General features: G+C 38.3%; 1 protein-coding gene across 4 annotated transcripts; it reads left to right on the top strand.

Moving 5' to 3' along the window:
• The first annotated feature begins 11,813 nt into the window (after positions 1-11,813).
• LOC134470292 (zinc finger protein 14-like) lies at positions 11,814-42,023 on the top strand. 4 transcript variants are annotated; one of them, XM_063242769.1, is made up of 5 exons: positions 11,836-11,964; positions 28,357-28,520; positions 32,856-32,982; positions 33,177-33,237; positions 37,091-42,023. In XM_063242769.1, the coding sequence occupies exons 2-5, from the start codon at positions 28,512-28,514 to the stop codon at positions 39,216-39,218; spliced, it is 2,325 nt and encodes a 774-aa protein (XP_063098839.1). In that variant the 5' UTR covers positions 11,836-11,964; positions 28,357-28,511; the 3' UTR covers positions 39,219-42,023. The 4 variants fall into 4 exon arrangements, with proteins under 4 accessions (XP_063098840.1, XP_063098841.1, XP_063098839.1 ...); XM_063242770.1 differs by lacking the exon at positions 28,357-28,520 and having other exon boundaries at positions 11,814-11,964; XM_063242771.1 differs by lacking the exon at positions 28,357-28,520 and having other exon boundaries at positions 11,824-11,958.
• Positions 42,024-60,101: the final 18,078 nt, after the last annotated feature.

Below are 60,101 nucleotides of genomic sequence, written 5' to 3'. Positions count from 1 at the left end.
CATTAAAAACTTAACAACAACAACAACAAAAAAGTCCAGGTCCTGGATGGATACACACCTGAATTCAAAGAAATTTAGAGAAGATCTACCACCAATACCCTTAAAACTCTTTAATGAAATAAAAAGGGAAACAATTGTCCCTAAGTCATTCTTGGAGGCAAGTATTACCCCGATTCCAAAACCAGAGAAAGAACATCCAAAAAGAAACACAAATACAAAAATTCTCTATAAAATACTAGTAAATAAAATGCCACAAACCATCAAGAAGATTATACACCATGATCAAGTGGAATTCATTTCAAGAATGCAGGGATGGTTCAACATATGCAAATTAAAAAATGTAACACATCACATCAACAGAATTAAAGACAAAAATAGATGAAGAAAGAGCTTTTTGATAAAGTCCAACACTCTCTCACGATAAAAATCCTAAAGAAAGTCAAAATAGATGGTGTCTACCTCCATTTGGTAAAAGCCATCTATGACAAACCAACAGTCAGCATTATGCTATTGAACAAAAACTGAAAGTTTTCACTCTCAAATCAGGAATAAGACAAGGATGTACATTATCACCACTCCCACGCAATACAGTTCAGGAAATGTTAGCCAGAGCAGTTAGAGAAATAAAAGAGAACAAAAGAGAGAAATAATAAACATAGGATAGAACAGGAAGCATTTATATTTTCATTAATATCAGATGACATGGCACTGTACATAGAAGACCCAAAAACTCGATTAAAAGACTCTTGAACTTAATAACCAAGATCAGTAGTATGGCTTGATACAAATTCAACACTCAAAATCAATAGCACTCCTGTACAAAAACAAAAACACACTGAGAGAGAAATTGGGGAAACCACACACTTCACAGTGGCATCCAAAAAAAATGATATAGGTACGATCAATCTAACAAAACAAGTAAAAGATCTATATCATCAAAATTGCAGTACTGTGAAAGAGGAGATCAAAGGGCATATCAGAAAATGGAAGGGTATCACTTACTCATGGGCAGGTTGGGCAAACAGAGAAAATGGCCATACTCCCAAAATGTTACACAGATTTAATGCATTTCCATTTAAAATACTCTTAACATGCCTCACAGCACTAGAGAAAACACTGTTAAAATTCATCTGCAAGCAGAAATGACCCAGAATAGCAAAGGCAACACTGGGCAACAAAGGCGAGGCAAGTTGGATCAAAGAAATGGCGGCTTGCTGGGGGACCGGGCAGAGAGTCTCTCCGTAGAAATCATATTAGAAGCTAGAATATGACAACATGGAGAGTGCCAGACAAATGGATAACGATTCTTATTAACCAAGACAGTGCAGCTGGAGGATTTAAAGTCATGCTGAGACTGTGAAGGCTGATAACAGGAGGCTGCAAATCCCGCGCCTTTAAATCAACAAACTGACCCGTGGACCCAACAGGAAAAGCTGTGTTGGCTTTTGGTGACTGCTGGAAACTGAGACCTGGGACCCCGAGAAGCAGCCAGGACTGCCCCGCTGCACCAGAGGAGATCGTGAAAGGCCCTGGAGCTCCAAAGCGGAACGCAGAGAAGATTTCTTACCGTTCCACGCTGTGCGGGAAGTGCACGCTGCGCAGATTTCTGAGGGTTCCGCGCTGTGCTGGGAGTGCGGGAAAGGTGGGGAATCATGATTACCACATATTTTTATATATTTGAATCATTACTTACATTAGGGAAACTATTCGGTATTCACACATGCGAGATTGATTTATTTCACTTATGAGTATGGTCTCAAGCTGCGCCCATTTATTGATAAATATCTCAATGTGATCCTTCTTTATAGCTGAATAATACTCCAGTGTATAGAAATACCACAACTTTTTTATCCATTCCTCAGTTGATGGACACTTGGGTTGTTTCCAAGATCTGGCGATTACAAATTGTGCTGCTATAAACATAGGTGCACATATATCACTGTGGTATGATGCTTTCAGTTCTTCTGGGAATATGCCTAGAAGTGGAATAGCTGGAATAAATGGGATTTCCAATCCCAACTTTTTGAGAAATCTCCAGGCAGACCTCCACAAAGGCTGTACCAGTCTACACTCCCACCAACAGTGCAGGAGAGTTCCTTTTTCCCCACATCCTCTCCAGCATTTGTTGTTGATTTTCTTGATCCTGGCCATTCTTTCAGGAGTGAGATGGTATCTCAGTGTGGTTTTAATTTGCATTTCTCTAATGACCAATGACGATGAGCATTTTTTCATGTATTTATTTGCCTTTTGCATTGCTTCATCTGAGAATTGCGTATTAATCTCAGATGCCCATTTTTGGATTGGATCTTTGAATTTTGGAGGTCTGAGTTTTTTTAGTTCTTTATATGTTTTAGACAAGAGTCCCTTGTCTGAGAGAGAGTTCACTAAAATCTTTTCCCAGTTTGCGGGTTTTCTTTTCACTATGCTGGAGATTTCTTTTGACATGCAGAAACTTTTTAATAAGAAGTGGTCCCAGTTATTGATTCTGGGAAGTATTTCCCGTGCGGTTTGAGTCCTGTTCATGAATTCTCTACCTAATCCTATGTCTCTAAGGTTTCTACCCAATTTGTCTTCCAATAGATTTAGTGTTTCTGTTTTAATATTCAGATCTTTGACCCGTTTAGATTTTAATTTAGTACATGGTGATAGACATGGGTCTAGCTTTAGTTTTTGGCAAATGGAGAACCAGTTTTTCCAGCACCATTTATTAAAGAGACTGTTGTTCTTCCAGAGAACCTGCTTGGCTCATTTATCAAAGATAAGGTGGTTGAGTGTGTTTGTAGTTGTGGTTGTATCTTCTAATCTATTCCATTGATCTTCGGCTCTGTTTTGATTCCAATACCATGTTGATTTTACTACTGTTGCTTTGTAGTATAACTTCAAGTCAGGAATTGTGATGTCTCCTGCTTTGTCTTTGCTGCTTAGAATTGCCTTTGCGATTCTAGGTCTCTTCTGGTTACAGATGAAATTTAGGAGTGATTTCTCTAGATCTATAAGGTATGTTGATGGTATTTCTATTGGGATTGCATTGAATCTGTATAACAGTTTTGGGAGAATGGCCATCTTCACAATGTTTGTTCTTCCTATCCATGAGCAAGGAATGTCTTTCCATTTTCTGAGATCATCTTCAATTTATTTTTCAGTGTATTATAATTTTTACTGTATAAGTCTTTCACTTCTTCCGTTAGAGTAATTCCTAAATATTTCATTTTTTTGCTTGCTAATGTGAAGAGTGCAGTTTCTCTTATTTCCCTCTCTGTGATTTTGTTGTTCGTGTATAGGAATGCTATTGATTTCTGAGTATTGATTTTGTATCCAGCCACATTACTGAATTTATTTATTGTATCTAAGAGTCTTTCAATGGAGTTTAGAGGGTCTTCTATGTAGAGTATCATGTCATCTGCAAACAATGATAATTTGACTTCTTCTTTTCCTATCTTTACCCCTTTTATTTCTCTCTCTTGCCTAATTGCTCTGGCTAGTACTTCCAGTACTATATTAAATAGGAGTGGTGATAAAGGACATCCTTGTCTTGTGCCTGATTTTAAAGTAAAGGCTTTCAGTTTTTGGCCATTTAGTATGATGCTCGCTGTTGGTTTGTCATAAATGGCCTTTATTATATTGAGGTAAAGACCATCTATTCCAATTTTCTGTAAAGTTCTTATCATGAATAAATGTTGGACCTTATCGAAAGCTTTTTCTGCATCTATAGAAATGATCATGTGGTTCTCACTTTTGGCTTTATTGATATGGTGTATTACATTTATTGATTTACGTATGTTGAACCATCCTTGCATTCCTGGGATGAATCCCACTTGACTGTGGAGCATAATCTTCTTGGTGATTTGCTGCATCTTGCATCCTGTTTGACAATATTTTATTGAGGATTTTTGCATCTGTGCTCATTAGTGAGACTGGCCTGTAGTTCTCTTTTTTAGTTGAGTCTTTCTCCGGTTTTGGTACTAGAGTTATATTTGCTTCCAGGAATGACTTAGGAAGAATTGTTTCCCTTTCACTTTCATTGATGTGTTTGAGGAGTGTCAGCATTAAGTCTTTGTATTTCTTGTAAAATTCCGCAGTGAATCCATCAGGGGCTGGGCTCTTCTTTGTAGGAAAGGATTTAATTACATTTTCAATTTCATTAATAGAAATTGGGTTATTCAGTAGTTTTACATCTTCTTGACCCAGCTTCATATGTCTCTAGCAATCTGTCCATTTGTTTGTGCTATTGAGCCTATGGGAGTAGAGGTTTTTGAAATAGGTGTTGATGATCTTCTGTATTTCTACAGAGTCTGTAGTCATTTCTCCTTTTTCATTCCTTATTGCATAAATTTAAACTTTTTCTTCCCTTTTTTAATTAGGTTGGCTAGGAGCTTATCAGTTTTATTTATTCTTTCAAAGAACCAACTCTTTGATTCATTGATTCTTCAATTGTTTTCTTAGTCTCTATTGCATTAATTTCTGCTCTGATTTTTATAATTTTTTCTCTTCTTTTGGCTTTGGACTTCACTTGCTCTTCTTTTTTTAGATGTTTGATGTGTAGATCAGGTTGTTTATTTGTATTCGTTCTGTTTGATTGATGTGGGAACTGAGTGCAATAAATTTTCCTCTGAGGACTGCTTTCATTTGCTTGTAGGTATTGTTTAATTTCTTCTTTAATTTCCCCCTGTGACCCTCTGATTGCTCAAGAGTGTATTATTCGGGGCTGGGGGTTTAGCTCAGTGGCATAAGCGCCTGCCTTGCAAGCAGGCGGTCATGAGTTCAATCCCTGGTACCGATAAAAATGAAAAAGACAAAAAAAAAAAAAAAAGAGTGTATTATTCAAGTTCCATGTGTTTGTGGGCTTTTTGCAGTATCTTTTATCATTAATTTCTAGTTTCATGGTGCTATGATCTGATAACATGCATGGGATAATTTCAACTCTTTTTCATTTATTTAAATATGTTCTGTGGATTAGTATGTGGTCTATTTTAGAGAATGTCCCATGTACCACTGAGAAGAATGTGTATTCTGATGTTGGATGGAACACTCTGTATATGTCTATTAAGTCCATTTGTTCACAAATGTGATTCATTTCTGTTATTTCTTTGCTGATTTTCTATCTGGTTGATTTTTCCCTTGGTGTCAATGGTGTGGTAAGGTCTCCTGTTATAATTGTGTTATTGTTTATTTCATTTTTCATTTCTGTTAATACTTGCTTTGTATAACTGGGTGATCTGGAACTTGGTGCATATATATTTAAGATTGTTATCTCTTCCTCTTGAAGTTTTCCCTTAACCAGTATGTAATGACCTTCTTTATCTCCTCTGATCATTATTGGTTTGAAGTTCACATTGTCTGCAAACAGAATAGCTACCCCTGATTTGGGGGGGATATGCATGTAGTATTTATTGTTTTCCATCCTTTGACTTTCAGTTTGTGAGTTTCCTTTTGGGCTAGATGGGTTTCTTGTAGACAGAATATAGTTGGATGTTGTTTTTTGCTCCATTCTGCCCGTCTGTTTCTTTTAATTTGTGAATTGAGACCATTTACATTAATGGTTATAACTGTTATATATTGGTTTATTGTTGACATGTTATCTTTTTGCTGTTGCATCTTTATCTTTCCATGTTGCTTAATTATCTGCCTTGTTTAGTGTTTTTTTCCTATGTGTACCTAAACTGTCTTTCAGTATTCTTTGCAGGGTTGGCTTGGTGATCATGAAGTTTTTTAACTGTTCTTTCTCATGGAAGTATCTTATTTCTCCATCCATTTTGAAGGACAGTTTTTCAGGGTACATCAGTCTAGGTTGGAAATCGTTTTCCTTCACCCCCTGCTCTTCTTGCCTTCAATTTTTGTGTTGAGAAGTCTCCTGTGATTCTAATAGGCTTTCCTTTATAAGTGATCTGTCTCTTCTCTCTAAGAGCTTTTTATATTCTATTCTTAAGTTGGATTTCTAGCATGGTGATTATTATATGTCTGGGTATAGTTTTGTTTTGGTTATGGCTATTTGGAGTTCTATATGCTTCACTAATCCTGATGTCAGTTTCCATTCTCATGTTTGGGAAATTTTCAGCTATTACTTCTGTGAATAGCCTCTTGATATCATTTGTGTTGTCCCCTTCTTTTTCATTTATCCCCATCAATCTTATGTTGTTTTTCTTTGAGTCATCTTGCAGCTGTTGGATTGTTATTTCCTGATTCCTTGTTATTTTTAAAAGATCTTTCCTTTCCTGTTCACTAGCTGCAACCTTGTCTTTGAGATCTGAAATTCTATATTCACTTTCATTAAGGCAGTTTTGACAACTTTCAGTGGAATTTTTGATTTCCTGTATATCTCTTTGAATCTGCTTTATGTATTCTGTTTGTTTCTTACATTGTTCCTCCATGGACTCTTTTTGTTTTGTTCCTCTAATTTTTAAACTGTATCTTTAGATGTGTTCAGCATCTCTTTCATTATTTTTATCATTTCTTCTTTTATCTTGGAGATTATTTCTAGTTTGAATTCCTTTAAAGCTTCCTGGAATTCCTTCTTTATTTCAGTTACTATTATTTCAGGTATTTCAGGCATATGGCGTATATTTTTTTCTATGTACATGACTCCTAGGCTTTCTTGGGGGGGCTGGATGTTTGAGACTGTATTTTGGTCTTTCATTTTGTCATTGTCACATATTTCCGTGTTTCAAGTGTCGTTCCAATGCTTTCCCCTGGGCATGATGGAAATTGTCTCTTATGTGCTGGGCTCCTGGGACTCCCCTGGTAGCGTAGCTCCTTCCTTGGGCAGCGAGGCACTCAGATTAAAAGATGTTTACCAGGGGAGGCTCAGGCAGGTGTAAAGCCTCCTCAAGCCCCACAGCTCCCTCCTCAGGCAGCAAAGCTCCCCTGACCAAAAGAAGGCCACCAGGCATGGTCCAGGTGGGCCTGAATCCTGCCAAGCCCAATCTAGTGGGACCACAATCTGGGCAGATCCCCAACCACCCAGAGCAAGGATCTCAAACTTCTGGTGTTGTGCAGGCATCCACCTCCTTGGTGGCAAAGCTCCCTGGGCTGAAAGAAAGTCACCTGTGTGGCCTAGACAGGCCCCAAACCTTCTCCACAGCACAGCTCCCTCCTCCAGAGGGCACTGGTAGCAGCAGCGCTCCCTGGACTGTTGGGAGCAGCGGCCGACACCGGTCACCTTACTTGGCGGACGTAGGGCCTGTAGGTGGGAGCGGAGCCTGAGCTAGATTGCCCCTCCCATCGAGTGAGCCAAGTTGGCGCCTGCTTCCTGCCCCCTGATTGCCCTGGCGACTTAAACAACCCGCTCTGTAAGATAGTCTGCCTAGCAACAGCTGATGTTAGCCAGTCAGCCCGCATCGCGCGCTTTGAACTGATTGGCTACTGTCACCCTATAAAAGTGAATGCCTCTCCCGCCACGAGAGAAGAAGCACAGAGAGGGATAGAGAAAGTCCACCGGCGAGAAAGGGCTGGTGACAGAGCGGAGGCCTCGCGGGGCCCACGCGGAGACAAATAAAGGCAAGGTTGCACACCGCCAGACTTTGTCGTGTGTCTTTCCTGCCGGCCGGGAGCGACCCCGACACTGGACCACAATGGCAAGGCCTGAGCAGGCCTCTGCAGGGCAGCTCCCTCCTCCATGCAGGAACTTCTAGACAAGGCTCTTTCTTAGGTTGTCAACCTGACCTACCCTAACAATAATTGCATTTAAACAGCTTATGCCTGGCTTTCCAATGCTGTCCCTGTTTTCTTAGTAGACTTAATGTCCTCTTCCTGAAATGGGGCCTCTCCTGTGCTCAGAAGGTTCCATGGTCAATGTCCTATGGAAGACTCAGTCCTAAAGAAGAAAGAGATAATTCTCCTCTTTTTTCAAATCCATCTTCTTCAAAGATAACAAGGAAGGAAAAGAAGAGGAAGAGAAGGAGGAACCAGAAGAAGAAGGAGGAGGAGGAGGAGGAGGAGAAGGAGAAGAAAGAGAAGAAGGAGGAGGAGAAGAAGAGGAAGAAGAAGAAGAAGAAGAAGAAGAAGAAGAAGAGGAGGAGGAGGAGGAGGAGGAGAAGGAGAAGAAAGAGAAGAAGGAGGAGGAGAAGAAGAGGAAGAAGAAGAAGAAGAAGAAGAAGAAGAAGAGGAGGAGGAGGAGGAGGAGGAGGAGGAGGAATAAGCTATGATAAAATTACAAAGTACATCAATCAGGGGAAGCAATGGTACATTCATTGCACATTGTCATGCCTCAAATCATTTACCAAGAGCACAAGACATCTGCATTCCATTGTCTAAATAATACCAGTAGAAATCTTTCTCTTCAGCCAACTCAGAGAAATCAGTGGTATAACTGTCAACTATTTTATACACATATACATAGACATATACACATGTTTTTTACCTTCAGCTTCTCACACTAATGAAACAATACAATGTTATACATGTGCATCTTATTTATTTCACTGATCAATGGGCATTTAGGCTGTTTCCTATATGCATTCCCCACCAACAGGAGAGAAGGGTTCCTTTTTCCCCAGAGCCCCTCCATCATTTGTTGTTGGTGTTTTTCTTGATACTATCCATTCTTTCTAGGCTGAGGTGAAATCTGTGCTGTTTTACTGTTCATCTCTCAAATGATCAGTGATGTTGAACATTTTTCATGTATTTATTTGCTGTTCATAATTCTTCATCTGAGACATATGTATTCATCTCAGATGCCAATTTTAGAATTGGGTCTTTAAATCTGGGAGGACTGGTTTTTTTGAGTTCTTTGTATGTTCTCAATAGTAATTCTTTGTCTGAGGAACAGCTGGCAAACATTTTCTCCCACACTGTGTATTGTCTCTTCGCTCTGTTGGTGGTTTCTCTTGCTGTGCAAATGCTTTTCAGTAGGGTAAGATCCCTGTTCTTGATTCTTTGTGATAATTGCTCTGCAATCTGAGTTTTGTACATGAAGTCTTGGCCTACACCAGTGTCTTCAAGAGGAAAGTACAAAGTGGCAGAAGATCAGAAATGAGACCAGAGACCAAGAAGCAAGCCCTCCTTGTGAACCAGTACCAGGCTGCTTGCAGGCTGCTTGCAGTGGAGAGAAAAGCCAGATCCCAGCCGCTTCCGTGCATGGGCTGGAAAACAAGAAGAGCCAATCCCCTTATTCCATGAGCAACAGCTGATCTAGCAAAACAGGCTGCGATGATAGCTATTGTGATGACATACAATTTGATGCTTGCAGTGTTTTGGTGTTTTACTGACTTTGCAGGTGTAGGGCTAGTGGTCCGATCATCTATTCAGAGGATGGTGATACACAGTGTGGCATCTAGGAGAGATCTCCTTCTGAGGGTGGTAGCCATTGTTAACTCCCTAGTGGTCTTGTTTTGAAGTCCTGTATCAGTTTAATTATTTTGTTGGGTTGGGTTTTGCTCTGTTTTGTTTTGTTTGATTATGTTAAATCTGATGGCAAGATCAGCTGTTTCAAAGATAGCAAGCTATATTATGGTAGCCATTCTGGATCTACTATTGTCTTGTTTTTGAAGTCCTTTATTGCATTCATTGTTTTGTTTTCATTGGTTCTATTCTATTTGATTTTCACTGTGTCTGAAGGTATCTATAGCTATTTTGAGGAAAGCAAGAGGCATTATGGTAACTATTGTTGATTTCATATCGTTTTGAAGCCTTATGTCACTTACACTGGGTTTTTTTATTGGTTTTATCCTCTTTAAAATAAAAAAATGAAGCCAAAGAAAGGAAACTGAGGCAGAATAGGCACGGCTTTTCCTTTAGAGTGTTGAGGATCAGACCAGTTTTTTTCAGTAAAATCTGTCCTCCATGTATTAAGAATGGCCATTGATCTTGCAACATGTAAATGTTAGAAGGAGTCCTGTGGTTTATTAATAGTTACATATTAATAGTCACATATCTATGTATATATTTTTTCTTCTTTAGTGTTACGATTGTATTAAAACCTTCAGCAGTCACATATTTTAATGAGTCTAAATGTATCATATATAATACAGAAATGTAAGATCTTATTCACAAGAGCTAAACCTCCCTTTGATAACATTACAAAGTGATTTATTAATAGCACAAACAATGGTGAACAAGAATGACAACTATGATTACCTAATGTATTTCGGCAACTAAGAAACAAAAGTAAAATCTTACCTCCTGTTAATCATAGAAAAATCAAAAGTATTGTGTTCTATCACCAGTAGCTATTTGGGCTTCAGAAAGGTAGAGTTTGAGATTCCACAGAAGGAAGGCTAGCGAGGGCAAGAGAGAGAGAGACAGTTCTCTATTGGAATATAGAGAGAAGTATGGGAGAAGAGGAGAAGAAGGAAGGAGAGTTTCCCATTGGAACAGACAGGTAACTGTAGCACTTAGTGTGACAAAAGGAACAATTTTAAAACCTACACTGAATGTTTTCAGTTAAAGTCAAGGCCACAGAGGACATGAATGAGAGGCCAAGTGCAGTTGTCACCATGAACAATCACCAAGAGAAGCCAGTAACCCCGTGGAGTGCCCAACCATGACTAGCACTAGGTTTATAGCACAGAAGGAGAAGTGAGCCTTTTTCTGTCCCAAGGAATAAAAGAGATCAAATCTGAGAAGTTATTAGTAGTCCAGAAGGGGAGCTAGATTGCAAAGAGGAAGGAGATTTTGGCAGAGGGGTTAAGTTTCAGACAGAAAAATCATGGATTCAAAAGCCATAGCTTTGGGAGGCTGAAAACTGCTGCCTGACCGATGAGATGGGGGGGGGGGGCCTAAAGGCTCAGACAGTATTAGAAGCCCAGTAGGGGCATGAGCTTACCCAATCTGAAGCATTCAGCGTGGTGGGATCCGGGTGGCTGCTGACTACAGATGGTCTTGGAGGCTGAGTTAGTGAGAAAAACAGGGAGACTGACCCAATGTGAAATTCTCAGCAAGATCAGACATGGAAGAAGCACCTGGAGCTGTACTGATCGTGGTCTGAGGATGTTGCCAGGTTGTCTCAACTGAGGTGGAGATTCAAGAGAGCTTAAACCCTTCCAAAGAGAGCTAGTCTCCCTTCCTGGTCTTGGCACCAAAATGTAAGATATAGGTGGACGGGGGAGAAACTAGCAGAGACTCTCAGGCTTGTGTAAAGGCAAAATGGCCTGGAATGCATTGTGCCTGAGCTTAAGCAGAGGGCATGATAAGACTCTGTCATGAACAAAGAGAAATGTGTTGAATTTCTAGGGACGGAGAGAAGGCAGGGGACATTAGGTGGGAAGATCCCAATGCATATCTGTGGTAAAAGTTTTCTGGAAATCTTGCAACTCAGTGGGCTGAATTCCTTGAAATATCTGTTGTAAATTTTTGAGTATCTCCACATGTCTCCAGGACCGGCAAAATTGTTTGTTTTATCTTACCTCCTTTCCTGAGTTTGTCAATGACAGCCTCAGTGCTGAGCTGAATTCCCTGCAGAGAGTAGTGCTTTTGCTGAATGCAGGCCGGGGACTGGGAGAGTCAGGTCAGGTGGAGATTTCCACATTTATGATCTTCCCTTATAATGCGGGACTAATTCTTAAATAGGATACTGACCATGAAACCTTCTGAACACACAAAAGACCTCATTTAGGAAGAACACACTGATTCCATCAGAAATCAGGGGCAGCTCAGGAAATTGAGCAGTAAACTGTTTAAGTGGAATTATTGTTAGGCTAGGTCAGGGTGACATCAGAGATGAGGGCCTTGCCCAGAAGTTTCCGTGTGACAGTCTATCACTCGTGCTCTACCCAGGCGGGCTGATGTTTACTTCCTCCTCATCTCACTCAACAGAGAGAGGATGGTGGAGTAGCAGCCAATGACCGAGGAAGAGGCGGCTGCATGAACTGTCCAATCAGATGCGCCGGGTGGGCGGGCACTTCCGGTGTGCTGACTCCTGTCCACAGTGGTGAGAGACCCTCGACTGACTAGACGTCTTCTGGGAGTTCTGCGGGCTGCAGGCCGCGTGGGAAGGACTCGGGGACACCGGGAAGCCGCGCAGTGGTGATGGTGCGGGACGGAAGCCGGGGAAGGGATGGGGTCGGGCTGAGGTCTGAGAGGAGGCGGCCGGAACCGGCTCTGGGAGCCGCAGCCTCCCGCCGAGCTCCGGACCCCGAGGTCCTCCGGGCTCTGGGGCTTTTGCCACTGTTCCCTCGGCGGGGTCCGGGTCACCGCCGTGTCCGTGAGTCCGTCCCCACCGTGACACTGCCCGCCCACGGTGCCGTGTCTTGTGGCCCCAGTGTAACGGCAAAGTTCTGACCAGGAACCGAGGGGCGCCCAGGTTGGGAGGATTCTCGAATCAGCTTTATTTGCCCCAGCGAACCCCACTGGCACTGTTCCCAAGGAAGTGGGCCCCGAAAGCTCGGGGAGGGAGGTTTTTTTGGGGTTACAAGAGACGGAAGTACAGAAGCAGAGTGGTTTGTCATTTAGAGATTGGTTTTTCTAATGTACATCATGGTGACCAGCGGATTTTGGAAAACGGGAATTTAATTGTGTAACAAAAGGAAGTACACAGGCGGTTATTAGGGCAACAGAAACTGAAGTATACTAGCAGTTTACGTCGCCAGGAAGCCAGCACCGTTTTATGACCCTGGGGGTTATTTTCAATTGTACCAGTACAGTCTCAGCAGTCTGGGGAAAGCACATGCTTTGGGACGACCCCAGTTCCGATTTGGCGTGGAGCTGGGTACTTGTATGATAAATATAGTTATATAAAGCATTTAAATTAAAGAATTCCTATCATAGTGCATCATCAAACCGGAGTCTGTATAATTTCCCTGATATTCAGATCACCTTCCCCAATTTTATTTTATGTGTGATTTATCTTTGCACATGTGGCAAGCTCTGTAAAAAAATTATTGGGACTAGTATACAACAATTTTAAAGAATTCTTAAACTGTATGGATTGTGAGATCATTTCTGTCAGTAATGTCCTTGCTTTACAGTGAAAAATGAGGACGCATTTATTTATTTATTTATTTATTTTTCTTTTGGTACCAGGGATCAAACTCAGAACCTTGACTTGTCAGTCAGGTGCTTCTGCCACTGCGCTAAATTCCCAGCCTAGGCTTTTAAAATTTTTTTTAATTGAGTGAGGAAGCTGATAGCGTCTAATATTTCACAAATATTTGCAAAAATTTTAAGCAGTTTCAATCTATTAGTTAAATATGTTTTTGACCATGTTGTTTTCCCCCTAAATAGTTCCTTATAGTCACGTAGAACAGGGACAGTCTTGCACTTTTGATTGGTTTTTAAAAATTTCTTTGTTGGTCTTTTTGAGATAGGATCAGTTCAGGTTGGTCTTGTGCTCACTTTGTAGCCTGTGGTGGTCTCCAGCTTGCAACAATCCTCCTGCCTCAGCCCATCCACCACCAGTGCTGGGATTGCACACATGTGCCACCACACCTGACATTTCACTTAGGATTCTGTAACAGTTTTTTCCTATTTTCACTGGTAGTCAGCTAAACACTAGTCCGTAAACTAGAGTGTTTTAGATTATCTTTGTAGTTTTTGTGGGTGCTGATCTTGATATCAAGATGTTTAAGTGCTATATTCATGTATAATGTGTTCTGAGTGTGTATCATGTATCTTCACCATATTGGGCTTAGATGAAGATCCTACTTGCAATATAATTTTAAGCTTGTATTTGTCTGTAAGGCCTGTGGGCGTAACCATAATGTCTGCATTGTGCAGCCTGGTTTCTCTCAGCCCTCAACTAAGACCCAGTTCCCCTCAATCTCAGAAATGTCTCTATCTTGGGCCTAAGCCTTTTCTAAATGCTTGTCTATCTCTATCTTACTTAATTATGTGCAATATACACATTCATGTATAATTTTTTGTGTAGATTTATATCTTCAAAAGTCTTGTGTCTATGTCTAAAATAGTAAATATCAAATAATATGGATACAGTTATAGTTAGATGTGGCTTGTTTCATTTAAAATTCATGATAAGTTCTAGTTCACAGAGGCATAGACCAATTGGTGGGAGCATTATCTAAATAAATATGGACCTTTGGGTTACCTCAGAGCCAATTAGAAATTGATAATTTTTTGGAGTCCCTTTGGGCGACTCAAATTGAGAATGAGAGAACACTACCTGCACTCATAGACTTTGTCCCTGTGATGGTGACCTCAGGTCTCTGTCAGCAAGAAAGCCAATAACAGATTCAAATTTCACGTCTAAGCCCAAAACTCTGAGCCAGAGTAAGCCTCTTCATTAATTACTGAACATAAAATGTTTTCTTAGAAATAAGAGTGGACTGAGAAAGCACCTGGACTATTCATAGTTGCAGAAACTGCCAGGGCATGGTGCAACATGACTGTGCACAGTGTAATTTCAATAACTGAGTTTCCTTCATGTTCTCAGCATCAGTTGTTACTGTGTTTCTGTCTGACTGTAGTCTCCTTCATGGCATTTTATTGTGACAAACATTTGCCTCAGGACTAATGGCATGCATGGTTTTAATAGCTGCTGATATGTAAGTGGTTTAATTCTAAAGAAGTTATAATTTTTGTTGTTTTAAGATGAAGAAACAGACATAAAAAATGATATTACTTAAATGTGGTTTTTTTCCTATTTTTTAAATTTAGAAAAAGAAAAACATGCAAAATAATCTGTCATAAAATCTAAACAAAGCTCATAGTTTTCCACAGCAGATTGATGGAGGAAGCGGGGATTCTCTAAAACGGTGGGAAATGTGATAGTAAACAAAAGTGAAACTTGGGTCCCTGTCACTGCACTGACTCAGCACTGCAGCTGTTCTGTTCCTAAAGTTTGAGGGGATACACTGATGTGAGACACTGGAGGAGACAGATCCCTGGTGAGGTCAGCCTGATGCTCTCATGGCTGTGGGGGACAAAGTAAAGCACCTTTTTTCATAATTTACTGAGTCAGAACACTTTTCCTCAGAAAAAGAAACAGAAAGTGCATCAACATTTTGTTAGCAGATGCTTGGAAACCTAGAGTCTCTTGTTTTAATATTAAGAGGAATGCATTCAAAAAATTGAGTTGAATGCTCCTGAAATGATGTGCAGAGCACTTGCCTAGTGTATGCAAGGATTTGACCTCAATCTCTACCACAAATATTTAGAAAGAAAAGAAATACTGGTGTTGAACTGTTTGGAAACAAAATCAGGATCTAGAATAGATATCCACATTTCCATGTATATTGAAGAATTAGTCTCAAAATGCATGATGTGAAAACAGCACATGTCCACTTCAGTGGATTGTTCAGTGGAACTTTCAGTATATAATAGCTGGCACACTTTAAAATGAGAGTGAACTGTGGCTCAATTTTGGAGGTTGCAATTCTTGGTCAACCTGCTTGTTGCAAGGCAGAAATATTGTTACAGAGGACTGTGCTGAGGAACTCTAGTGAGCCTCATTTCAGCCAGGGAGGAGAGGGGTGGGGAGGGGAGGGGAGGGGAGGGGAGGGGAGGGGAGGAAGGAAAGAGAGAGAGAGAGAGAGAGAGAGAGAGAGAGAGAGAGAGAGAGAATGGAATGCATCATTCTAGCACGTACTCCCATTGACCTTGTTCCTCTGTAACATCAATAAATTAAATTCCTGAAGCAGTCAAAATTTGCTATAATGCAGAACCTTGAAATGACCAATCACCTGGTAACATAGCCTACAACCCATGCATTTAGAGAATCATTTACTTGAATTTAGACATTTAGTAACATAGCATGTGAATTAATAATGTGGTTTATTATACAAGAAAATATTATTTATTCTGATAAAGGATACCCTGCATTTCATTATAACATGTATTAACCTGGAAATCATTAAGTAACATATTTAGAAGAGACTGTACCTCTCTCTAGAAATTGTGCCTTCTTTACCTTTTTTTTCACTTATAGCAAGCCTATGAGCTGCTGATTCACTATCTACTCTAAAATTTGCATACTCTGCCCACTTTGTGTAAGTGAATATTTGAGCTGGTGTGGTGGCATATACCCGTCTGCTGTCATTTTGTATTTTTCAATCCAATTGCAAAGATTTTCTCTCTTTCTCTTGTTAAGTTTTCCTTAGGTCTTATGTATTTTTCTCCTAAAGAATTGGCTGTTTGATTCATTGACTCTTTGTACTGTTTTCTTATTGCAACTCATTGAAGCTGTTTGTTCTTTGACTTTGAAATATTTCAGTACAAGCTCTTCTGGCCTTAAAATTTCGTGTTAAAGTCAGAAGTAATTCTTTGAGTTTGTCTTTGTATGTGATTTCTTGTTTTTTTCTGTGACTCCTTTAAAAAATGTTTTGGTTGGATATTTGGGGATTGACAAAGGACATATCTTGCTGAGCATGTTTTCATCATAGTTGCTTTGTGTTCAAGAAACCTCTCTTGATTGCATTTTGAATTATTTTCTCTTATTTGGGAAATAATCTGGGACAATTTCTATAAGTATACTAATAATTTCTTTTGTGTTATCTCATAGCTTTTTACTACCTCCATTTAGCTTTGATTGGTCTTTTCAGTGTTGTCTAGTAGCTACTTGATTATATTTTCTTGTTCTTTTATTTTTTTAGTGACTTCCTTGAAGACTTTTTCTTTTTCTTTTTCTTTTTTTAAAATTTATTTAAAGGGGGGCTGGGGATTTAGCTCAGCGGCATAAGTGCCTGCCTTGCAAGCAGGCAGTCGCGAGTTCGATCCCCGGTACCGATAAAAAAGAAAAAGACAAAAAAAAATTTATTTAAAGAAAGACTAAACAAAACAAGAAAATGGGTAGAAATAATACATACGTTCAGAGAAAAAAATAAACAGTAAGAAATCACTAGTTGATGTTTACATACTGTCCTTTTACAAATAGTTGTTCAAAATACAAAAGTGGAACATATAAAGTGGGAATTCAAACAGTGAGACTGCAAACAGTTCTCTTCAACTATCCAACAAAAACTTAGTAATATAGTTGTCAGTCCTATACACTTAAACATACATGCAGTTATCCATTCTTCATTTATGTTGGGATTAAAAATTAAAGCAGGCTAAAGTCATTCTGAACAAAGAATAATAGCGTTGCTGGATTTCACATCATGACACTCCAGGATCAGCACTGGGTACGGTAGTGCCTTTTTAAAAAAACTTTATTTAAAGAAAGACTAAACGAAACAGAAAATGGGTAGAAATAATAATACATACTTTCAAAGAAAAAAATAAACAGTAAGAAATCACTAGTTGATGTTTACATACTGTCCTTTTACAAATAGTTATTCAAGATACTAAAGTGGAGCATATAAAGTGGGGATTCAAACAGTGAGACTGCAGCCAGTTCTGTTCAACTATCCAACACAAGCTTAGAAATATGGTTATCAATCCTATACACTTAAACATACATTCAGTTATCTAGATCTTCAATTATGTTGAGATTGAACCAACCCAAGCAGTCTAATATCACTCTGAACAAAGAATAATACTATTGCTGGGTTTTACATTATGACACTCTAGGATCAGCACTGGGTACTTTAGTGTCTCTTTTTCTTCAAAGTATCTGTTCATTTCTTCATGTGTTGTAAGATCAGTTCTCATATACTGTTTATAGATTCTACACATGCATGAGTCTTAACATGTATTTCTATCCTTTCTATATTAGAGGGGGGAACAAAATAAAGCAAGACAAAACAAAACGTATTTCTATAAACACATGAAATGAAAAAGACATATAAGATCATTGTACAAGGAGTTCTACTATAGTTCCTGTGTTGTGTCTTGTTATCTTCAATAGAATTGGCTATATCATCAGACATAAATAATTGAATATATCACTACATAACAGTATTAATAAAAACACAACTTTGTATATAGTATAAAACTTCAAAAGCAGGCAGTTACCAAACCAGAATGTGTATCGTAGAGTCTTGTCATCTTCAGTGTAGTTGCTTATACTCTCAGACTTGATACTATCCATCATATCAATTTTCAATAAAATCTGTCGACACCAAACAGCAATCAAACAAACCAGATTTAGCGAAGATCAGTCATGATAAAACAGTGTAAGTCATACAGGACTCCAGATTAAGATGATAGGAAATTAAAGATGATTACTGTGCTATATCGTGATGTTTTTGGGATAGCTGTCTGTGCCCTCAAATCTAATGCAAGTAGACAAACTGGGGCAGAATAAAATCTATGAAAAAAAGAATAAAATCTGTCTAAGCAGAGTGGTATGAGTAATGTGGGTTTTAAATCTTGATATACTATTAACAATATCTTCTGCCATCTTTTTTAATATCTTCTCCCTCCCTTTTCACTTCCCCAGGGTACATCGTGCACTTTTGGGTCTGACCAAGACATTTGGTTTTAAATTGGGGGGGTGGGGTGGAGGTAACCTGCTATTTACCTAAGTGTTTCCGAATCTTGTCTCTCCTGGACTTGATCTCTAATTATATTCCTGTACCTATTAAAGCCTGTCTTTCCGACTTATCCACAAATTCTGGTCTAGTTGCCCCTATTACTCTCTGGTTCTCTGTCACATAAAGCATTGTTTTCTCATATTTGATTTTCAGTCCATGTACTCTTTTTCATGTTAATTATATTTCCTAGAAATAGCATCTCCGTGGACCCTGCCTCCTGATCTACTCCATGTGTGTTTCTTTTTTAATTTAGTGTATCAAGGCCATCTATATTAAAGATTATAACCAACCTTCTCTGCCTCATTTCTGTTATGCTCTCTTTTTGCCATCAGTTGTCTGCTTATCTTCCTCATTCTATTTTCTGCTCCATTCATTGAGGCTTCTCTGCCACTCTTCTTGGAATCCTAGTACTTTTCCCTCTCTCTAGAATACCCTGCAGTATTCTCTGTAGAGTGGATTGGTGGTTGTGAATTTCCCAAGTTCCTCTTTGTCTTGGAAGCATCTTGTTTCTCCATTAATTTCTAGAGACAGTTTAGCAGGGTATATCAATCTGGGTTTGAAGTTATTTTCTTTCAGGGCTTGGAATATTTTGCTCCAGGCTCTTCTTGACTTGATGGTTTATGTCACGAAGTCTGCCATTATTCTGATGGGCCTTCCTTTATAGGTTATCTGTTTCTTGTCTCTAACAGCTTTTAATATTCTGTTCTTATATTGAATTTCTGGGATCTTAATTATTATATGCCTGGGTGTGGCTCTGTTTTGGTTGTACGTGGCTGGAGTACTGTATGCCTCACACATCAGAATATCATTTCCTTTTCCTATGTTTGGGAAGTTTTCCTGAATTATTTCTGTGTAGTTCCTTTGTTTGTACCCCTGCTTCTTAATGCATATTCTTTATTCTCAAGTGATAGATCCTGTCATCTTCTGGCCTTTGTATTGTTACTGCTTGTTTCCTTGTTATTTTTAAAAAGTTTTTCCTTTCATAATCTCACATTGCAAAACTATCCTCCAGTTTGGATAATCTATCCTTAGTTTCTTTCAGGCAGATTTGCCATCTTTCCATAGAGTTGTTAATTTCCTGATAATCTCTTTGAATCTGTTTCATGTATTCTGTATTTTCTTTATATTCTTCATCAAATGGTTCTCTCCTTTGTTTGAGTTCCTCCCTTCTTCCATCTGTGTCTGCTTGAGGAGTGCTTAGCATCTCTTTTATTAATCTTCTTTTTTTTTTTTTTTTTTGTCTTTTTCATTTTTATCGGTACCGGGGATCGAACTCACGATCACCTGCTTGCAAGGCAGGGGCTTATGCCACTGAGCTAAATCCCCAGCCCCTCTTTTATTAATCTCCTTATATCTTGCTTTACTTGACTAAATATTTCCCTTTTGAACTTGTCTATGAGGTCCGGAATATATCTTTTTTATGTCCACTGGTGCTGTGTCTGATATTGCTTGTTTGCTGTTCTCATTCTCCTTTGTATTTATCTGTCCTGGACCAGTGTTCTCAGGGTTGGGACCTGGGGACTTTTTGTTGTTGCTTCCTCTTCCCATCTTCTTTGTTTCTTTCAGGAGGCCCCAGTTTCTTTCTTTGTTGGTTATAATTCCTCTGAAGCATGCCGGCCAGGCGACCTCTCCCACTGCTAATGAGTTGCAGAAGACAGGGCAGCATATGCTGGTCTCTCCCCTCTGGATCAGCCAAGCTGCTGAGGCCTCCACTGCACCAGTCTGCATGGCCTCCCCTCTGGGTTAGTCAAACTTCTGAGGCTTCACTGCATTTGTGTGTACCGCCACCACAGAGAACTGATCTCGGACAACTTATTGGTTCTCAGATAGGTCATGTGACCCAGTCCTAGCTCACTCCACCAATTCTGTTTGGGAAGGGAACAACTGACTGAAGTCACTGCTGCCTCTCGTACTTGCCAGTCCTGCCCAACCCCAGAATGTCATCCACCAGAGCCCCCCTTTCTGTGGAATGGCTCCACTCCCATCACTCATCACAGGTTGATGCAGGCTCCCCTCCAGCTCAGCTCTCTGTTTAGCTGGCCGACTCCCAACCTCAGTGTGACTGTGCCTCCAGTGAGTCAAAGTGGCGGGATGTCAGACGGCTGGGCAAGTCGCCCGCTGTGGCAGGAGCACTGATCCTTTAGCTGTTCCAGTAATAGCACTGGGACTGTATGTTTGATTGGTTCTTCTCACCTTAGTTTCTTCTTGGGACGAGAGAATTCATCTCCCGCTGTTTGGGGCTCCCCATGAAGTATTATGTCGAATTCTAAGTTGACTATCTCAGGGAACCTCTGTAGCCAGCTGTTATCTATCTACCATCTTTGCTCCGCTCATGACTTTTACATAATGTACCATTTTGTCCTCTAATGCTGGCCTGTGTTGAATATGATTCAGCAGTCACTGGCTGGAAAAAATAATTGAGAAATTAAAGTTACACCAATGAAATTACCATTGCAAGTGTCCATTCACCAAATGTCTCATGAGGCAAAATGGGAACAGAAAATTGTCTGGCCTTGTTGTAGGGATAAAAATCTGGTGAACATTCTCCAAGTGTCACGGGAAGCGCATTTCATATGAATTCAGGGCATTACTCTGAGCAAATTTTAAAAAATTTTTTTAGTCTTATTAGGTCATTTTGATAGTCTTTGGGTTATATAAACTGGGTGTTTAATTTGATGGTTCTGCCTCAAACTCTGAGAGTGGTGTCAGTGTGGAAATGCAGATCTAGGCCAGATGAAAGTCATGGCACCAGAGGCACCCCATAAGGCAGGCAGCTTTATTGTGTTGTCAGGCTGAGTGGGGAACATGGAGGTCTGCATTGCCAGCACCATTTTGGGGAAAACGTTACTGGCTTTTTAAAAATTTTATTTTTAAGAGAATTAAACCAAGCAAAATATAGCAGAATAAAGTCAATCAAAACAAGACAGTGTAAGTGACACAGGATTTCAAAACAAGATAATAGAAAATCAAACAGTGATTACCATAATGCCTCGTGTTGTCTTTAAAATAGCTGCCCAGGCCAGGGATTTAGCTCAGCAGCATAAGTGCCTGCTTGCCACGCACAAGGTTCAATCCCTAGTACAAAAAAAAAAAAAAAAAAAAAAAAAAAAAGGTGTATCAAAATCACTACCCATTCCTTCAGACATAATTAAATCAAACAAGACAGAACAGAATAGGACCAATTAAGAGAAAACAATGAATGAAATACAAAACTTCAAAACAAGATAATAGGAAATCACCAATGGCTAGCATAATATATCTTTTGGTGTTTGAAATAGCTGCCCGTGCCATCAGATGTAATAAAGTCAAAAAGATAAAACAGAATAAAATCCAATGAAGCAAAACAATGAGAATGATACAGGATTTCAAAACAGGATAATAGGGAATTAATGATCTTCAGAAGAAGATCCCCTATCTATGCTACAGTGTGTATTGTTACCCTTTTAATAGATGATCAGACTACTGGCTTTAGGCCTGCAAAGTCAGTGAAACACTAAATGTTACCAGCAGTTAGTTGTATTTTATCTCATTTGCTCTTGTCACAGCCTGTTCTTCTCCACTTCAGCTGTTCACTTATCGGGGTGGAGGGGTGTTGGCCCTTCTTGTCTCCCTGCCTATGTGCTGGAAGGGGTTGGTATCTGGCACTTCCCAGTCAGCCCGCACTTGGCACCAACTCACAGGAGGTCTTACCTTCTTGTTAACTTCTTGTTCTCCTCCCTCACAGTCCACAAATGACTGAAAAACAGTTCTTATATAAGTTTACAGAAGAGGTACAAAAGACAGATACTGTGATATTTTATAATTGGTTACACACGTCTTGTCACATATTGCTAGCAGAATTTATACTACATTAACTTAATTGGGGTTACAATCATATAGCAATCAGGAAGAACCAATCATTGACTAAGACTGAGCTGGGTGGTCCTTGAGAGGATACGCCTCTGGGAACTTCACCACCTGACTGAACTACACTTATCTTGCACCTGGAAATGGAATGTCATGGCTCCTTAAATTTTGTAGCTTTCTAATTTTAGGAACTGGTGCGCTTCAGAGTCCCATCCTTAAATAATGATCAGTAATGTAACTGTATTAGAAGTATAAGTTTTATATTTCCTTTCCACTTACAGTGGTTCCTACAGTGTGAATACAGATGTGCATCACAAAACACAGCTATGTTAGGGCCTTTACATTCAGTTCTGTTTACAAGGTCACAATGTAGGGTTAAATTACACATCATCAGCTATTTGTGGTTATGTCCAAAAAGTTGTAATTTGTGTCCGTAGAGAATGTGTAGTAACCAGTGAAAAATCAATCTTTGGATTCTTCCAACTTTACATAATTTTTGTAAAGATCAGAGTAGTGGTATGTGTGTCCAATAGATTTTTTTAAGTGATAATTATTCCTAGAATCTGGAATAAACAACCTAAACCTATTACAGTTTGTGAAACACTATAAATATCTATCTCTTTTTATATACCACTTCAAAATATTTATTTTTGGAATCTGATTTTGTGACTGTGTAAGAGACTTGGCTCTGAGTTGACGGAACTGTGTTAACTGTGGGTGATGTGAGAAGTGAACTTGTGGCCCATGTATTTCTGTTGAAGAATTTCCTACTGTTCAACAAAAATGATGTTTAAATGTTGAAGTGAAATTTGGGAAAGACATAGGTAGATCTTCAGTGAACTGGTGAGTTTTGGTATTTTTCTGAATTAAGCCTGTGTAAAATGCGGTTTTACCTTGGGAGGAAGGGTAGGAAGCATGAATGGGAATTCCTAACTCAGATCTCGTGGTATTGCCTGTGTTAGCACCACTCGGAAGTGAGACACCCTGGGTGTGTGGGGTACCGTGAGAGTAGTGTGTCAGCTCAGGAGTGTATTTAATGTTCTGAGTGTGTGTTCTGTGAAAATACTTTTCATGGTTTCTTTTGAAATTTAGAGACAAACAGAAAGAGAAACAGAAACAAAGACAGACAGACAGGCAACCAGAGGCACAGAGAGAAAGAACCAGAAGTGTGTAGAATATATTGTTTCATAACTTATCCATGAGGATTTGATGATTTTGGAAACCAGTATACTACATCAGAAGCAAAAAATTAGACATAAACTATTTCTCTTACATTTATTATGAACATACATATCTCTCCATAGAACCATGATGCTGGTAAAGAGATACGGTTGTACCTACTTCTACTTTATTCCTTTGATTTCATCTAACTACACTCAAGATGGTCAAAAAATGAATTTTTGGTGGGGTTATTGTTTGTTTGTTATTTGGTACCAGGGATTGAACTCATGACCTTGTGCTTGCCAAGCAGGCACTTATGCCGCTGAGCTAAATCCCCAGCCCTCAAAAGATGAATTTTTGATGTTCACTATGGCTTTACTATCACAACACTAAGTAGTGTGACTTGACTAAAACTGGAATTTTGAATGAAGTAATAATTGAAGTTATTATAGTATGAATATGCTGGAAATATTATTTGTCATTTCATTCTCCCCAAGCTATTACACAGAGGATTGTAGGGAGGTTTGTATTTCAGCCCCTGACTTTATTTATTCCATGGATTCTGGCCTTGGATTGATTCTAGGTGTTTTGTAGGAGTGGATTTTGATGTCTGAAGTGAACTAGTCCTGGCAGGACTTGGGTCTCTCTTTATATGTTGTAGTGTCTTTGTTCCTTCATGGCAACTGCTGAAACTACACCCTTGGTCATTCCTAGATCTCAGAGTGAGGATGTGCCAGTAACCAGGACCTCAGTATCTTTTCCTATCCCAGTGAGGTGACTTCAGCATGGAGAGGGTGGTTTAAGTAGCTTAGCGCCTGTAGCCATGCTTCTCTGCAAAATGTGTGAATACTGGCAGTTTGCAGAGAGACTTCTGACTCTTAGCATGTGGCACTATGACATTTTGGGTGTCCTGTGTGTTTTTCCACCAACAGTAGACTTGGTATCATTGTTTATATTCAGATGTCCCCCAGATGCCTTGTGTGTGTGTGTGTGTGTGTGTGTGTGTGTGTGTGTGTGTGTGTGTTGTTTGGATTGTGGGGGCCACGTGCTCAGCAGCCCCCACATACATTGCTCGGTAAGTGGATGTGCTGTGAGGATCTGGAAACTATAGAAGTGGGCCACTTGAGTGTGACTTGGAAAAGTCCTGTCCTCCATCTTCTCCCTCCTGGAACCTATCCTCCACCATGCTTTTTGCCATATTCCCAGCTCATCATGGAATGAAACCGTGAGTCGTGAAATCTTTTTATGGTGTGCATATGGCATACTTTGTCCCAGTAATGTGAAATTGGGTGAGTTATCCACTGTTGTGAAACTTAATCCATGTTAGAAATACAGGATCTCAAACCCACAAGTTATATTCTCAACTCTGATTTCATTGTGATGACAGTAAATTTCTATATTTCTAACTACTTTTTTACATTGTAAATGTCATTGGTTGGTTTTGATAATATGCCAATAAAACTAAAAAAAAGATTAACATTTCATTGGATCTCAGTGGTTTAGCAAACATGAAGGTTGCTAAATTTCACTGTTAAATCCACAACATTGAAAACAGTAAAAATAAGAATAAGTTTCCATTAGTGTTTAAAATGGCTAGAAATTTGGAGGAGGAATTACTGATTTTTGAATAAGAAAATGGAAGTTTTCAAATAACAGCTTTCCAAAAGGATTGCATATTAACCAGTACCTGATACTTTATTTGAAGTGGACCTTCCTCCTGTAAATATCCTTTGGGTATGAGTGGAAGGAGACGTGGGTACTACTCTCACATGATCAGTACAGTTTTGGGTGGTTTGGAAATGTTTTAAATAATGGAGTTTGTATTGAGATAGCTCTTTTCATGGAAGTGTGCTGCCGCAGGGTGTAAGAACCTGTTGTCTACTTTGCCTGCATATTAGTTGTCAGGCATAAAAGGATTTTTGGTTCAGGGAAGAGTAAAGGAGGAGGATGGAATGTATGAAAGGAGAGGCTGATGGAGTGTGGCAAAGTCAGTTCCTAAACTAGGAAAGATACACCCTTGAGGTTAAGAGTTTAGTGGTGACAGTGAACAAGCAGTCTTATGCTGATTCACATTAAATACAAGTAAAATATCAGAGACCCAAATAGAAGAGATAAGTTTTAGAAATGTTAGGTTAATCTTTTGTTACAGAGTTATATAAACACACATGAGCTAAAACTGGAACTTAGAAAATTGTGTCTGGCCTTGTTATGTGTTAAAGGGATTAAGGGAAAACATTGTCTGTCATTGAATGGATACTTTTTGTCTTGGACATTTGCTCTCCACTAATATCCATTTTTAAAATTAGTAGTAGTAGTAGCAGTAAGTTTTAAGAGTGAGTCTCACTGTGTGGTATACAGTGAGGGTTTACCTTATGATCTTTCCTGATTCCATGAGAATGGTTTCATTACAGGAGTGGATTCTCAAACTCTGCTCTGGTGGTGGTTTTAAAAATCACTTCTACTTGCCAAGTTCACAACCCTTGGTTAAATTAAACATCATTAACTATTTAGTTTTTTTTAAATATGCATGATATTGTAATTATTTGCCAAATGAGAATGTGTGATAACTCACTCTGAAAAAAATCCTTGAATTTTTCTGGCTGTAGATATTTGTGAATTTTAGATTACTTTTGGTTAGTACAATTTTTTGGAAATTATATTCTCCCCTTTTCTGGGATGGAATGTTACAACTGTCATTTTCAAACTCTAGAAATGTCTGTCTTTTTATTACAGTCCATGTTGAGACAGTTATCTTCATTTACGTTAATAGGAAAAGTCCATGTGCCATTCCATGGCCCTTCTTAATATTGACTTGTGACAAAAGACATCACATGATCTGCTTTTTGAGCTGTGAACCACGTCTGGCATCTCAGTTGGTCAGACTGGTGGTAGCTCTGGGTAACATGAGTATAGAATTTCAGGCCCATTACAGATAGTTCTTTTTGGAGACTTATTTGGTGATTAGCAAACAACACACTTGAGTACAGAAGGGAAATTGGGAAAATGAGTAAGTCAGTCTTTAAATGACTGTGGGTGAGTGTTGCTCTCTGCTCAGAATTAGGCCTTTGTAATTTAAGCAGTTTTACCATAGGAGAATGTTGAAGTAGGCTGTGTGGAATCCCAGATTTAAATTTCCAGGCTTCCCATGTCATATTCACACACCACACCCCTAAAGGAGTGAGAACCATTGAGCCGCATGGTCTGAATGAGGCTGATGTGCAAGCTCAGGAGTGTGTTTAACCTTCTGCGTGTGGGTTACCTTTATATCTGCAGAGAAACAGGCCTCTCCCTGGCCTGCATCCATTATTTCCATGTCTTTGGACATGGTAAGGTCTTTGTTATTGCTGTGTTGATTTGTGTTGGTGAATGTTTCTTGAAATTCCGAGAAGACTGTTTCCTCTGCATTGGTTAGAGGAAACAGATGAACAGTTAACCAATATTCATTGACTTTATTATCAATATTGGCTTAAGTGTATCTTGGTTTTTGCCTTGTTGTTCTATTAATTATAGATATAAGTATGGTCATCAGAAACACAACCCTTTGAATTTCCCTTCAATTTCAATATTCTTTCATGTTATTTGATGCTTTGTAAGTAAAATATTTCTTAAGCAGTGTTAACTCTTCTTCAAGAACTGCATTTTATATGATCATCTGAGTATGGTAATTCTTATTTTCATTTAGATACATATTGAATACTGTCAAACTATTATACATTCAGTAAATATTGAATCAATGCTAGACTGGTTTATCTTTATGAAAACTCCATTCTGTATTTTTCCTTTATGTGTCTTGTATTTGTTACATTTGAAAAATATTTATTTTCATTTATAAGTGGAAATTTAATATGTTTATAATTTAAAGCTTGATATTTTGAAAAAATATACATTTTGGATGGTTAAATTAGCCAGTTATTACATTTCAATTTTTATAGAGCTTTTTTCATTTCAGTTTCTATTGTTTTTCGTGTTCTGTTTCAAATAATGTACAATTTTTCTGGAGCTTTTCTCTCATTTTATTTTCATTGCATTTTAAATGGTTCTCTTGTCTCCTAAGATGTCCAGTAGGATTTTGTCCTAGTATTTTCTACTTTTCCAGTATTTATCACTAATCTAAACTCCTCTTTGAAATGGCCTATGATCTAGAGACAGGTACCTTGGTGATGGGGACCCTGAATTCTAAGTTGACATGTTATCTGTCTGAGCCCCTCTTTACCCTGCCTTGTGGACCACTTTTGGAATGTGGAAATCCTGCATCCTTTCGGTTACCACTGAGATCTTGATGGTCAATGAGAATATGAAGGTCAGAGAGCAGTAAAAAGTGCTGAGGACGATTCAGGGAAAACTAGTACCCAGATTTGGGGATGAGTCTTAGTTTAACTTACGGTGTTAAACTTGCCCTTTTAACACTACTTTGTGTTGTTCTAGGAAAAGCACTGTACTCGTCCTGTTGCACTCGCTAATAGAATGGTGGCTGACTGGAGATTCTTGGTCTGTGTTCCCAGAGAACACTGATCGTCCAGATCCCTATTTCCTTGCAGTTTTTCTCTCTTGCTCTTTTTCTTTCTCATCATATGCTGTAACTCTGTGCAGCACACTGGGAGTCACTGCAGGTGTCCCGGATAACTGGCACAGTAAAAATGTTTCCAATACGTTGGGATAGTCACAGTCTTTTCTATTGTACTCACAATTCATTTCTGTCATATTCCAAATCCATAGTACTAAGCATCAAGTAGATTGTCGATGTTACCAGTTTGAACATAATTTCTTAGTTATATAATAGAATCTGTGGCAATAGGTTCAGTTCATTTATTCTTGTCTGAACTTGGATAACTTCTGTGTTATCTTTTTAAATGTCTATCTCTTTACTGCTATTTCTACAAATATCATTTGTTGCCTTTAGGTTATCTGTCTCTGAGAGCATCTGCTACTTTTTTATAATTAAGATATTTGCCTAATTACCTTTGTATAATTATTCACTGCTTATTTTCAGATCCATTTTTCCTAGTTTATTTTATTCCTTTCTGAGCCGTATCTTTCTCTTCCTCTGCAGTTTTACTGCTGCTGTTTATTGTTCAAGGATGAATATCTGATTGCTCTCATGAGGAAAATGTCAAAATCACATTCTGCGTGGTCATTGTTTAGGGAGGAAGATTGGAGTGGCTGGAGTTGGGAGCTTCACATCCAGCAAAGCCTTTGTGTGTAGAAATGTCCCAGGTAATCAGGCTTTGTAGTTCTCTGGGGGTTTTATTCAGTCTGAATTTATTTTTTTTTTTTAATTTTATTTAAGGAGAAAAAGAAAAAAAAGAGAAAAGGTACAAGTTACACAGATTTACAGAAAAAAATAAACAGTAGGAAATCACTAGTTAATGGATTACATATTGTCATCTTAGAAATAATTGTTCAAGTTACAAAATTAAAGCTTATAAAGTGGACATTCCAACAGTGAGACTGCAAACAGTTCTGTTCAATGATCCAACAAAACTCAGTAATATCATTATCTGTCTTATACACTTAAATATACATGCAGTTATATCGTTTAGAGCACTTTCTTTTCCTCTCTTTTGTACAATGACAATTACACATTTTGGGTTTTGTTGCTCCCACAGTTCTTATTACTTTTTTGGAAGAGAGTAGAACGAAATGTGACATAACAGAACAGAGTCAGTCAAATAAAAGGGTGGACATAATAGATAATGTAAAAGCATAATACAAGGTGATCAACAATGGTTACCATAATGCCTCCCGCTATCTCTAATAGAATTGCCTATATCATCAGTTATAATAAAATTGAACAAAACAAAAAAAGAACAAAACCAAAACATTGGAGACATTATAGGCCTTCAAAAGTAGATAATAGTCAACCAGAATTGGCGTCATAATGAATCCCACTATCTTCACAGCTGTTGCCTAAACTTTCGAACCTGGTACTATCAAGCAAAGCAGAATAGGGGGACATCAGTCAGAACAAGATGGTGAGAGCAATACAGGGCTTTAAATGAAGACAGTGGAAAGTCAAAGTGGGTTACTATAATATATCCTGCTATTTTTTATTTATTTTTGCCTTAATTAAAAGGATAAAAATAAAAAAGTAAATAATGAAGTGGAGATTGAGATAAAAGAGGGTATAACAGCAAAACAGCACAGATCAAAACATAACCATTTAAGCAAAATAGTGTTTCACCACAAGATAATCTCGACATAAAAGTAGTTACCATATTGTCTCTTCCCTTGAAATCTTTGAGTATAGCTTCGTATACTGTAGCATCAAATATATCAAAACAATGTAAAACCATTTAAGAGAATGACAATCAACTAACAGAAAATGAACAATGGTTTCTGTATAATCTCCTTGTCTATAAAAGTTTTTGCTTATTCAGTCTGAATTTATTAAAATACCAGAATTTGGGGCTGGGGATTTAGCTCAGCAGCATAAATGCCTGCCTTGCAAGCAAGCAGTCGTGAGTTCGATCCCTGGTACCAATAAAAAGGAAAAAGACCAAAAAACAAAAACAAAAACAAAACATCAGAATTTTCAAAACCCCACCCTATTGTTAGAAACATAAAACAATTTTTTTCTGATACTCACTGTGAAAACCTGGCAGTGTTTCATGGGGTAAAAGTGAGTCATTTTTAGGTCTTATAAACTGTTCACAGGGGCTGAGGGTGTAGCTCAGCATTATGGCACCTGCTTATCAAGTGCAAGGCTCTGAGTTTAATTCTCAGTTCACCCCCCAAAAAAACTGGTCCCAGGAGATGTTTAAGTCTCAGAATTCCTTCATTCTTGTTCATCAGGACGCTTGTATTTTATCTACCATCCTTCTGCTCATAGTTTCCTGTCAGAAGAATTTATCCTTCTGTTAGGCTGCATTCTCATTTTTGCACTTTGAAAGTGCAATAGATGGGCTTTTTCTAGAAGGGTTGTGGATTTTAAATGTTAACTTTTTTGTTGCTTAGACGAGAACATTGCTGTCTATGTTATTTCAACTAAAATGGAAATAGAAGTGTGTGAATTGATCTTTTGATGTTTAGGTACAATATTTAATGTTGTGCACTCCTTTCATTTGTGTCCCACAATGTTAGGTGATTTTGCATCCCCGGTCTCCTTGTCCTCACATGGTGGGGGAATAGCGTTGTGTTCAGAGTTTCTGCCCAGCAGGTGCAGTGGATGTGTGAGCTGGTGGGCATGTAGGTGACTGGGCACCCCAGTCTCCCTTTCACTCTTTCTGCCAGAGTTGAATTTGTGCTGCCCACGCCCCGGTGCTCAGCTTCTGGCCTGACAATGATCCGTCAGTCCTGCCCCTGGTCACCGTGCCATCTGCCCAAAGTGGAGATGGAAGACCTGAGTCTGGCTCAGTTACATGGGGAAATTGGGCAGATGTCAGCGTAAGAATCTGCATGGGCACGAGACCACCACAGACCACCTGAGAAGGCTTGATGAAGTCAGAGCAGCACAAGGCTTGTATACCTGCATGCCTCTGGACTGGAGAGACTTTAGGGACCCTTGGCTGTTGGCTGAATCTCTAACCCAGCCTGTAGGTTTCTTAGGGTGGAAGCAAACAGCTGACAGTCAGAAATGCAGTTTCCAGGTAACTGGAACTACTATTAAAGATGTTAAAGGCCAGCTTTACTAACTTGTGTTGTGGGGTTTGAGGGCTGCCTTCCAGTTTTGGTAGAATTTTTTCAAATATCTGGAGCTGACTGAGGAAGGAAATTCTTCTTTAAGACCAGTTTACCTTCTGGGTCTAAGGCCGTATAACATCTGGAGTAGCAGCCACATGAGCCATAAATTGAGCCAAATTTTCATCTTTTGTTGGACTTGTTTCCTTAAGCCTGTCACAGTTGACTGCCATGTGTGCGGTCTTCTGGAGTCCTTGGACCAAGAGGCAACCTTATATTTACAATTCCCTCAAGCAGTGGCTTGAGCATTCTGATGTAGCCAGTGGAAGTCCCAGTTTAGTTTGGCTCAGAATGACCACAGTGCCCTCCTGAAGGTTAGACACAAGGCAGCTGTGATCATCTACAGAAGCCTGAGCTGAAGAACAAACACATTCCCATTGATCAGATGAGAGGGTTGAGAAAAGGATAAGAGTCATCCCAGTTCTGGTCATAAGACTGCATGAGGTATTAGAATATAATATATATTGAATATATTTGGTAGCATCTGTGAAAAAGGAAGAAAGATGCTGATTGATCTGAGAGAGATTTCACAAGGAAAAGGGAGCATGAACTCGGACCATTTCCTCTATTCCTGCACTTCTCTAAGTGAGAACTGGGGAGCAGGGAATGGGGGAGATGCCACACACTGCTTGGACCAGGTATGAGATGGAATGAGGGAGAGAGAATGTAACGAGGAGGTTCACATTCACAAAGAAATGCTAGGTAGAGAGGTGGGGTAGCTGTCAGATGAGCAGGGGGCCCTAGAGCAGGGGAAGAAGTGGTGGAGGTGCTGGGATGGGAAGCTCCGCAGGGGGTGGAGAAATGTGCAGTGCTGCCAAGCTGGGGGTGTGGGAGGTTTCCAGGAGAGAACAAAATCAGCTGGATTCATTATCACGGAGAAGTCAGCCCTGGAGGGAGCCAGAGGGGCCATGGAAAAGGAAGGGGAGGAGAATTTCCGAGGGAATTACATGAAGAGTGCAGAGTATGAAGAATGCCTAGACATTAGGTACTGTGGTCACGTCCCCAGGCTAGGAAAGTAATTATACAGATCTCACAGATGGAGAAATTCAAAGTACCATTCTCTGTCCTCCGGGAGCCATTGTGGAGCTTGTAGTGTGTGCATACTGTGTTACAAAAGAACAGGTTCTAGATTGTTATATTTGAAGGTGTTTTGGGAAGTGAAAATTTTTTCTTCAATTTTTCCTTCCCTGAGTCTAAATTTAATCTACTGATTTCACATAATGTAGTACATCATCATTATGTTCTGTGCCTGTTAAGTTTGCAAAGTATTGGTGATCAGTGCATTTCACATACATTTTGATGATATCCATCTCCCTATTTCTCCCCATTAAGCTACCTTTCGGGTCATTGAGCCATAAGATAATATAGATTCCTTAACCTAATGTCATTGTTCTTGGGCATTCTCTAATAGAAACTAAAAACATAGAAGGCTTTGTCAGGTTCAAGTTTCAAAAGGCTACCTACATAGAACTGAGAAAGAGGAGATCAGTTCTCTAAATAACAAGTTGAGAAAAAAAGGTATTTTTTGGCCCATCAGAGTAATTCATCAGCATTTACCTACCTTACTTTTTTCACTTGGATTCTAATGTGTGGGTCCTTCTGTGACCCATGCTTTAGTGACTTTGTATTGGTAAATTTGGGTTTAACCAGCAGAAGAAACAGAATTCCTGTTCCACTATTGTTTTAGCACTGAATTTCAGCATAGCATCACGTTTCCTATGTGACATGTACATATGGAGAATAATTGTTTGATGAACAAGACAGGAAGTAAATGTTTGCAAAACTCAGCCTCACTTGAGCATTTTATAAGTTAAGATGTTTAGTGTTACGAATCTTACTCTTCTTCCTGAAAATATATGTGTGATATTGTAGGAGGCAGTGACCCTCGAGGATGTGAGTGTGAACTTCACCAGAGAGGAGTGGGCTTTGCTGGATTCATCCCAAAAGAAGCTCTACAGAGATGTGATGTGGGAAACCCTGAGGAACCTGGCTGCCGTAGGTATGGAAGATACCATTTTGTCATTTATGCAATCATAGAGCATGGGTTGGTATTCACTGGCAGTTTCCTTAGTGGGAAAATGGAAGTTATAAGAGATCTTCCAGGCATGCTTACATTTCACCATGAGTCTAACTGGAATCTACTTATTTTCATATAATGTAAAACATCATTATATTTCTGTCTCTGCACTTTAGGAAGGAACTCAGATGACCAGCAAATTGAAGATGAATACAAAAATTGCAGGAAAACTCTAAGGTAATCATGAGAAAAATGTTCCTCAAGTGTTAGAATATGAAACCAAATCAAACTACACAAACAGGACCATGTTCAAATTTCTTTAGTCTCATATTTCTCCAAGGACTTATACACATTTAATATTGCTAATGTAAAAAAATCACATATTTGAATCATTTTAATACCTGAGATGCATGTGGTAATGATATTATTCAAAAAGTGACATCATTGATCTAATGTAAAATAGCAAACATCTAGTTGTGATAGCATCTGCCTCTTGGGAAGCTGAGGCAGGAAATTGCCACAAGTTCCAGGTCAGCCTATGGCACATACTGAGTTCAAAGCTAGTCTCAACTTCAGAGAGATATCCTGCCTCAAAAAAAAAGTACAAATTAATTATATTCCATGCTCAGAATTATAGATATGTTGAATGAAACAATTTAGGCATTGAGGACAGGAATATATAAAATAAAATTTGTATATGCACTGAGACCTACATTTTAATTATATTACATGTTTATTAAAATGAAAAAAATAATTTCAAAAAGATTTCAAAACAGAATAAATGGGAATTAATGATTACTATGTTGTATATTGTTGTTTTCCAAGTAGTTGTTTATATTGCCAGCTATGTATGATAAAATGATCAAACAATGAAAGCACAAACCATTCTTTTTGTTAAAAGAGGTTTGTACTATAATTATCTATCTATCTATCTATCTATCTGTGTATACACACACACACACACACACACACACACATGTACATATATTCTTTGCTTTTCTTTTCTTTTCTCCTTTCCCCCATATCAGTGTTCCTTCCCTTTTTAGTCATTTCCTCCCTTTCACTTTCCCATGTCTATTGTACATTTTGGATCCCACAATCTCCTTTAGTCTTTGACACTAAGGAGACAACACAGTGTTCACCCAGGTGAGTCTGATCCATTTCACCCATGAGCATGATCTCAAGTTGCATCTATCTACCTACACGAGCCTCAGAATCATCCGTCTTTGTAGCTGAGTAGCATGCCATTGTGTAAAAACACCGTGTCTTTCTTACCATTCTGAGGTTGATGGACAAGCTACCCCTGTTTTTTTCACGGTCTCTGTCACATGGAGCTTTGTTTTCTCTCCTTTAACTCTCAGTTTGAGAATTTCCTTTTGAGTTAAATGTGTTTCTTGTGTACAGCATTTTGGTAGATCTTGTTTCTTGACCCACTCTGCCTGTTTCTTTTTATTGGTAAATTGAAGCCATGTGCATTAACGGCTATAGCCAGCATGCACTGGCAAGTGTCTGCTGTGTTATTTTCCTGCTGTTGGCGCCCTACTTCTCTCCTCTATTCAGTTGCCTGCTCTGCTCAGCAGTCCCCCTCTGCTGCTGTTCATGGAACCTGGGTCATCTTTATCTCTCTCTAGATATTCTTTAGTACTCTTTATAGGGTTGGTTTGGTGCTCATGAATTCCTTCAGTTCTTGATCATGGAAGTATCTTATGTCTCCATTATTTTTGAAAGATAGTTTTGCAAGATGCAACAATCTGAGTTGGAAAATGTTTTCTTCAGAACATGAAATACTTTACTCTAAGCTCTTCTTTATTTTAGCGATTGTGTTGAGAATTCTGCTGTGATTCTAATGGACTTTCATGATAGGTGATCTGTTTCTTTACTGTAACAGCTTTCAATATTGTTTTCATGCTGAATTTCTGGGATCTTGATTATTATTTGTCTAGGTGTAGATTTATTTTGGTTATTGGTGTTTAGAGTTCTATATACCTCATTTATCTCATTTATCTGTATGTCAGGTCCTTTTCCCACACTTGAGAAGTTATCTGCTATTTTTCTGTAGAGTCTTTTTATGTCATTTGTGTTGACTCCTACTTTTTTTTTCTGAAATATATCAATATTAAATGATTTTTCTTTGCCTTATCTCACAGCTTTCATTTGTCATTTCCTGGTTCCATGTTAATTTTAAGAAATCTTTCCCTTTAGGATCATTAGCTGCAATCTTTTTTTTTACTAGCTGCAATCTTGTCTTCAAGGTCTGAAATATCTATCTTGTTTCTTTCAAGTGATTTTGCCAGCTTTCAGTGGAGTTTTTAATTCCCTAGATAGCTCTTTGAATGTATTTCATATATTCTAATTTTTTCCTATTTCATTCAAGGTTTCCATCATTTTCCTATGCTTTTTTTAAATCTATGTCTTATTTAGATATAGTTAGCAATTCTTTCATTATGGTTGTCATTTCTTTTACCTGAGATATTCCTGATCTGATTTCTTTTACAGCCTCATAAAGTTGATTCTTGACTTTAGTTGCTATGATTTCAGAAATTTCAGGTGTGTGATTTTCAATTCCTTGTATGTCTATGTTTCCTGGGTTCTTTCTGTGTGGGTTGGAGGTCTGAGATTGCAGGTTGCTCCTTCATCTCGACACTTTGCTGGGTTGCTCCAGATGAGCCAGTTGTGGGGTTCTAGGTGCTTCCCACATTGGCTGCCCATCTGGGGTATATGCGTTTCTGCATACCTAGGATCCTGGGTAGGGAGTGGAGCTCTGGGGTCATGACTGGTTTATTCTCCTGGCCTGCACTGGCTATTGGTGGGAAAGGTCCCTGATGGTAGACGGGGGGTATGGGGGGGTACATGGGGCGTGACTGGCTGCTCAAGCTAGTTACTAGTGGGGAGGTTTTCCCGATGATGGCTGGCAGGCACGTGAGGGTGTGACTGGCTGCTTCTACATGTGTTTTTTAAAAAAAGACCACTTTGTTAGCAAACAAATTACATCAGTGATACTATATGTAGCTCAATGTCATACATACATCCAGTATTTCAAAATTACTACTGTTGTGGATGTGTTCAATATCTGAGTGAATGCCACTGTTTCAGTCATAGTTATTTTTCAAGTCTACCTTCAAATTCATATTCCAAAATATTAGGAGGCACACCCCATGTTTTTGCTAGGACTGTCAATGTGGACTATCTCCTATGCAAATGTGCATAGAGATTCCACCAAAAAGGAAACAGAATTTCTATTTTGCAAGCATATTGCAGGATGCATAAGTACTCGTTTGTTGTAGTAGTTTAACTTAGAAAAGCTAAGCTCTAGAAAAAGTCTAAATCTTCATCATTGAGTTCACTAAGGAATTATTGAATGGCTTGGGCTTAAAAAGCCATGCTTGAATCCTAGAATTATAGGAAGCTGAGGTAGGAAGTTCATGTACTAGTGCTCAGCCTGGACAACTTAATGGTTCATGAGACTGTTTCAAAATGAAAATTGAAAATCCCACTGATGTATGTCAGTGCTAAACTCTGGATCAATTTCCAGGACTGAAACAGGTAGTGTGTACACATAATGGAATAGGATGAATCATCCACAAAGAAACAAAGTGATATCATTTGCTGAAATATAGATGGATCTAGCATGTATGAAGTTAGATTAAATAAGTCAGAGAAATTTCAGTGCCCTCCACTGTATTTTTCTTAAGAATCCCCAAACATGAATTAAGGAGTAAATGCATAAGGGATGGTAAAAAAGAGAAAGGTAGACATTTTGGAGTCGGTAAAGAGGCTTCGTTGAAGGGGAGGGGATGAGCCATGAGGAAAAGGTATCAAAACACATCAATATATGGAACATGTTTCTTCAAGATGTATTCCAAATCCTCAAAATGAAAGTAAGTATTGCGTGTATTGCAGATGTGTTTATTATAAACTCCCAAATGAATCCTGCTTGGGTAAAAATTGTTTCCAAGCCATCACCCAGCAGGTACAGTAAGTGGATGTTTAAATATTATTAGAGAACATCAAAGCAGAATTCATGATAAATCATTACCAAAAAGACATTTTAAAATGTTATTCATCATTCTGTTACTTTTGCCTTTTACAGGAGTGAAGAGATAGAGAAATTCCCTGCATACAACTTGTGGTATCAGCATGGAGAAATGATTGCTTTGACACCAGGTACAAATGTGCACATGACAGTTGTTGGTAAAAAACCAGGTGAAAGCATTTCCTCTGGAAGACCCCTGGTTAATCATCCATCAACAGATGAACCCATCATGGCTACCACTGCACTCAAACCACATGAGCAGCAGGGATTTCAAGAGAAACTGTCTACCTGTAACAAACGTGGGAAAGCCTGCACAAATCTCCAGTTCTTTCAGCAACATGCAGAGACTAGTTTTGGAGAGAAACCCCATAAATATATGCCATGTGGAAAACCCTACTCTGATTACACTGAAGACAGTACCTTTGAAGAGAAGGCACTTATATATGAGCAAGATGTGAAATTCTTCATTACACCCAGTGATGATCAGATTGTGGAAAGAAGTCATAGCGAGGTGAATACTTACACATGTGTACCATGTGTAAAAGATTTATATTCTCACTGTGATATTCAGACACATGAAAACACTCAAACTGGAGAAAAATCATATACAAGTAAACACTATGAAACATCTAGCACTAACAATTTATTTGATAGTCATGAAAGAACTCACATTGGAAATAAATCCTGTGTATGTAAGCAATGTGGAAAAGCTTTCAGCACACACAGTGTTTGTCAAAGACATGAAAGATGTCACATTAGGGAGAAGCGCTATGTTTGTAAACAATGTGGGAAAGCTTTCAGAACACACAGTACCTGTCGAATACATGAAAGAAGTCACACTGGGGAGAAACCCTATGCATGTAAGCAATGTGCGAAAGCTTTCAGGACAAATACTAGTTGTCGAATACATGAAAAAAGTCATACTAGGGAGAAATCCTATGTATGTAAGCAATGTGGAAAAGGTTTTCGTACCCACAATAATTGTCTAGTACATGAAAGAAGTCACACTGGGGAGAAACCATACTTATGTAAGCAATGTGGGAGAGGTTTTAGCACACGTGGTAATTGCCAAATACATGAAAGAAGTCACACTGGGGAGAAACCATACTTATGTAAGCAATGTGGGAAAGCTTTTAGTACACGTGGTGGTTGTCAAATACATGAAAGGAGACACACTGGGGAGAAACCCTATGTATGTAAGCAATGTGGAAAAGCTTTCAGCACACATGTAGAGTGTAAAAGACATGTATGGACTCACACTGGGCAGAAACCCTATGTATGTAAGCATTGTGGAAAAGCTTTTAGCACACATGGGAATTGTCAACTACATAAAAAGACTCACACTGGGGAGAAACCTTATGTTTGTAGACAATGTGGGAAAGCTTTCAGCAGACAATATACTTGTCAAGAACATGAAAAAACTCACACAGGGGAGAAACCATATGTATGTAAGCAATGTGGGAAAGCTTTCAACATTAAAAGTAGTTGGCGAGTACATGAAAGGAATCACACTGGGAAGAAGCCTTATATATGTAAGCAATGTGGAAAAGGTTTTAGCACACACAGAGATTATCAAGAACATGAGAGGACTCACACAGGGGAAAAACCCTATGTATGTACACATTGTGGGAAAGCTTTTAGTACAAAAAGTTATTGTCAAGTACACGAAAGGGCTCACACTGGGGACAAACCATATGTCTGTAAGCAATGTGGCAAAGCTTTCAGTACTCACAGGAACTGTCAACTACATGAAAGAACTCACACTGGGGAGAAACCGTATGTATGTAGACAATGTGGGAAAGCTTTCAGCAGACAATATACTTGTCAAGTACATGAAAGATCTCACACAGGGGAAAGACCCTATATGTGTAAGCAGTGTGGGAAAGCTTTTAGTACAAAAAGTTATTGTCAAGTACACGAAAGGACTCACACTGGGGAGAAACCATATGTGTGTAAACAATGTGGCAAAGCTTTCACAAGACAATATAGTTGTCAACTACATGAAAGAAGTCACACTGGGGAGAAAGTATATGTAAGGAATGTGAGAAAGCTTTCAACAGACAATTTACTTGTCAATTACATGAAAGAAGTCTCACTAGTGAGAAACCCTATGTATGTCAACAGTGTGGGAAATCTTCCAGCAACCATGCTCATTGTCATCGACATGAAGGAACACACACTGTAGAACTTCTACTTATGTAAACAATATGTCAATGTATTCTGTGCACCGAGGTATTGTCAAATACATGAAAGGAATTATACTTGAAGGGTTGTATAAACAATAGGCAAAAGCCTACTTTGCTGCACTAAGCATCATGCACATTGAAAACAGAAAACTAAGTAGATGAATTGACACACACTGCCATGAATTAGATTGGGGAGAACATTTCCATGTAAACAGTAAAAAATCCTCTGTATACAGGTATCATTGCCTAAATAAAAGAAGTCATAATTCAGATGGTTTGAACATATGTGACAGACGTGGGAAAGTATTTTTTCTCAAATACATAAAAGAATTCACATGGGATGGGAATTTGTATATTTTCACTAAAGAGAAAAGCTGTGTAAATGAGAAAGTATTGTATGATTTTCGTAACATCAGAAAATATAAAAATTCATGTGTCAGTATAAACACAGAATGTGAGAGATCTTAATTTTTACATTACTTTTCATGAAACATGGCCTTGAAAAAGAGAAATTTATATACATGTGTATTAAATGGAAACACTTGTAGTCATTTTGGTTAATTCATATAGCAAATAAATACAGTATTGTGATAAACTATTAATATAAGGGATGTACACAAATTTATCTTATCCTTCATGTGAGAAGCAATATTGTACTAAATCCCTGTGAACATACATAGTACATTTCCTAATCATTTTATCATTTTTCATGTTTAAATTAAAAAATAAGTTTTATAAAAATCAGATGTAATGATTTCTCCGGGAAATATACCACCAGAGAAGATATCTTAAAGTATAAGTATTTTAAACTTAGTCTTAAAGCAGATTCCTGCATTAAATAACTTTGTTTACTTTTAAGAATAAATGTTGTATTCACATAATCCTGTACATAATTGTAAGCAACCACACAGGACTCTAATATTTTGTTTTAAATTTAATAATTGTTTTCTTTATTTTGCACTGTTAGATTCACAGGTGAAGTGACTTGTATTTCTTACACGCTGCTAGGCTCAGTATTCTGTGTCATTTTTGTTTCCTTTGTTCTGTTTTAAATTTACAAATTCTCATGAAACATGAGTCCAAAAGCAAATTTTCCTTAATTGTTGTTATTTTTCCAGTTGCTTCTATTTAAAAGTTTGCTGTATACAGTACATTATTCTACCAAGAATTTTTAAATTGGGTCATATTTTATAATTTTATTACTAGCAATTTGTGTATAAGTATTTAAAGATTCATCTGTTTTCAAACAATGAATTAGCAAATTTATTTTGAATATTCTAAGATCTCTATATATTGCAACATATTTACAGATTATAAGCAATGCATAATTTTACCTATTTTTTCTCTGCATAAAAACCATTATTTTCATGTGTGTACAATATTAGTTATTTTTATCATTAAATTTCCGTTTTTGTGCTCATAGTGCCATTATATTGGTGGTAATTTTTCAATCCACAATACCAAAAACTAGTGTATTTTTGTGAGTTTTCCACTGCCAGAGAACACCAGAACCACATAATTTCTCAAAGATACAATGTAGTACAATATTTAACCTCTCTACAAGCTATAAATGTTGATACAATTTGTCAGCAAGAACATTCTCAGAGGAGGAAGTTTTGAGAGTTTTGAAGTTCATTTTGATTAGATGGCTTCTACTTTTGTAATGAAGTAGAGTCTACTATTTTGATTTTGCAAATACCATGGGTGCTTTGGAAATCAACATCTGTTTAAACTGGAAAGCTCAAATCAGGTAAAATCCTTGTGTTTCATTTTTGTTCTCTTATCAAATTTAGAGGTAAGTATATAGTGGTTTTTGTCATCAATAAGTATCAGTGTCTGATAGTGGAAGAAATGATATCCCTTGTATTGCATAAGACTTGTGGAAGCTGTCACTATGAGACTATCTGTCATCCTTGACTTATTTGCCTTTATTTCCTAGTCCTATGGTCCTTTGTAAAATATTCTGCACTGTTTCATCATTAGCTGCTCCTTTTACCATGGGGTTCTATTACAATGCTGCTGAGCTAAATCCTGGGTCCAATATTGACTTACATACTTAAACGTATAGGTAATTTCATGGCAGTTTAGTTCTAATTCTTATCATCAGGAAATTGCACAATGAATACTGCTATTCCAGCCAAAGGAAAATTGAAACTCAAGATCATTGTATCATGAGCATATTTATTTACTATTATTTTAGCATCAAAAAATATCACTGTTACTGGTTAAAAGGAGGGTAGGGGAATGAGGAAAAAAGAGTCAAGTTACATCGTATCCAGGTACTGTTATTGTTTATGTCTAGATGTCCTCCAAAGCCTCATGCAGTCGTGGGGTGGATAGGCTGAGATGTGCTTGAGTCTTTGGGGGGAGCCAGAGGTGAAATGTTACGGTTTGGGTCTAGATGTCCCCCGAAGCATCATGGAGACAAGGGGACAGGCTTCTAGCATTTGTAATTGATGCATTGTCCAATGCTGGAATTACGGGCATGAGTGCTACACCACCCTGGGCAGGTAGCTTGCATACAATATACGGGAGGGAAAGAGCCCTGCTTCCTTTTTGCTTTTGTTGTCTTCCTGTGTCATGAACAGTTGCTCCTCTTCCATGCTGCTCTGCCTTGAAGCCAGATGACTATTGACTGAAAGCTCTTAAAAATTGTGAGTTAAATAAACCTTTCCTTCCTTAATTTTGAGCCTCAGGCATTTTGTCCCAGCAATGAGAGACAAGTAACCAGGAAAGAAACAAATTCCCTATGATAAATGTGATCATTGTATCTATAGTGTAATAATAAATTAATCTGTTAAAAATCTTGTGCATCTCAGTGGAATGTGTATCAAAACAAAATACAAAAAGTTGAAGTTGTATCTCAATGCACTAATATTCTTGGGTCAACTCAGTGTTTTATCTATGAGACCTAATGGCATGTCTGTAATACTAGCACAAGAATCTTGAGTGAGGGGAATCAGTCTGACTTCTAAACCACTGTGGACTATACAGTGAGTTAGTTCAAGGCCAGGCTGAAATATGTAGTTGTTTCGCCCTGGGAATCTAATTCAGGACCTTGCATTTGCCAGGCAGCACACACAGAGGTACTTACTTGCACCCTTTATGATGATCATCTAGCTTTCTTTCTTTTTTTTTTTTCTTTAACTTTTCTTCCCTTTCCTTTTGTGCACCAGAATTTTAACTGGAATTCTTAGGGACAAAGTTAAAGAATCCATGTGTGTATTGTACATGGAACAACTAACTGCTCCCCCATGATCTGTGGTTAGAGAGGTGTGGGGAATTGAACTATGGGACTGTGCAGCCCCAGGCTGTCCTCACTGTGGAAGCAGGAGCAGAAAGGTATCCCACAGCACTCCACCCCCCCTTACCTAACAAGAAGTTACAGAATATAGTGGAAGTGCTTGGTGGTGGCATTGAACCTTTCAAAACAATGAGTGACAGATTAGCATTCACCACCACCCCCCAGGTGAAGAACAAGAATTCGGACTGATCAGTCTTTGACGGCACCTACAAGTGGAGAGGGTCAGACTGCAGCACAGCATTCCAGCCCATCCTGAAAAAACAAGCTGGGAAGACAGGCTTTTTAATGGAAGATGAACATAGAAAACAGCAAGGACCAGGAGGAGCTAACTGTGCACAAAACCGGGAGCAACCTCTTGTCTCTGTCTGAGGGCAGCACAGCAACTGGGAGAGGAAGGATGAGAGCAACAGGGTAAGTAAGGAGTGGGCAGACCATTAAGCGATATATAGGAAGTACTGGCTGAAGACTGGCCCCAGGCTGCCACATCTGGAGGCAAGATCAATCCCACACCCAGTGCAAACTTGGCAGTGTCACTCAGTAGTTTTGGGCTCTTGGTGGGCACCAGAGGACTTGTTTTTAGTTTTCGTCTTTCTTTGTTGATTTGTCTTTCACTTATATTTTTATGCTAATTGATCCATCTTCTTTTCCCTAACCTCAGTTATCTTTTTTGACTTAGCCATATTTTCATATGGGTGAATATTTGCTCTAATCTTTCTGGCTAACTTCAATAATTCCTGGCTTATTCATTCATTCTCTTTTGCCCTCTTTTCTAGCTTCCCAAAGCTTTTGTGATTATCCTTTGTCCTCTGTCCTTGTTTCTACTGTATTTCTCTTCAGTAATCTGTTTTATCATTTATCCTTTTTAAATTTCCCCCAAACAGGGTGAAACCATTCTACCAAGGAGAAACACTTTTCATACAAGCTCTTGATTTATGATGGATTCTTTTATATAATTGTGGGGTTTGCTCCTATTATCAAAGGTAACAAAATTGTTACCACAGCTTATCAGTATCTAAATTGTGCTTGATGCTATTATAATTGCTAATAGCACTACTTTAACTAGGGTGCCATATCTGTTGTACTCAATTGTTCCCCATTCTGTAACAATACTGGGAAGCGCTAGGGTAATAACCGCACTACATCTCAGGACCAAAATGTTGGGGACTGATACAGATACTAACCAAGAATCTCCTACGTACAGAAGACATCTCAAAAGATTAAACATTTTCTAGGGAGGCCTTGATACTAATGATAAAGCTACCTACTAAAAAATTTTACAAGAATCCACATAGAGGGGCTGGGGATTTAGCTCAGTGGCATAAGCACCTGCCTTGCAAGCACGTGCTCATGAGTTCAATCCCTGGTACCGATAAAAAAAAAAAAAGAATCCACATAGAAAAACAAAAATTTTATAGCAAGTGTGAAGTCACGAGTTCAATCCCTAGATCCCAAAAAAATTTTTAATAGAAAAAGATAAGAAACAGAAGCAAAATGCAACATCAGAATCCCAATGCAGCAAGAACAAGTCCAGGAGACACTGAGATAAGGAAAAATTAAAGACACATACCTGAAATTGCTGAAATAATAGCAATCAGTGGAAAGAAACAAATACATGAGGCCACAAAATGGATCAGGTCACAAATAAATGGTCAGGTGAAAGAAAAAAATGATAACTACAATGAAGGAATTGCTCAGAAAATCTTGTATAGATTTTTTTAAAAATAGAGTATAGGAAAATGATGGAAACCATGAAGGCCTGACATATGACAGATAACTGAAAAACCATCGTATTAAAAGATGTGTTCACCCAAACCACCACATAGGTGGACTATTAGTCTCAGTCTTTGCTGAAAACAACTGATGCAACTCAGAGATAGTTTAGCCTGGCCGAGTCTAACTGCATGTAGTTGCACTGCCGGTACTCTTTGTAACATGTTCTGCTTTTAAGGACTGTCTACCTAAGATAGACTTGTCAAGGACTTAGCTTCACCCACTCCCTTTGCTCCAACTCCCTTTCTGAGGTTACCACCTTATGATAAACAACTCTAGTTAACCTACCCCAAGTGAATCTGCCTAACAACATGATCTAATCTATGTAACCAGCTATAAACTTGATCACTATCACCTTTTGTACTTTTTGCTTACAAATCACATATAAATTTTTGTTTACCCTAATTTGGGGCTGGTGATTTGGAACTGAGATTCCTACCAGGAGATGGAAGGTCAAGTTTCCCAAAACATGTAAATTAGTGAAGAACAATGAAAGAATAAACCACACTGTTTGTAAGAAAGGAGAGAGGGGGGGGGAGAGAGAGAGAGAGAGAGAGAGAGAGAGAGAGAGAGAGAGATTGATTTAATTTTTATTGTATGTATCTTCCAGGATCTACAGAGTTTGGGGTGTGTCCAAGTCCATACATGTCCTTGCTCATGCTGATAAAGGAGTCAGCACCCACATCTTTGTTGGATACTAGCACCACCAAACTCTAGGGCATGCACACCTTTGCCATGACTTTCAAATCCAGAGTAAGTCAGGTTGCACCTGGGATATGGCTGTGAGAATGTGGTATGGGTTCTTTAGCTCAGATGCCTCTTGGTGTCTCCATGCTGCTGTCTGACTGCAGCTGTTTCCAATGATCATCTCTTACCTAGTTCCTGAGAGATAGCGACAAAGGGAACCCTTGCAAGAGTCCTGTTTATTCTAGTACTTGGGTTCAAACAACCAACACTTAACTGGATTTTGTTTTACCAACTAGCATCTCCAAGACTGTGGTGGTCACTTGTACTACACTTGCTCAGCAGCCACTGCTTCTGGAAAGACGCATTGGGAGCAGAGTTGAACTCTTCCCTTGAAGATCACAGCAATGTCCAATTAGATCTGGTCAACTATGTTTCTCCATGCGGTAGTTGGCGGTCCCCAGCATTAACTTTGCTTTAATGGGGTGTGAATGACCATGGTCCTAAGCTGCTGCAAACCACAGAGGAAGTGCAGATGGCCTCTTCCCTTCTCTTGTGTTCTTTCCTCAATTTCTTGGTGCCTTTAACTTCCCTGTCACATTCCACCTGATTCCGTCTCCTACTGCTTTGTGCTTCTCCACTTTTTTTCCTAGAGCTTGAATTCTGAATTTGTTTGAGTTGATTTCTTTCACCATGCCATCACTTTCCCCACCTTGTATGGTCTTTGTTGTATCGGCACTGCTATAAATGACTCAAACTGATTCTTTTTTAGGACAGAGAAGTATTCTGCTGTGAATAACTGTATTTTCTTCACCCATTCACCTGTATATCTTCCTTTTATACACCCTTTTCTTCCTCTCTCTTTCCTAGCTGCTTAGACTAAAGTGTTGGGGAGTATATTTAAAATTTTTCATAGTTAACATTCTTGTCTTCAGTTTTAGCAAAAGCTTTGTTATTTCATATTTCATGTAATATTTTTCATAGGTGATTTTTAGCAGATTGACATTAGATTTTTATGTACTTTTCACCAAAAAGAAAGTTTTTATCATGAGCGAACATTGGATTTTGTGAAAGGCTTTTTATATATCTATTCAAATGATGGTATGATATTCTATTTGTCTCAAATATATAGATTTCTGCTTTGATCTTTACACTTTCCTTCCATATATGAGGTTGTGTTTGGGGTGTCTTTGTTTTTCCAGGATCTTGACTTACATGATTAGGTTATTTATGTGGAGTCACTTTTTCTGATGGGAACATTTACAACCATAAACTGCTCACTCAGTCTAGTACCTTCATCCCATGAGACTTTTTGGATTTGTAGACTTTAATGTCTTTAAGATGCATAAAATCAATCCTCATATGAAGCACATTCAAATGTCATGTGTGTGACATGGGGAGTACACATGTCAACATGTTCCCACCACAAGAAAAATGACCATTATGAGCTTTGTGGCTTTGGTGAAGACCAGTATTTTGTATGTTTACTTTTTCCTCTTTATGATTGAAAGAAAAAATTAGGTAGAAGCAAAAATGAAATACAGTAGTTACAATTTTGTAATCATATTGTGAATAAATCATAACCCAAAACTGAAGGAATAAACTAAGCCCAGATTGTCACTGTTGACTCCTAAAACAGGTCTGTTTTGTTTTTTTGACAGGATCTTACTACATATTCAGTCTGACCTTGAACTCACTATGTAGTCCATGTTGGTCTAGAAGTCACTGCAATTCTACCTCAGCCTTCCATGTGCTAGGAAGATAGGCACCTGCCACAATGCCTGGCAGATAAAACAGGGTTTACCTAACACTACTGGCCTGAGCTTCAGCAGGAGCTTTTCATATTTTATTTTGATACATGTTCCACTGAATGGCACAGGTTTTGCCTCCACTCCCTAAGATGGTTCTAATCATGCATATCACCTGTGCTTGAGTGGTAAGATTACAGACAGAAACCACTGGTCCCAGTATTTTCTTCACTCTATGCTTGTAGGAAATAAATATGCTTTGGATAAAATGCTATTTTTACTTTTGCTGTGGCTGCACTAGCAGGATGAACTATGCAATGTTCTGATAAAAAAATTAGAAATGGCTGTAGTAAAATTATCCTCATAGCAAACATGTAAACAGAAATTATATATTCTGCAATGTAGTATACTTCATGAACCATAAGAGACACTTAATATTTTGTTACAGAAATAAATTTTTCCCTGGAGAGGTGATGAATGCATATAATATCCACATTTGGGAAGCTGATGATTGCCATGAGCTTGAGGACAGCCTGGGCTACATGGTGAGACCCTGTCTCTAGAAAACAAAATAAGTAAATGAATAAGACAAATTATGGCTTTGTCTAAACATAATTGACTTAGGTTAGCTTGAAGTATACTGTTCACAATATTAAAGACTATCTACTGTATTTGTCATTTGTGTTTTGATCTTACATTACTGGAATGCAACCCTCTGGTAAATTGAGCAGCTACTGAATTGAAAGGGAAAACAGGATATTTTACAAAACACTGCAGTATTTGAAAATAAGGAGGCAAAATAAGTCAAGGATGCTAAATGGTCTCACACTGACAGTTTGCCAAAATCTTATGCAGTGGAAGAGACATAAGGGACTTCAGTCATCAGAGAGTGGTACTAATTGATGACAAAAATCACCACATGTATCTCTAAAGATTTGAGCTTCCTAGGTTAAAAAACATTTATTTCTAGAGTACAATGGTATTTTCAGAATTAAAAAAAATACAATGAAGACTCTGGTTTACCACAAAGAATACAAACCATCTTGTCAAAACAAAGATCAATACAGTAAAAAATTCCTGAAAATGTTCTTCCAGGAAAATCCTGTGTCTTCTTTGAGGAAAATATATGCCCCTGCTTGTATCTGGCAGTGGGAGACTCACATAATGTTTGGATGAAATATTGAATGATTAACTCCAAAATAAATAATGCCAATATGAGCCTAAAAAATAAAATTTAGTGATAAAAACTAATATAGTACACACACGATAGTAATGGCTCTGATGCAGAGAAAAATACGGCAAAACTATGCATTGCTCATAATCTGCAACCATGTTGTGATTCACATACATATCTTCTTAGAATATTAAAAACATGATATTTGATAATTTACATGCTATTTGAAAACATGAATTCTTAAATACATGTACAGAAATCATTAGTATGAAAATCATAAACTATTCATCCATTTAAAAGTTTTTGCTAGAATGATGTACATTCAACACAATTTTAATTACAAGCTAGTGGAAAAATGGCAGCAGTTAATGAAAATTCAGTTTTAGTGTCAGGTTACAGCACTATTTATTTATTTATTGATTGATTGATTGATTGTCTTTTTCCTTTTTATCGGTACCGGGGATTGAACTCACGACTGCCTGCTTGCAAGGCAGGCGCTTATGCCGCTGAGCTAAATCCCCAGCCCTATAGACAAATTCTTAGAACACTAAGTTAAACTTATGAATGATAACTTGTAAAGCTAATAAAAAGTAGTTTTTATCATAGAATGCCTCAGAACAGTGAAATTGGATTAAGGAAGCAATATTATGTATGGCTCAGTATTATGGCTCAGTAACTGAAAAGTGGCATAAGGGAGAGAAATGTGGGGGTGGATATGATGAAAATATTTGTGAAATGTTCTGATCACCAAGATTTTGCAAACTTAACAGGCACTACTAATGAAAGGAAAAACTGAAGAAAAACGTTTTCACTTCCACATACACATTCAAATGTGAGAGCCTCTTTCAGGTACACAAAGTATTTCAAAATCGACTCTGAAGGGCACTGCTCTATTTGTAGAGAGAATGACAAATAGACTAAAGAAAAGCAAGAGAGTCTTCAATGGGCTCATATGTAAATAGAATATGTCTTAGTTACATTTTCCTCATCATGAGGACAAAATTTTCAACACCCTAAATTACAGGAAATGTTTATTTTGACTCATAGCTTGCAGAGGTTTCTGTTCATAATGGGTGTGCCCCAAGACACAGTGGCATGAAGAGGGGCATCACAGGGGAAAAGCAGTCCATGATGGGCAGAAGGCAGTAAAAACAGCAAGCAACAGCTATTCTCTTCCTGCTCCTTGTATTTTATCTAGGCCACCATGGTAGTACTCACACCTTAATCCTAGCATCACAGCATGAATCAATCCCGGTATCATGCACTATGGATCCAGCCACCTCTGAAAAGCTCCACCTATGACTGTGTGAGGCTGTGACAGGACATCTAGATACCAACTGTAACACAATATTGATTCCTGATAGAGCTCTTGTGTCACAAGCGTCATGAATGACAGTGTGTGTAACAGAGGCAGGGAGAAACTGATATGATATTCTTTTGGGGGGTACCTGGAATTGCACTCAGGACCTTGCACTTGCCAGGCAGGTTGCTTGTGCACTGAGCTCTAACTCTGGTCCGTGGTATGTTATTCTTCCTATGATTTGTAGAACAATTAAATTACATCTTAAAATGGGAAAGATAAACTTTAACATTTTTAAAAATGTTTTTCCACAAAAGAAAATCATGAAACTATCTGAATCAGAGGCAGAAATTAATAAAGAGAGAAATTCAGATGTAAACCATGCTATGTAAAAGTCAAGTAATGATTAAGATATCTGCTAACAAAGCAGTACAGTTGCAAATGTAGGCTCTGCAGACACACAGGAAGCAGTGCACAGTCTGCACAATGGCCACCAGGAGAAAGGTAAGGATAACTCTGACCCTAAACCTAACCTTACCTCTAATCCTAACCTGAAGCCAAATGTAAACTCTAAGAGTAAGACAACAAACAATAGTACTACAGCTACTAAAATACTATAAACTGAAAAAATTCTTTGCGTTTCTATCTTAGCATTGAGACACAATAATCAAAACCCACAATTTAAAAGAGGAACTGTTGATTTGAGTTCACAGTTTGTTAAAGTTTCAACCCATTGATGCCTGGCACCAATATGGAGTTGCTTGGCAGATGGGCACAGCACATAGGAAGCTTGCTCATGGTATAGCACTGGGAAGCAGTGAGCCATCGAGGCATGAAGAGTGATACATATACAACCTTTGAAGCCACACCCACAGGGAACCACTTCTTCCTAATAAGATTTACCTCCCATCATCATACCTAGCCATAAACTTGAGAGTACTAGTCCAGTAACACACCCATGGTTGAGTCACCCATAAAAGCCGACCTGTAGCGACCTACTGCTTTGGGAGAACATCTAGAGTGAAACCATGATGATATTCCAGGACAAAGCCCCAACATAACCACAGTCACAAGGACCAATCACATAATGAAACATGGGGAATGAAAAGGTACACATAGTATGCTGATCTCACAGCCATGAAAAAGAGCTGAGAGTAGCAGAAATTGAAACACATGTGATTAACTTGTGTCATATATAGGACACAGCAAGTATATTAAGCTTTGATTGTCACACTGAGCATAATTTTAGAGATGGAGAAGGCAGACAATAAGTAGATGGATGCGTGTGGTAGGTATTTACTCCAGACAGCACCCACACTAACAGATTCCGCAGGATTGTGAGCAGGAGCAGCAGCAGGTGCAGCCCGAGGAACACTGGCAGCAGCTGCCACAGAAAGCTAAGAAGCCACAGAGGATGCACTGAGGTCGGGTGCCATCATTCTGAACAAGTCTGGCTATTGTGCCTGTTGAGAGCCAAACCAGAAGGAGACACAATAGTGAAACTTTTGGCTAAGGCACAGCTCAAATGGCAACTTAATTGTATGCTACTGAACAATTTACTAGATCTTACAATCTTTTTCATCATCTATTTAGAAATAAAGTGTTACCATTCACCATGGTGATAGACCCAATAAGGGTGTCAGCCAGAGTCTGGCAAATAGTTGGGTGTATTAACACTCTGTCCAGCAAGAGGCATCGAGCGGGAGTCGAGGTGGACAGGAAAGGAGGATCGGGCTATGAACACCTTATAGTGTACATCTTATAACAAACCTATGCTCCAGGTGACTTGCTGTATACAATGCTTTCCCCTGAGTCTGTCTTTCCTTGATAACTTTAGAATGTACCAATTTACATTTTTTTATGTCTGTATTATTGTTATCCTCTTCAGACAACAAACTTCCTAATATATAGGAAATGCAGGGATCTGGGAATGGCCTACACAGTTTCTAAAATATTTAAAGTGAGAGAATCACAATTTCAGTGTCAACATGGATAAATATTGCAAGACTTGAGTAACAAGAATGAGTAAAAATTCTCTAGAATTCAAGTGCTTGGAAGCATAACGTCACAGAGATATATATTAAAATATTTAACTCATTAATACATAAGTAGATGATGGATGCAAATTTTAACACCTCAGAAATGCAAAGAAACAATTATTTCTTCTAAAGCATTTGATAGACATATTGGATACAATCAGAATGTTCTCAAAATAGAAACTAGGTAGTCAACTCATCAGCTTTACATATCTCATGTGTTTTTCAATACATGTAGGATAGAAGAAATCCAGAAACTTAATCACACAAAACTTGTACTTAACCGATGAACTACTTTCCCATTCCACCCATTTGCTTTTGGTAAAAAGTACATTATTAACTAGTCCAGTTTTTCCATAGCAAATAAATAGATAAATAAATTTAGACATATTTATAGTTAGGTGATAGTTTTGTATAAAATATTAAATTTTGAAAAACATGTTTATTTCTCTACAAGCACAATGGAAATATGTTTAGCTTTATCAATAATATAAAATCAATATTCAAAGAAAGAGGATTAAATACAATGAAAATGAGAAAACATGGTAAATTGTTATAAGGAGAAAGAGAAAATAGCAAAGCACAGCATGAAAATAAAAATAATCATGAATGTCATGGACATATAAATGTTTGAAAAAGGGTCACACTGTGTGCTCTAGCAGACACAGATCACTTACAAAGGAAAGCCCATCAGAATCATGGCAGACTTCTCCACACAACCCATAAAGTCAAGAAGAGTAAAGCATTTTAAGCTCTGAAATAAAACAGCTTATAACTTAGACTGATGCATCCTGAAAAACTATCTTTCAAATTGAATGGAGAAATAAGATGCTTCCACAACAAAGAACAATTGAAGAAATTCATGTCCACCAAACCCACAAAGATTTCTGAAAGATATTCTAGAAAGAGATAAAAATGACCACAATTCCAACAACAACAGAAAGAAATCACCAAGCAGGGCAAGAAATTAAACAGAGGGGAAAAGTAGGGAACCAACAGCAGGAAAATAACATGATAAACACAAGCCATAACATATCACTCATAACTATTAATGTATGTAATGTTAATTCACTGATTAAAAAACATACTGATGGAGTGTATCAAAAACCAAAATCCAACAATATGCTTTATACAAGAAACACATTTAACTCATAAGTAAATTCATAGACTGAAAATCAAAGGATGGAAAACAATATTCCATCAGACAGGAACCCAGAAAAAAGCAGGCATAGCTATTCTGTTTGCAGATAATGTGAACTTCAAATCAGTGATCAAAAGTGATAAATAAGGTCACTACATAGTTGTTGGGGGCAAACTGTTAGAGGAAGAGATAACAATCATAAATATATATGCATCAAATACAGGAGCACCAAACTATGCAAGACAAATATTAATAGACATTAAAATCAAATAAATACATGGTAACACAACTGTAACAAAAGACTTCAGCAAGCCACTATCACAAAGAGATAGATCAACCAGATAAAGAATCAGCAAAGAAATAATAGAACTCAACCAGACTAGTGAACCCTAACCCAAAGGAAAGAAATTCAATTTCACATGCTGAGAAATAAAAAAGGTGAAATCACTACAGGCTCTATGGAAATTCAGAGGATCATCAATACCTACTTTTACAATCTATACTCTCATAGGATGGAAAACATAGAAGAGATGGAAAGATCCCTGGAAACATACGAATTACCAAGGCCAAATCAAGAGGATATAAAAATTCTGAATAATCCAATATCAGTTAATGAAATTGAAAACGTCATTAAAAACTTAACAACAACAACAACAAAAAAGTCCAGGTCCTGGATGGATTCACACCTGAATTCAAAGAAATTTAGAGAAGATCTACCACCAATACCCTTAAAACTCTTTAATGAAATAAAAAGGGAAACAATTGTCCCTAAGTCATTCTTGGAGGCAAGTATTACCCCGATTCCAAAACCAGAGAAAGAACATCCAAAAAGAAACACAAATACAAAAATTCTCTATAAAATACTAGTAAATAAAATGCCACAAACCATCAAGAAGATTATACACCATGATCAAGTGGAATTCATTTCAAGAATGCAGGGATGGTTCAACATATGCAAATTAAAAAATGTAACACATCACATCAACAGAATTAAAGACAAAAATAGATGAAGAAAGAGCTTTTTGATAAAGTCCAACACTCTCTCACGATAAAAATCCTAAAGAAAATCAAAATAGATGGTGTCTACCTCCATTTGGTAAAAGCCATCTATGACAAACCAACAGTCAGCATTATGCTATTGAACAAAAACTGAAAGTTTTCACTCTCAAATCAGGAATAAGACAAGGATGTACATTATCACCACTCCCACTCAATACAGTTCAGGAAATGTTAACCAGAGCAGTTAGAGAAATAAAAGAGAACAAAAGAGAGAAATAATAAACATAGGATAGAACAGGAAGCATTTATATTTTCATTAATATCAGATGACATGGCACTGTACATAGAAGACCCAAAAACTCGATTAAAAGACTCTTGAACTTAATAACCAAGTTCAGTAGTATGGCTTGATACAAATTCAACACTCAAAATCAATAGCACTCCTGTACAAAAACAAAAACACACTGAGAGAGAAATTGGGGAAACCACACCCTTCACAGTGGCATCCAAAAAAAATGATATAGGTATGATCAATCTAACAAAACAAGTAAAAGATCTATATCATCAAAATTGCAGTACTCTGAAAGAGGAGATCAAAGGGCATATCAGAAAATGGAAGGGTATCACTTACTCATGGGCAGGTTGGGCAAACAGAGAAAATGGCCATACTCCCAAAATGTTACACAGATTTAATGCATTTCCATTTAAAATACTCTTAACATGCCTCACAGCACTAGAGAAAACACTGCTAAAATTCATCTGCAAGCAGAAATGACCCAGAATAGCAAAGGCAACACTGGGCAACAAAGGCGAGGCAAGTTGGATCAAAGAAATGGCGGCTTGCTGGGGGACCGGGCAGAGAGTCTCTCCGTAGAAATCATATTAGAAGCTAGAATATGACAACATGGAGAGTGCCAGACAAATGGATAATGATTCTTATTAACCAAGACAGTGCAGCTGGAGGATTTAAAGTCATGCTGAGACTGTGAAGGCTGATAACGGGAGGCTGCAAATCCCGCACCTTTAAATCAACAAACTGACTCATGGACCCAACAGGAAAAGCTGTGTTGGCTTTTGGTGACTGCTGGAAACTGAGACCTGGGACCCCGAGAAGCAGCCAGGACTGCCCCGCTGCACCAGAGGAGATCGTGAAAGGCCCTGGAGCTCCAAAGCCGAACGCAGAGAAGATTTCTTACCGTTCCACGCTGTGCGGGAAGTGCACGCTGCGCAGATTTCTGAGGGTTCCGCGCTGTGCTGGGAGTGCGGGAAAGGTGGGAAGCGTGGACCCTGGTGAGTACTGGGGACCCCGCAGCTGCTGGGGTTGGCCAGAGAACATCTTGGAACTGGGCAGTGCCCGCCACCATGGGGACATCAATAACACAGAGTCTGGTGGATGCCATCTTAGAGTTGGGCAGAAACTACAGCTCGGTGGCATCACTGAGTCCCCTTGTAGGGAGGGCTGGTGGAAGACATCTTGAAATTGGGCAGAGCCTGAGTACGTGTTGGCTTCAGCGTCATACAGAGAACTAGTGGGAGACATCTTGGATTTGGGCAGATCTGCTGTTCTGGTGCTCCTGTCACAGAGAGGTCTGGAAGAGAACAGCTGGGATTTGGGCAGAACCCTGTGCCATAGTGACATTAGTCAGCTGCTTCTGGTACAAAGAGAACCGGCAGGAGCTACTGGGGCTAAACCAAGCCTCTGCTTGGGGCCCAACAAGCAGATACAAAATAGTCACAACTCAGTGACATCCAGAAAGTACAGCCTAATTTATGGATTGACTGGCACAGAGGCTGGAAACTAGCCTGTACTGTCCCTGCATCCCAGCCTACCCCAGATAACAGCAAATTGGGAGGACAGCAAAAACTCAAGTCAGCACGCTTCTGAAAGGCCCTAAGAAATTCGGAGAGGGCCAGAGAACCCCAGGACAGTCTGAAAGAAACCAGAAACATGACAAGAGATAAAAAAAAAATCTCCAGCTGCCCAACATGAGAAAATAAGCCCAGGAGAAGTAAACACCGAAGAGAACAAGCACAGTAACTATCCATTGCTCGACACAGCATCAGCCGAAATTAAAAAGTACCTTCATGATCTCATAGAAGAATTTAAAGCTGTACTCCTGATCCAAGTGAGGCAAGATATAAAGAGATTAATTAAACAAATGACAAGCCCCGCCCAAGAGAACACAGATGGAAGAACTGAGGAAATCAGAAAAGAAAGAGAAACTTCTGAAGAAGAATTTAAACATAACTTAGAATACATTAAACAGATCCAAAGAGAATACCAGGAAACTAAAAACTCCATTGAACACTGGCAAAATGCCTTGACAGAAACTAAAGACAGCCTTCTGAAACCTGAAGAGAGATTTATGGCATATGATCATGAAAGAAAACGCCTCTTAAAAATAACAAGGAACCAGAAAGAAGCAATTCAAAAACTAGAAGATGACAAAAAGATACATAACTTAAGAATAAAGAATGTGAGTGAGGAAGCAGGAGCAACCAAAAATGAAATACAAAGAATATTCACAGATATATTAAAGCAAAATTTCCCATGTATAGCAAAAAGAAATGATATCCAGATAAAGAGACATACAGAACACCAGCTACCTACAACCAAAACAGATCTACACCTAGACATATAATAATCAAAATTCCAGAAATCCACCAAAAGAACAGAATATTAAAAGCAGCCAGAGAAAAGATGCAGATTACCTACAATAGGAAAATTATCAAAATAACAACAGACTTATCAACACAAACTCTTAAGTCAAGAAGGGAGTGGGGAGAAATATTCCAAGAAAGAAAGAAAATAATATGCCTGAAAGAAATCCTGAATAATATCCTGAAAGAAAATAATATGCAACCGAAGCTCATATACCCATCAAAACTCTCTCTCAAAATTAATGGAGAAATAAGATACTTTAAAGACAAGGTAGAACTGTGGGAGTTCATGGCCACCAATCCAACCCTACAAAGAGTGCTGAAAGACATCACAGAGAAAGAGAGGAAGAGATACCAGGATTTCAGCAACAGTGGCAGAGAGGCCTCAGTGAATGGGGCAGACAGTGGAATGAGGGAATAAGGTGGACAAATTATAGCAGAAAAGTGGAGTAGCAGACATTAGGCAGAGACGGTAAGCTATAGTCTTTAGTATAGACAGCTCTGAAACTGTACAAAAAAAAGGCAGAGGTCATTGTTAATGGTGTATAAGGATTTAAAAGACACAGTAGTCTTATTGACATATTTAGTTTGAATTTAATTTATACTGGTCTGTCCACTATGTCAGATTTGAGGGTACAGACATTTTGACCCCAAAATAGGTTATACCATGGTAACTATCCTTACTTTCCTATTAACTTAAACTGAAATCCTGCAATACTTACATTGTCTTACTATGACTGATTTTAACTGAATCTGAATCATAAGACTATGGGTTGGCCTTGGCTGATTTTACTTGAAATTGGTATGCTTGTTAGTATCAACCCTAAAAGTAGAGGAAACTACTCTGAGGATGACAAGATGTAAAGGATATCCATACTGGTATTAATTAGTAACAGCTCTCAAATCCTACAATGCTGTCAAAGTTAAGTTTTTATAAAAATAGGTGATACTATATTTAACTATAATAAGCCAGTGTTGTGGTCAAATCTATTGAAAATAACAAGAGAAAACATAGTAACTATGAAAAATCATCTATATTGTGGTCTTATATATCTTATCCATTGCATGTTTTTCTAGGAAATTGTTTTGCTGTCTTGCTATGACTTGGTATTCCCTATAATACAGAGAGGATAGATATATATGTAGAAATTCACACATGGGTTTTTTTTTTAAATTATTTACGGGAACAGATTATATAATGCAAGACGTAATGAACAGATACTCTGAAGAAGAGACGCTAAGAAACCCGAGGCTAATTTTGTAGCATTATGATAGAAATTCTAGCAATACTATTGTTCGCTGATTAGAATGACAGTGGACTGGTTTCTTGAGTTCAGTTTCAGCATACGTAGAGATGGGGACAGCTATCACAAAGAGAATGAGAGATGCGATGGTAGTCACTATTGTCTTCCCTAATTTGGAACTTGAGGACCTAAAAAGCCTCCAATGATTTGATTAGTTCTATAATATGCAATAAGTATATAAAGTGGGTGAAGATGGGGACAACTATTTGTAAGAAACTAGAGACAGTTAGATAGACAATGAAGATCTCCAGTGGGCTTGCTTCGAAATCAGTATTTCTTTAAATTGTTTTTTTAACTGCTTTGTTCTGTTTTAATATGTTTAATCCTACCCTCTTTGAGATGTAAAACAAATGTGTAGTACTGATAACCATATTCCTGAGCTTTTGTTCGATCACAGAGCAGAAGGGTTTGTAGTGTCACTTTATGAATGTCATTCTAAATACTTTAATTCTATAACATGAACAGCTATTTCTAGGATGACAATGTGTAACTTATCAACCAGCAATTTCTTACCGTTTGTTTTTCTGTAAGTTTGTATTATTTCTACCCTTTTTAAAATCTCCATGTATTCTTTTGTTTCCTTTTCTTTAAATAAAAAAAAAAAAAAAGGCGAGGCAAGAGGCATCACAATCCCTGACCTGAATTATACTACTAAGTTACTGTGATAAAAGCAGCAGACTGCTGGCAAAAAAAAATAACCCTGAGGACCAGTGGAACAGATTGGAAGATGCATATACAGCTACAAACACACTCAGCCACCTTATTTACTTTTTAATCCTCATTGTTCTTCTCTATTCAAAAATTCCTTTTTTTTTCCTATTCATTTTTAAGCATGTAGAACCTAACTCTGGGGATTTACCTCTGCTTCAGTACTTGTTTTATAAGAAGTCCATCTCAATTTTTTTTGTCTTTTTCCTTTTTATCGGTACTGGGGATCGAACTCATGACTGCCTGCTTGCAAGGCTTACACCGCTGAGCTAAATCCCCAGCCCCAGCATCTCAATTTTAATTCAATATGTAGAAACAGTACAAGGATGACAGCAATGGTTTCAGGGATGAGAGCCCTTGCCCTTCCAACCACTGCCAGTATCACATCTATTTATTGCCGATGACCCTGTTAAATGTGTTTCTCAGGTTGAGTTTAACATGTAGCTCTCCCAGAAGGTTGTCCTTAGCAAGACCCCTTTCCCATTCCTAGGTTTTGGGTACAAACTGACCTGTGTCACAAACAGAACAAATTAAAACCTACTTTCAAAAGTTTCTCAGTGAATTAAACTTTCCTTATGCAGAAGAGAGTGCAGCCAGACAATGCCAAGCAAGCAAGATGAGCTGGTCGCATTTTATTCCTGAAGCACACTGTCATCACACCATTGATGGGGGTGGACCTTAAATTCAAAACAGAGTAGCTTTGGTCTTGTGCTTTCAGTGACAAGACAAGGTCTATTTCTCTGAAAACCCGTAATTGATGGCATTGCAGGTTTGCATCACTTCAAACAGGATTTGAGTTTTATGTCTGCTGAGTTTTTCCTATCACCCCATGTTAGGTGTTCATTAAGAGATGTGTGGTATACTAGCAAAACAGAGAGCCCAAATCTGCAAACAGTGGCCATGCTTCCTCTGAAACACTCCAGGCCTAGCTGTGATTCCACAGTCCTGCCCCTGGGAGCTGGCCTGCTCAGGGGCACTGAAGCTAATGCAGCAGTGCAGACCACTGACATCATCAGATAGTGCCCACAGGAAATGTGTATAAGACTTGAGAACTTCTCAGATGAAGAAATACAAAATGGCAAATAAATACATGAAAAAGTGTTCATCATCATTAGTCATTAGAGAAATGCAAACTAAAGCAACACTGAGATTCCATCTCACTCCAGAAAGAATGGCCAGGATCAAGAAAACTACCAACAACAAATGCTGGAGAGGCTGTGGGGAAAAAGGAACTCTCCTGCACTGTTGGTGGGAGGGTAGACTGGTGCAACCATTGTGGAGGTCAGTCTGGAGATTCCTCAAAAAGCTGGAATTAGAAGTCCCATTTGACCCAGCTATTCCCCTTCTAGGCATATTCCCAGAAGAATTGAAAACATCATACCACAGTCATATATGTGCACCCATGTTTACAGCAGCACAATTTGTAATAGCCAGATCTTGGAAACAACCTAAGTGTCCATCAACTGAGGAATGGATAAAAAAAGTTGTGATATTTTTATACAATGGAGTATATTCAGCTATAAAGAATGATCACATTGAGATATTTATAAATAAATGGACACAACTTGAGACCATACTCATAAGCGAAATAAATCAAACTCACATGTATAAATACCGTATAGTCTCCCTAGCATAAGAAATGGCAAGAGTACATCATAAGAGTTTATGGTAGTCATGATTCTCCATTACTTTGCTTTGAAGCCTTATAATGTTTTCATTCATTAGTTGTAATGGTTTTATTCTGGTTTGTTTGATTTTGTTATCTGTGACGGTATGAACAGCTATTTTGAAGAAAACAAGGCATTATAATAGCCAGTGCTGATTTAATATCATCTTGCTTTGAATTCCTACCATGCTTTTGTTCTTTTGTTTCCATTGGTTCCATCATGTTGTATCTTATTGGATTTTATTATATGTGATAGTATAAACAAATTTTTTATGGTAAAGTAGATATTATAGTAGCCATTGTTCATTTCTTGTTATTTGATTCCAAATGCCCTGTAAGTTTCATTGTCTTGAATGGTTTTATACTGTTTTGTTATGTTTGATACTA

Source organism: Cavia porcellus, unplaced genomic scaffold (genome assembly GCF_034190915.1).
Source record: "Cavia porcellus strain 051 isolate PalLab524CR breed Dunkin Hartley unplaced genomic scaffold, mCavPor4.1 scaffold_33, whole genome shotgun sequence".
Taxonomy (NCBI): domain Eukaryota; kingdom Metazoa; phylum Chordata; class Mammalia; order Rodentia; family Caviidae; genus Cavia; species Cavia porcellus.
Note: the sequence above shows the minus strand (reverse complement) of the source record. Positions and strands in the feature narration are given on the sequence as shown.

Bases quoted from the DNA above. Each gene is read 5' to 3' on its own strand.
- LOC134470292 (XM_063242769.1), top strand. The intron at 32,983-33,176 runs GTATGGAAGATA...TCTGCACTTTAG, and splicing joins GAGGAACCTGGCTGCCGTAG to GAAGGAACTCAGATGACCAG. The intron at 33,238-37,090 runs GTAATCATGAGA...TGCCTTTTACAG, and splicing joins AATTGCAGGAAAACTCTAAG to GAGTGAAGAGATAGAGAAAT.